The following is a 61,214-nucleotide window of genomic DNA, read 5'->3' as shown; positions in this document are numbered from 1 at the left end:
CTGCCAGCAAATGATAGTGCCCTTGCTGTCCAATTTGTAACCTTTGAAATAATTTTGTCTACCAAAGGTTGATAGTCATTTGCTGTCAATCAAGAAGTGATGAGTGGGAGTCCAAGATACTAGACTGGAAATGTGCTCAAGGGATAACTGAGAATGTTGCAAATGCTGATTGAAGTGGAGGTGGAAACACCACTAAGGAAGACTTGACTTTTATTTGGGTTGGGAGAAAGACTAGAGACTGATGAGAAAGTAGTAATGGCAGATTTGAGAGATTGAACAGAATGCAAATTACCATGACAAAACATAAGGATATCATCAGCAAATGAGAGGTGTGAAATATTGACAGCATGGCATCTTTAGTGATATTTAAACAAAGGGTTTGATGAAATGGGCTTAGTGGTTATACTAGAGAAAACATCCATTGCAATAACAAAAAGATAGGGGGATAGGGGATCCCCTTGTCTGAGCCCTTTAATATTTTTGAAAAAACCACATAATTTTCCATTATAGAGACAGAGAAGGAAGCAGTAGTGACATAGGTTGAAAATTGGAGGAAAGTGAAGGAACTCAAGAGTGTGAAACAAGAACTGCCAATGGATAGAGTCAAAGCTTTATGCAAATCAACTTTAAGAGTACATCTAGGGGATGATGAGTCCTTATGATATCCTTTTAAAAGTTCTTGCGCAAGAATAATGTTGTCCCCAATTTTTCTTCCTTTGATAAAAGCATTTTGTGCTTTATCAATGAGGGAAGGTAGAATGGGCTTTTTCTTATCTGCTATAAGCTTGGAAATGCATTTGTATAGGACATTGCAACATGAGATGGGCCTATAGTCAGCTGGGTATGAGGGGTTTGGAACTTTAGGAATTAAGGCAAGGTAAGTAGCATTAACTTGCTTAAGGATATTACCTGACTGAAAGAATTACTTAATAGCACAAGTGACTTCCTCGCCTACAATGGACCAAGCTCTTTTGTAGAAAAATGAATTGAAACCATCAGGGCCAGGGGATTTGCTTGAACTAATGGAGAATAAACACCTTTTAATCTCATCATCAGTATGAATGGAACAGAGGTTAGGGATAAACTCTTCATTGATATTTTTGAAACAAAATGAGAGAATGAGGAAATACCTGGGTAACAATGAGGATTGCTACCAATGAGATCATTGAAGTGAGTGATGAAAAGATGCTTATTATCCTCTAGATCAGTTGAGGTACTGTTATCTTCCAATGGAACACTAGTGATCCTTTTTCCTATTGAGCCTGTTCTGCATACTTTTGTGGAAAAAAACTTGTATTTTGGTCTCCTAGGGCAAGTCACTTAACTCTTGTTTTTTGTTGAAAAAGTTGTTCCTCAATTTGACTAAGGCTTGAGAAGGCATTGATGAGGTATTTTCCCCCATTTCTTAGTGCAACATTGCTAGGATCATTGTCCAGGCTATTTTGACATCGGATGAGCTTTTCCTTTGTAAAGTTAACCCTACTGGTTACATCACTGAAGGTGTTGTGGTTGAGTTTTTTCAGCTCAGCCTTGAGCCTTTTCAACTTTGTGACAAACATGTACATTAGAACACATGCAACAGGAAAATTCCAAGCACTGGCAGCTGTGCTCAAAAAAATAATATGATCACACCAGAAGTTAAAAAACTTGAAAGGACATTTCCTTTTTTGTAATGGACAGTCAAGATTAATGATCAAGGGAGAGTGATTAGAGCATAGGGGAGGTTTAAAAATGTAATAAGAATTAGGGAAAGTGGTGAGCCAAATGGGGTTCACAAGAGTCCAATCAAGTTTCTTGGCTATAGTAACTTGGCCATCGGACTTGTTTGACCAAGTATGGAAGTGATCTGAGTATCTTAAGTCATCGAGGTTTAAGTCCATAAAACAATTATTGAGGTCATTCATAATAGGTGTCCATTTGTCTGTTCTCTATGAGCCTCTCTAGGCCATCTAGTGGCATTAAAGTCACCTAAAAGAATCCAAGGGCATGTGGAGATATTAGTGATAGCATCTTAGAGAGGCTTTTTATCCTCTGGAGTGTTAGCTCCATAGAAAAAAGTGACAAAAAAAAAAGGGCTGAGATTAGATTGCACAGGGGTTACATAGCAATGGATGTACTAATCAGACATCTTGATATAATTGAAAGTAAAAACAATTGGATTCCAAAGAATCTAGATCCTACCAAAAGGAGGGTGAGCATTGTTGGTGATGAGGTTCCAATGGGAAAGAACATTATGGACAAGATATTCATTAGGAGTCCTAATTTTTGTCTCCAAAAGGCCAATGAAATGAAGTTGGTTATCATGAATGAACTACCTTATTGCACTTTGTCTTGAGGGATCATTCATCCCTTCGACATTCCAAGCAGCAAAGATCATTTGGGTGGTATTTGTAGGTCCTCCAAGAACCTATTGTAAGCTTCATTTGATGCATCATAGGCTGCTTTCGCAGCTCGTCTATCATCTTTTCTCATTTTCTTTCTTTGCCTATATGAGTTTCTGGGGTTAAGCATGGTGGTAGTAGGGGAATCACATAAGTGATCAAGGCATGAAATGGTCAGAGGATCCCTTAAAGATATCACAATATTCTCATTTAAAGAGTTCACCACATTCTCATCATCATTGTCATCAAGGTCAGGGCAAGACAGGACCTGAAATCTATTAAAAGAGTGGGATGATGATGATATGACAGAGGAGCAGGGAATAGGACTTGATAAGTGGGGATGTGGGACAGTAAGAAATTCCATAAGTTGAGGCTCAGAAAATCCCTCATCCTGAGGAGGTGGTGGGAGGGTTGAAGGTACTGGAAGGCTGATTGTAGGGGGTGTGTGGCTGAGGGGGATTGGTTGGGTGGTTGAGGGGTTTGTGATGGTTGGTGGTATGATAGAAGTAGTGGTCTTACTCAGCACATGAATCTATTTCTTCTTTGTTCCCTTGTGGAGTCTAGCATTATGGATCACCTCCTTGTTTTTAGATGAACATTGTGCAGCAGAGTGTCCAAAAACCATGCATGAAGAACATGTTGGTGGTTTCCATTGGTACATGGCTCTAATAGTGATTAGGTGCCATCATCAAGCTTAAACTTGAAAGAGCTAGTAAGATCCTGGGAGGAACTAACCTCAATGCAGATTCTAGTATATAAAAGTCTTGTTTTAGATTCAGTAACATCATCTGCAAAAAGAGGAGTGCCTATAGCACTAGCAATGCTACTTAATCTTTTGTTGTTTCAATACTCTAGGGGAACATTGTAAAATTTAACACATGGAGGAATGGTAGTGCAAGGCTTGGCAACAAGCTGCATATTCAAATGCCAATGATTGAGTATGAGAGGTCTATTTGAGAAAGTCCAAATACCCTAATTAAGAATAATCTTGCAGTCAGCTTCATTTTTAAATTTGAAGATGAAGAAACCTAATTCAGTTACAATGGTGTCAAGGAGGCTCTTAGATGACCAAACTTTTTCGCAATTTTGTACACCATATTAAATAAAAGCTTTTTTTTAGAGGAAATAACCAATAAGAGTGGCTTTCCACTCTAAGAGACCTTTAGCTTTAGCATATGGTGGAGGCTTAACACAAATTTCCCTATTCAAAGATGGGGGTTTGAGAAATTCAAAGGTTATTTTTGGATATTTTGGGGCTGCAACCTCGCACCAGGTAAGTGGTGATGAGGTGGTATAAGCAAACACATATGGTAAAACACATGGGGGCATTGAAGCACATGGGGGGTGAGTCAGGGGTGTAGTGCGGTTAAGTGGATTGGTTACATTAGGTCTAGGTGGTAGCTGAGTGATAGATGAACCCTTGCCTATGGATGAGATAAGTGATGGGAAGTCAGACAAGTCCTTCACATGGTCCAAGGCACTCTGATCCTTTGACTGTAAAGCAACTTTGCTTTTGTGCCTAAGGGCAGAAATGGATGGTAGGTCATATGCAGTTGACACGTGGGAAACTGTGCCTTGGCAAGCTGAAGTGAGGGGGTGGTGGTGGTGGGATGGTGGGTGGTGGTGCCAGAGGTTGTGGTTGCTGGGCATTTTGAGGTTCTGTAGCTCAAGAGGATACTTGTGGTCCTTATAGATCTGGATTTGTCTAGTTAGAAACTTTACCTATGATCTCAAGCTCTTTGTTTCTTTATTTTGGTTAATGGATCTTTGAAGCTCAAGTCCATTGTCCATGTCAGGATGAAGCTGTGTCATCCTTTTTTTGAGCAGGGTATTGTCCCTCTGAAGGACATCAACCACCTTCTCAATGGATGACAATTCACGTGTGAGAGCATTTAGGTGGTTCCTGTATTGGATTGCCTTGAGACCTCACTATAGTCATCAAGGACAGTATCTGGTATGGTGACACCATCTTTGTGTGTGGTGATCCGGGTCTCAGAAGGGGTAGTAGTGGGATTGCTTAGGCCTGAGAATAAGAAGGATATGGAAAATGGTTTAGTGCAGTGACTTGGTTCAGGTTGATAAAAGGTAGATGGAGAGGTGGTGGTGATGGTAGGACCGGAGGTGGTGGTAGTGATGGTAGGAAGGGGAAGGATGGTGGTGATAGGCGGAGGGGTGGTGGGGGAAGGGAAAGCTGGTTGAGGGGAAGAAGCCATCATTATACGCCTATATATTTTTCAACTGTTTTGATATATTTCTTTATTATTTAAATATTAAATTATTAATATATCATTAATCCGAAAATATGTGTCACATTCTCATATAATGCTTCACTTTTTCCTAATTCCTTTTCTAATTTTTCCTGTCTAGTCCCTCGTACTATTTCTTGTGTAGTAATTGTGGGCGTATGACATAATTGAAAAGTTACTAATCCTGTGTTTGGTAGCATCGAATTGACGTTTTAGATTTGAAATTTATAAATTCTGAACTAAACTTTCTCGAATTCTAAATCCAAGACATTAATTCCGTACTTTTAAACATAACATAAAAAGATTTTGCTCTCTAGATTTCGAAAATAATTTTATTATGTTTTGGAGATGTTGTTGAAGAATTTAAGATATTTGGGTACATTTTATTGGTTGGACATTCCACGACAACAAAGAAATTAAAAGTTTTTTTTGTTCAATTTTTTATTTTTTATTTTTTTATTTATAAAAAATAGTTGTTCTCATATAATAAAAATCACAAAGAGTTAAAAAAATGGTTTAGTTGAAAATGATTGAACAATGTTTTTTTGCATAATACCTAAAAGTTTCTTTGATCTTTGATAATCTTACTTCTTTAGCAACAACAAAAATGATTTAACTTTTTATCTAAAAACAATGATTAGAGAAAAAATAAATAAAAGAAAGTCGGAGAAGAAAAATAAATCATAAATAAAAAAGTAGTAGAAAAGTCAGTATTTGAATTTGTACTAAAGAAATAAACAATAAAGAGAGACAATAAAAACATTTTAATAATATTAGATAATATATTTAAAGATATTATAAATTATAGGGATAATTTTAAAAAAATGGTGTTTTGGTGGTCAAATGCCAAAAAGGTGAAGTCAAATTCAAATTTTCCAAATTAATGGAATTTTATCAAATGCTGACTTGGATATGGAAGTTTACAGTAGATTTTCTATTAATTCCTAAACTGCCTTGAGGCGAATCTGGGTTTGACCTTGAAGGACTAGACTACCCCCTCCCTCTTTCTCAGAAACACTCTGTTCTCAAATGATTTATTATCACGAGAAACCCAAAACATAATCACTCCACCACTGTCGCTGCCACTTTCCACTCTATCTCTATCTATCTTATCACCACCAGCCCCCCTTCTATCTCTATCTCTCTCCATCATCACTACGATTTAGTGTATACCACAAAAATCTTAACCCTAGGGTCGAATTGAAAAAAACACTAAAAAATGATAAATAAATTTAAAAAAAAAAACACTAAAAATTGATCAAAAGAACTTCACCACCACTAATTTGCCGGCCCAACAAAACCACTACCTACCCAACACCAATACTAAACCATTTGCCGTCACCTTGCTGACACCACCTCCTCTCTCGTTGCAGCCATCGTAAAACCATATGAGAGCGTGATAACCTCTTTGACAATTTCAAGTAGGGATTGAAATGCAACTCTGCTTAGAATTTCACAAAGGACTCTAGCTTTTAGGGACACGTACGTATGGGCTTTCAAGAAATGATGCAAATTGTTCTTGTTGTTGCAAATGTGATATTGGGATTTGTGATGATGATTGGATAGTCTTAGGTATGTATTTGAGATTTTTAGCCACGGGCTCCATGGAAATTTCTTATTAAATGGGTAGTTAGGTCATTTTGTAATAGGGCAGTTTAGGAATTAAAAGAAAATCGACAGTAAATTTCCATGTCCAAGTTAACAATTGATAAAACTTCATTAATTTGGAAAATTTGGGTTTGACTCCATCTTTTTGGTATTTGACCACCAAAACACCATTTTTTTGGAATTGTCCCAATTGTTTGGCTGAGCATTTTAGGGCTTCAAACAGGCTTCTAAGCCCAAAAAGGCATTCCTAAAAAAAAAAATGGGTGTTTGGTGGCATTAATGAAATGGGCTTTTAACAAAAGTGGAAGCTATCAAAAGCCCGTTAAGCCAAAGCTACAAATACCTACTTCCAATATAGGCTTCTCAAAACATGAAACATGGGTTGTTGGATTATATTGGAATATTATTAGAGTACTATTTTATCCTTAAATATTGATTACATTGGCTATATTAACCTTTATTATTTATTAAATTACAACCTTTGTTTTTCTGTACAACACGCTACTTCAGGAGTCCCTTATCCTCCTTCCTCTCTCTTATATCACAGTTTCTTTCGCCGGCATCGTTAAAATTGATGGTGACCGCTACCACCTCCAACCGATTGGTGGAGGTTCTAAAAAATTAATACAATGCAACCTTATTCGGATTTAGGCGTTGATGAGCGCTGAAAAGTACACTTTTAAACCCCTTAAGCTTGAGTATTCTAGGACCTTTATCTATCTTATTTTTCCGTTTTAGTACTTATTTGTGTTTTTGTCTATTTCAGGTCAATAATGTTAAAAATGGGCTAAAAATGGTTTCTTAAGGCCTTTTGGAGTCAAACTAAGTCTTGGTGAGGATCTGGAGCAAAAGGAGGCTAATTTGGAGTAAAAAGAGGCTGATCTTGAAAAGCTGCCAAATGAGATCGATCATGAGATCGATCGCAAAAAGTGAGATCGATCAAAGTTGGATCGATCGAACTTTTCTCTGATCGGTCGAAATTTTTCTCTGATCGATCGAACATTTGCTGGCAGCGAGCTGTTTTATTCCCGTGCGTGCCCAAAAGTCCACCTACCTTATAGTACGGGATTAGATATTTTTGGAGCTATATTTTCGACTTAGTGACTAAGAAAATGACCTTCTATATAAAGGGAAGTGACCCATTTTGTAAAGAAGCTTTTTATTATTTTACTTTTACATTGTAATTTTATATTCTCTCTCTAGAAAAGTTAGAGATTAGGATTAGAAGAAAAAAGGGAAGTGGAGGCTCATCTCAAGAACCCATTTCTAGATCCACCCTCTCTCCATCTCTAGAGCTTCAAAGAAGAAGAAGAAGAAGAGAAAGAAGAAGATGGAGCCATATTTGTAGCTTGATTTCATGACCACATATACCTCCTCCATGATTGGCTAGATCTACACTTAGGGCTTGGATGAGCCCTAAGTCTTGTGTAATCTAAACCCTTGTATTTCTATTTTTGGGGATTTATATATATTGTTGTGATTAGTGTTCTAGCCTTGTGAATTTAATGAATCTTGGTATATTTATATGATTTTTATGGTTTAATTCTTCCTATTAATTCTCTAGTTTATTTACATGTTTATGTGTAATTAAATTAGGAATTATTTCTTACATGATTCATATGGATTAATTCTTTTTATTGATTCTTTATTTGATTACATGTTGTCTTATGTGTGATTATTTGGGAATTAATCTCTACACTAGATTCTCTATATTGGTTGCATGTCTATGTGTGATTAATTAAGGATTTAGTGATGGCTAGACATATGTCTTCATTGAATGGGTTTGTCAATTAATTTGATAGTTTATACTTATGCTTGATGGGTTGTTCTACAATTTAATTCATACTTGTAGGTAGGTAGACAATCTATGCTTGCTTAGGTATTCCATTGCTTATTATTGCAAATTCCATAATTCTCTAGATTGATGTGTGCTACAATTGTTGCTACCTAGATGAGTCATGCTTAAAATTGATGGGTTGTGCTACACTTAGTTTAGGTAGATAATTCATACATAAATTAGATGGTCCATGCTTAATATTGCAATTGATAGTCGTATTTTGTTCACAACAATGTATTCTCCATTAATGGAAAGCAAGTGGTTAATTACACGAGCCTAGCGGTGATTCCAACATCCTAAGACCTCTCTTCATATCTCTTAAATCCCTATCTCTCATTAGTTTACTTTATTTGCATTTTAATTAATTATTTTCTAGACTAAACAATCAATCTCTCCTTTGCAATATTGTGATACGTTAGAGTTGAAGTTAAATTCCAACACGTATAATCCCTTGGGACGATCCCTACTCACTCTTGCTACGTTAGTAGTAGTGTTAGTAGTGGTTTTTATAAATTTAAACTTGACCCAAAAGGCTTTTCTTGAACCGCACATTCATTACATTATTTTGGCGTTCACAAGCGGCCTCGTCAGGCGTTAAGTTTTCTTTGTTGGCACCACCATCCGATTGGTGACGTATCACCTCTATGCGTCGCCATGGATTTCGTTGACCATAAAATAAAGAATCATGTTTAGATTTATTTATTTATTTATTATTATTTCTTTTTTGTTGGGTGTGAACGTGTGCTTTGCTTGATTTTCCCTTTTTTACCCTCTTTGATGATAGAATGAAAAGAAAAATAAAATAAAAGAAGAAGAAGAAGAAGAAGATGACTTAGAAATGGGGGTGTCAATATATATATATACATGAGAAAGGTTTGAACTAACACAAGTGTGTTAATGGTGCATTTATATGACTCTGGTGTAAGCTGTGACCCGAAAGAGGTAGCTTTGAAGTCATATTTTTGTTTGAGATGGACTTATTTTTGTTTGAGATGGACTTGCACCAAATTAAGATTAACATGGAGATGAATAATTATGGAGTTGTCCAAATCTAAGGGAAAATGATTAATTGAGTATTTTTATATGTATATACTTGTATATTATAACTGGTAATGCTGTATGTACTTTCTCTCATAATTGGTTCTCTAATACATGGTGTTCTTGTTCAGAAAATGTGAGGATCACAGTGTCACTTTAAAAATATTAAATTATGTGGTTGAAATTATTTCTTAATTCAAGAGGACTTTAAAAATTAAATATACCAAACATATTTTTTGATTTAAATTCCTTTTATCAAAAGTTCTTCTTCAAGGACTTTCTTAATAAAGGACTTCTTAGCATCAAGAAGCTCCCTCAAACAGGGCCATATCGGTTCGGATTATTATCGAAGTGGATCAATTATAATTCATATCCAATTTGTTTAACTAACATATTATTTGATTTGAATGGTTGACGGCAATGAGTTATTGAATTTAATATTTTAATTCATATCTTAATTATTAATTTGAATTTGAATCGAATTTGAAGCATTGACAAATCTAACAACATTGCTTTTAGGTTTTCTAACTTGACATTTTGAAATTTATTTTAATGCAATATCGAGGACATATTTTGGATTTAGTTATGTGAAATGGTTTAATGGTAGAATATGAATCTCGATAAGTTTTAATAATTCTCCATCAAAATATAAAGAGCACAAGGTATAAAACATATATATAAAGCAGGTAAAATAATATGTTCAACATCTAAAAAATTGATAAATTATACTGACATTTTCTCTAAATTAGTGAAATTACAAAGACTTCTCAATGTTACTGTATTTATGTAATTCTTATAAAAAATTATTTGACGTTTTTGTACTTTTTTTTAAAATTTTTTATTCAATCCAATCAAAACTCTTCACTTAAAAAATTGAACCAATAAGAGTTGAATAAGATATTAATCATATTATTAATGAAAAAAAATACTATAAATATGTTTTTGATTTAACAGGATTCGAGAGATAAGTTCTCTAAATCTCACTTTGGAACTGCACTCATAACTTAAATGGTGCATGTATTCTGAAGCCTGTTGGTCAATTGAACCACTAAATAACTTATTGTTTAATAACATTTAATAATTTGATTTATGAGGAAGGAAAAAAAAAAAAAAAGAATATTTAATAATTTGTGGTAAACAGTTCAAATTTCACATCTAAATTAGGTAAGTGGTACCAAATCCCTATTAACCTCCATTCAAACTATTGTAGTTCAAAACCCACTTTTTTCAATTCATAAAAATTGTCGGAATCAATCTCCATCTACATTTCCAGAAAAAAAAAAAAAAAAAAAAAAAAAAAAAAAAAAAAAATCTCCATCTACATTTCCGCCTAAAAATTCCAAACACCCTCTCTCTCGCTCTTCACAGTCCTCACCTCCCTCATCTCTCTCTCTCACCTCTCAAATTCACCAGACAGATAACTATGGTGGAATCAGTACCACCAAACCCTAACTCGCCCTCACCATCGGCAACCGCCGGCGATCCTCCACCGCCACTTCAACCACCGCCGCCTCCGCCGCCAACCCAGGGCGGTGGCTTCATACGGTTGCCTCGGCGACCGACCATAAGAGTCACATCGGAGTTCGACAGTGATAGCTCCATCTTCTTGCACAAGATATCAAGCAAGTTGTTCGATAATCTTGCGAAGCTGAAGCTGTGCTTTCAGAACAACAGCAAGGGCGAGATCTTCCAGCCCCAGTTGGCCCTCACCTCCAAGCATCTCTCGCTCCACTACGATCTCGAAGAGCAGAACGCTTTTGTCAATGGGTTTCTGGATGTTGCTCCTGGTGTGCAGTTGAAGGCTGCTCATGATGTCAAGGTCACCCCTCTTCTCTCTCTTCCTATATATATATATATGTTGATGGATATGTATATATAAGCAACACCAGACCTTAATTGTTCATTCGGGATCGCCAGTTTTCTGTTACACCATTGCCATAATTTCAGAACCACATTTTAAATTGCTCACTAAGGTCAATTCATTCAGGCTCTTGCCATCCTCCAGTCACAAAATTTACAAAGATTGAGCGAAATAGACAGAGCAGACCAATCAATGAAGCTAATTCAACTTCAAACACATAAACCCATCAAATGAGAATTCTAAGCAAAATTCATTTGAGTAGGAAATAATTACTCTGTTGTTCATTGTGATTTCTTCCAATAGCTGGGAACTTATCATGACACTGGTTTGGTGGACTTCAATTTAAGAAGATTTTTTCATTTACTGAACAATCTTTGATCTAGGATATGGTTAGTGACATGCTTCCTTTTGGGGCTGATGGTTGCATATTTGTTCCATTTATAATGATTTTGAAGTCGCATAACATGTCCTACAAGGGTGATGTTGTACAGCATCTGCGATCTTTCTACTCCATATTGACAATTTCATATTGCAAAGAAGACCTTGAAGTGTGCCAGTTAAGAAAAGTCGCATACTCCACATTGAGGGTAATACTAGGGGAAGAGGAAGACCAAAGTTATCGTGGGTAGAGTTAGTGAGGAAGGGTATGATAGCACGTGGATTGACCGAGGCTATGGTCTTAAATAAAGCGGAATGGAATCATAAAATACATGTAGCTGACCCAAGTAGTCGGGAAAAAAGGCTTGGTTGCTGTTTTAAACCTGCATAGTTGGATTAGCACCATTCAGTGATTTCTTTGAGGTGCAATTTACAAGATGAAGTTTCATGGTAAAAATGTAGCCTCTAAATGATTGTTTCACATAACAATTTTGAATCATAATATTGTAATTCCTTAATTAGAGTTCAATTTTTTTGTAAATAAAATTAAGAGAGTAATATTTATGCTTTACGTGATATCTCTTGACCTAAAATTGTTTCCTAGCGTTGTAATGTCACTGGTGAATTTTCAATTTATACTATATATGCTGTAATATTGTTCTCTTACAAATAATTAATGCTATATATGCTGTAATATTAATGCTTTATGTGATATCTTTTGAACTGAAATTGTTTCCGGTGAATTTTCAATTTAAACTACATATGCTGTAATGTTGTTCTCTTAAGAGAGTAATATTTATGCTTTCCGTGATATCTCTTGACCTGAAATTGTTTCCTAGCGTTGTAATGTCACCGGTGAATTTTCAATTTCTACTATATATGCTGTAATGTTGCTCTCTTACAAAATATTTTTGCTATATATGCTGCAATATTAATGCTTTATGTGATATCTCTTGAACTGAAATTGTTTCCTAGCATTGTAATGTCACCAGTGAATTTTCAATTTAAACTATATATACTGAAATGTTGCTCTCTTAACAAATCTTATTTCTTTTTAGGCACAACAAGGGGAGGTAACAATGGTTGCTGATCTTGCTGGTCCAGCCTATAAATTTGAACTTTCATCTGCTGTTCCATCTGTTGGTTTGGTGAGAATAATTCTTTGCATATGGTGTTGAACAGGATTGCGCATTTACTTTTGAGGTAGTTGTGGGACTATCAGTGTTGTGGGCCACTTGTTTTTTTCTTCCTTTCTTGGCTCATCCACCTTATGCTGTTGGTAGCATACTTCAAGTTGCACCTTTTGCACTTATGTTTAGTGATAGTGTTTGTGTAGGCTGAGTGTAGCTTTACTCCTATGCATTAAGTACATTGATTTTTTTACTAGCTCATTGAACAATAGCATACTACGGTTCTGAACTCATTATTTGCCTTTCTTGCAGCCAAGAGCAACCTTTAAATTCCCACTTGGTGAAGTTACATTGGCTGAGAAAGAGGAGGAGGAGGAGGAAGTGCGGAGAATGTTGTCAATAAATGGGATCCTTAAAGGTCATATTCTAAATGGGGTTTTTAATGCTCAATATGAGGATCAAAATGTGAATCTGAGATACTGTTATAAGGTAGTTTCTTTAGAATTCTTTTCATCAAATGCATTTTCTTATCTTCTCTGCTCACCCAGAAAAGGGGAAAAAGCTTGTTTATTTCATTGCCTTCATTTCTTTCTATTCATATTTATTTAGAATTAGATTGTTGAATGCAACCAATAGTTTTGTAACTTCCGAATTAGATTGGTTGCATTTCCAGAAAATGCTGGCTCTGTAACCTGTTGACTCTGTGTATTCCCATCTGCTAAGTGTTGATTGCTCAGAGTGCATTGAGTTGAATGTTTTGAATTTGCTGCAGGATGAGGAAATGGCCTTTATTCCAAGCATTTCACTTCCTTCAAATGCAATATCCTTTGCTTTTAAGCGTCGGTTTGGTCCTTCTGACAAATTGAGGTGAATTTCTCTCTCTCCCCCTCCCTCCCTCCCTTCATCTCTTCCTCCGTGTGTGTGTAATTATAGTTCACTAACTTGAGCACAATCATATATGTTTGCTGTATTTGAATTGGTTCTAGAACTACCAATTTTGTAAATTATATGCAAAATGCTTTTGATCCTAAGATTCCGCAATACTATATAATCACTTAGGGTTTGAAGATATGCTACTGTTGGTCCACCTGCTAAAGTTGGGATATTTAAATCTTGAACTACTAGATCTATTTCTGCAAGCATCTCTCTTTTGAAGGGGCTGAAACGTCAATAACCGCCATAGAATCACAATTGCTTGAGTTCTCTTAGGTTTGATCCAATTTGGTGGACTGACTTAATTTATTTTAGTAAGAAGTGAGACACCTACTAGTTCATCTCTTTGAATTATCTGAACCAATGAAAACTATGTGAAACACTCAATAAAGTGGTACTGAGCTATGTTTTTAAATGGGCTGTGATGTATGCTAGTGTCTAATACAGTGAGTTAAAACAACCGGGGATGTTATGTAAATTGATCATGCCAAAAGATGTCTGACTTAAAATTGGTATATTTCAACATGGGACAGGGCTGTCAAGTCACTAGTTTATTTTGTCAATTCATGTACATATTTGGTCAATTCATCCTATGCTAACCCTCAATTTTATGTGTTTTTTGGTTTTGGGGTGTGGGGGGGGGGGGGGGGGGGGGGGGTTGGGGGGGTGAGATTGTTACATACGTATAAGGGTGTATTTATGTCCTTGGTCTTATACTTTTATGGCTTTAAGTTAACAGAAATAAAGTACTCAAATGTTACTTAGAAGTGATAACAGAAATAAATTACTATTAGCTTAATGGTAACCATAATAGTAGTTGCATGTGGGTGTTAACTTGAATTAGGTTGTTTTAGTGTGAAATAGTATTATTTATTTGTAAACTTTTATTGAACAGTTATGAATTGGTATTGGCCTTGTTTTTTGCGAGTCGATAATTTTAGGCCTCGTTCATGACTAGGGCTGAGTTTGTAATTATTTTTATGATTCTATTGCTAGCTACTTGTACAATTTTGATTCAAACTACTGGAGTACGGTGTACAAACACACTGTTGGCAAGGACTTCAAATTCAAATCTGGTTATGATTCAGCAGCGCGACTTGGTTGGGCATCCCTTTGGGTAAGTGCTTTTATTTGTTTCACAGAATAGCTTCTGGCCCTTAGTAAATATATATATTTATTTCATTCTTATAGTTGCTTCTTGTTTACTCCATTACTCTTTAGCTGCTCTGGTGGTCGACTGGGCTGTACACATTTAATTGTGTCCCCCTTTCCATTTGCTTATAATCTTTATGGGGTACAAAAACAGATGGAAATACAACCACTTCCATGCATATTGTGACCCCAAACAGTGCCCTATATAGCCCAGCATTAGAAGAGAGGATGTCTTTGCCATTTTAACAAAGATAAGAAATGATTGACCAATCTATTCTGTACCATGTCTGTACGCTTACTAAAGTAGTAAGGTACTGCAAAATCTGGTATCACTCTTATACTTGTTATGTATATTTTATTTCTCCCATTCTCTCTCTCACACACACATGCACACACCAAAAACAATGTTCCAGAAGTTTATAACTTTGAGGCTCACTCCAAATTATTCAGACGAGTTCAGTCTCATCTAAAAACTAACACATGTTTAAGGCCCACTCCAAAATTAGGCAGACTATCTAAAGCTTATCTAAACGTGAGGATAAACGTGAGGATAGGTTAAAATTAGGCTAGTACGAAGTCAAAATTCTTTTCTCTTATTTGCTTCTTTGAACCTATCTTATATGGGACTTACTCATCAACAGAAGTTAGGACGACCTCAAAACTCATATGAATTTAAGGACTTGTTAAGATTTGAATGAGTTCAAACTCAGAAGTCTTTTGTTCTCCTTTAACTTTACTGACTTGTGTTGAACACATATTCTTGCTGAGAAAACTGGAAACATCTAATCACCACAAAAGATTAAGGGGTCATTAGAGTTGCAGACAAACCAAGCTGAACCGGGTAGTTGTCTGAGTTTGGCTTGGTTGAAATGAATGGTGTTGGAACTCAGATCCATCTCTAGTCAAGCTCAGCGATAACTGTTTGACCTTGGTTCCTCTGCATCTCTTTGGGCTTGCGAACTGTTTGGCTCAGCTCCATTTACATCGTTTAAGTGTGAGGTTTGACTATATATAACCAGAGGCAACAATTCTAGAGATTTTAACCCTCAAGTCATTTACAGGGTGTCTATGTTAAGAAACTTTGCATTTGAAGCAGCCATGCGTTGTGCTTTTATACAGCACTAGATTTGGATATAGTATCCTTATGTAGCTCTTCTTAACTGAAAGAGTTCTTTAGAAAGGAAGTTGGTGTGGGGAAGAAACATAGAAGCCTGTGGTAAAATGAATAATAGTTGCACAATTCTAACAAAGAATCCTTTTGTCCTTCATTATATTTATTGGTCAGAGCTATGATGCCATGATTCAGGAACACAATTTTTAAACCAGTTTCATCCTTCCATCAGAGATTACATGTGGAATCTCACCTTTCATCACTTCGAATTCAGGATACATGAGGTGCTCATTTTGTCGCAATATTTCCCTTCAATGTCTACTTAAAACATGGAAGCAATTCAATCATTCAATCAACTTGGTGAAGGAATTTGGGAATAGTCCAAGGTGGCAAAACCTGTTCTAACACAGCCTTGCAAACAAACAATCATTTCTGTCTTGTGAGTGTAGCGGTTTGTAGATGGTATTCTCAATCATTTGTCTTGCGGTTGTAGATGGCAATTCATAATTGGTTGATTGTAACAACAACCATTCCCACAAGTGGTGGAACCCAAGTCCATAGTGTTGGTTTTGAAGTGTCTGCTCAAAGCATTACAGTGATATTATGTAAATTATCTTATAATTGACCATATCTTGCTAGCTTAAGTTCCCATGTATTGGGTCCACTTATCTATTGCATTCTTCTTCCAATAGATATGATTACTGAAACATTCACTATGAATGTGTTGCATTAGGAAGCCCAGTTCAATTAGTTAAGGTACCCAGTTCTGGTCCCGCTACAACAGGGTCCTGGGGAGAGAGGACTTAAGACAAATCTAACCTGTGGAATTTCACAAAGTGGTTGCTCGAGTCTCAAACTTCCACTAATGAATTGATATTCATGCATTAAACTGCTAAACCAGGCAACTTTTGGTATGAGATCAGTTTGATTATGACAATTGCAATCCTGTCCATCAGAGGGGTGCTGAGTTCAAACACCAACTATAAGGCAAAATTAAAGGTACATTGTTAAATAAAATCATAATTAAACTCTGTAATCCTAAGAATTTAAGATATCAAAAAAATTATTTCTTTTACTGTCAGAAGATGGGTATTGAAACCTTTTAATTAAATAAAATCTACTGAAGATATATACTTTTGGTTATGCATAAAGGCCGGCTAGTACTTTTTCATACTAGCCGTATGATACTGCATTCTTGTGAAGTGGGAAGTATATCTGTTCCAGGTATGGGTTTGAGGTACTCTATGGTTATTACTTTTCTGGGTGTGTTGTTTACTATTGTAGAGGACATATGTTAGTATTTCTCCTATATTGTAATGACATGCCGGCTGTTAGGCTCAGAATTGACTGCTAGGTTCTAAACTCTCTCTCTTTCTCTAGATAAGTTTTGAATTCTCTCATAAATATATGTTGTCTGTTAGGCTTAGAATTGGTTTTTTCAGTGCATGAGTAGTGTTGATTGATGTTTCCTTTGTAAACGCCCTCCTCTCCACCTATCTAAGAGCGGGAATCCTTCTCAGCATATGAGTTTAAATTTATTATATCTTCCATACTTTGTTAAAGACCTGGCCCAATTGAGTCTAATTTTTTATTTATTTATTTTTTTTCAGTTATAGATAAGGTGATTGTCTTTGTAGTTTAAATCATCTATTCTGTTTGGTGTCTTCTCAAAATAAAGATGAATAAACTAATTTAAGCGTATGCTGATTTCTAGAATGCATTTCCTTCATTAGATATTTGGGCATGCATGTTTTGGGAAAGAAAATTGAAATGCAAGATCTAAAAAGGTTTTAACATGTTCCCAAGCTATAAGTTGCTGCACACGTTCCCTTAATTTTCACCATCTCCTTGAAATTCATTCTCATGAAATTGAAGCGCTGTTTGGTTCAATTTTCTGAAAACAGACCAGATTTCAGAATATCATCTATAAAAGAATGTTTTTTGAAACTAGGTTCCATTTCAAATTTAGAAAAAGACTTTTAAAAATATCCAATCACACACATTTTCACAGAGTTTTTAAGTTTGTATTGTATAAGAACAAAAAACTATTTGCAGAAAGCAGAATTAAACAGGTTTTGAGAGTCAACTTCTGATTTCATTTTGTCATGGTCTTAGGTTGGAGATGAAGCTGGCACTGCTAAGACAGCTCCCATGAAGATGAAAGTTCAGTTCATGCTCCAAGTGCCACAAGATGATATCAGAAAGTCAGTGTTGATGTTCCGTGTGAAGAAGAGGTGGGATATATGAGTCTGTCTGCTGCAAGCCCCCGTGTTACTAAAATATAGGTTCTACTTGGTAATGTAGTGTTGGGATGCAATGTCCTGTTGTAATGATGTTTTTGCCCCAGAACCATCTTTCTGGTGTAAATTTTAATCTCTAAATTAAAGCAAAATTTTTTATAGCAATGTTTCAGTGACAAGTTCATCACAAATAATTAGTCTCGGGATGGTGGGCTATATAATCAGGAATTGATAGTTTGATATATTACAAAGTTATCTCCACCTTTTTAGTCCACCTTCCAATTGTACAACTCTAGTATTAGATTCAATATTTGGGCTTGTTTCAGCTTTCTAGCCGGGAACCAAAACATGTTATGGTGTTTCCTAGTAGAGATCTGTGCGTGTGTGTTTTCGGAAGCAGAGTTCTAAAACTTGCCTGATAATTTTGAATTTAAACCAATGGTTTTTTTTTTTTTTTTTTTTTTTCAACTTGTGTCATTATGGTAGGTGCATTATTTGATTTATTGGTAAAAGCTCGTGTTACCAAGAATGAGAATGCATGTTTGAGTTTGAGGACAGTATTAGGTTTGTGTCAAGTCGGTTCTTTCCAACATCATCGATTAATCGAGAGACGTCACGTCAGGTATCGATCTACATCAGTCATGAATTGCGTATGATACATTTAATTTAAATATCATGCAGTGTATCTCAACGGCTTGCTTAAAATGAGACCAAAATTTAGAAGGCAATGTTGGTCATTTTGCAGATTAAAAAATATGCTTGAGCTCACATGTAATAAGGCCGAGATAGCTTCTAAAACATGCCAAATATTTTGATGGGCTCAAATAGAGCCACAGGTCCACAGAATATGGACCACTATTGAGCTGTAGACGTCCTATTCTATGGTTTCTTTCGCATTTGATGGAACAGACTATTAGCAAAAAAACAAATAAATAGCTTCCAAGATCCCCTTATGGACCATGTATTTCCTGCAATTTTGAAAATTCATAGGTAACAGTAGTTTTTTAAGTCAACATTTTAGTTTCCAAAATGGTAGGGTTTCTATTTTTTTTTTTGGATTAATTCCACTTATCTCTTTGAGGTTTGTCAATATTTCGCATAGATCTTTCCGTATTTCATAATCCACTTACCTCTCAGGTTTTGGTTTATGTAACAGATTCCCCTTATTTGACCATTTTACCCTTCTCATGTCTTAAATGATAACAAACATTTCATAGACAAAACAGTAAAAAAAAGTCACTAATAGGGGAGGTAAGTGGGATTATGAAACATTGAGAGTTTATGTGGAATATTGACAAATCTTAAAACCTAACAAGTGTACTTTGAGATGTCCGGATTCTCTGAATGAGTTGTAATGGTGCTGTAATTTGTTTAACACTTTAAAAATTTTAAAACATATTTATTCTCTTTTAATTACAATAATTTTTTAACACATTAAAATTAGCTTATATAAGTAAATTTAATGTGTTAAAAACAAATTTAATTATGAAAAACCCGAAAGCATGGTGCTATAACAACAAATTATTGGCGAAAATGTAGAATATGTGACATTAACATCTATATCTAATTAATTCTATGTGCATGTGGCATGTCCAAAAGTCATATTGGATAAGGTGGTATAAAATTCAGGAAAAAAGAGAAAACAAAATTCGTATAAATCCCTTGAGATATAGTACCTTTATTCCATGGGAGATGGTCTCCTCCAACCACCCATTTCTTGAGTTAATACTTTCCCTTAATTTATAGATGATTTTCATAATTAACAACCCACTTAAAAGCATAAAGGACAATTCACTCAACAATTTAGATTTTGCCCAAAAGTTAAAAATCTTTTCCATCCTTTGAATTGTGGTTGAGGATTGAAAAAAGCTCCACGTGCCTTCCTCGTGCTTATACTTTTGACCAAAATGATACCACAAAGATGGATTGTTTATTTGTTTTCTCCTTTATTTTTAAAAATATATTTTCCCATCTTTTTTGATAAAAAAAATTCCAATTATTCAAATCAAAGACTCATGAGTCAAAGTTCAAACATTCTTAGTACAATGTTCTAATTTTTCAAAAAATAAAAAATAATTTTTTTTTTAAAAAAAAAATGGAAAACAAAAATGTTCCTTCACGAAATAAAAAAAGAAATAGAAAATTTAAATTTAAAAGGACCTGATTTTCTCATCTTCCATCCATTCTCTCCCCTCTATTTCTCTCTCTCTAGAAAAGGTTTGGAGAAAAGGTTGGCTTGAAAATCAGTGTGGGCTTGATTGGGTGAGAGAATAGTAGGAGTAGGGAGTAGTAGTAATAGGAAATTTAGAGGAAGAATGACAACACCTTTGAGGCCATTGTTGCCTCTTCTCTCTGCTTTTTGCCCTTCAGATTTCTCCAGCTCCTCAATGCTCCTCCACACTACAAACCCTAGTCGCTTTCACATTTATGCTCTCTCTACTTCTCCTTCTTCTGCTTCATCATCATTTGACTCTTTCAGACGATGCTTTGGCCGAAACAAATCCCACCATAATTTGTCCTATCCCTCTAAAACCCATGCGGTACGTCTCTCTCTCTCTCTATGTATATATATATCTGTATCTGTATCTGTATCTATATCTATATATAGATGCACCACACACACACACATGCATGTATTTTTCTGTTATATAATGGATTGCTGAGAATTGGGTGTCTTATATTCAAGTGTTTAGGGTACAACAGTTTTCAGATTTGAGCTTGGGCTTGCTTTTTGTTCTAATTTCAATATGCTTTTATGGTGTTATGGAAGTTGGGGTTTCCTCTTTAATGTAGTGGTGGAGAATTGAAAGATAAGTTTAATCTTTTATATGTTTGAATTAATTGGAACCCTCAAATGTATCTCACCTGCTTCTCAGTTCGCTTTGAGCTTTTGTTTATAGCACACAAGCAAACCCAAATTCAATTTTCAGTGTGAATGTGAAATTTTTCACAAATTGGATTAATTGAGTCGGCTTATGTGCTGATTCGATCGACTACATTTATCCTAGATCTATATGTGTTTGCCTATATCTATTGATGAGTTTGTGTGTATATATGGATTTGATTCATGCAAGAATAAAACAATTTATCTTGAAAACTTAAATCACTATTTACACATAAGGCTATATATTCATTCGCAATACTAACACTGATCAGTAACATATATATTGTTTATAAATGATTTTTCATGAACAACATGCATATAACGGTGTGATATCTCGTATGCATATGTATATACAAATCTCGAGGGTATATATAGTTCTATACATATCTACATATATTAAATGATATTGTCAGGAAAGGGACTTCTTGCCTTATATAGCATCCTAGATTCATCATTTCCTTCTTTTAGGCTTGCTTCTCTTTGTGCCCTACAGAGCCTTCTTTTTTCTAGATGCTCTTTTTCTCACTCTTCATTTTGCGGAATGTTTGGTATTCTATTATATGAATATTTACAAGAGTTAATCATGTTATATAGTTGGCATAGGCTGTGAACATGGAAAGAATACACTGAACGAGGGATAATTAGGAAATAATTATCTGCTTGTGCTATCCCATACACGTCAAAGTTAGATTCTTGTGCATATATATGTTTTAACTGTTGTTACACCTTGGCTGTGAACAGGGAAAGAATGTTTGTTGTATATTGTGCATAAGGGAATTTGCTAAACTCTCTTTAGTAGCAGTCACAAAGAAATTTAATTTTTAGAAAGCTGGTTTGATATCTGCAGATATGAGAAGATTGCTGCATTTAGATGCTATAGCCTGAGCTTAGATGACATTTTTGATGATGAAGTTAATGAAATTATGTTTCATCTTATTGCCACTGAATTATGTTAATAGGTAAATCTTAGGGAACTATTATTACTAACTGTCGTTATTTCAACAGCACATACTTACGGATTGTATCATCTCTGCTATTATATCGACTCTCATGACCTCTTTGTTAAACCTTTCTGAAATCCTTTGAAGTTCCATGCGTATAGCTCTTCGTACCGCATAGGCGCATAGATGACAATCCCTGATGGGTATAACATCTGCATTCATCATATTAATTTGAACACTCTAGGAACTAGTATCATAAATCACATAGTAATGCAACATTTGATACCAAGCACTTAAAGGAAAGAACTAATATAACAATATTAAGAATAATTGTTAGGAAAATATCATTTTTATCTTCTGATGTAAAACAAAGAAACTGTTTCTTTTCCCTTTTTCATCCTCCAAAATGACGCATTGTATTACGGAACATATAAAATGATGCATATAAAGAGATTTTTGACTTGGAATTGGTTCTTTGACTTGAGTTTGAAAGCTTACTACTTTTTTCTTAGGTTGTAAAAGATTTATAGGTTACACTTGTCAACTGATGGACCTCAGTCCTTCCATATCTGATACAGTATTCTGCAATTTGATCATATTTATAGCTACCTTTGTAGGCTTTATTTCATAAAAATATATTACACATACATCATACTGCTATCTTTTAACCCCATGATATGGACTCAAGCCCACTTTAAGCTTTCTTATATCAAATGATCTATTTTATTCTAAGACTTTGAAACATTTGGCTTCTGCTTTTGTGAACTTGAACTTGTCTTTATCACCTCTTTCTATTCGCAGTTGGTTTTCACTAATGATTTACTACCAGGGGCCTCTGTTTTTTATGTGCTGGTATAGTGGCTCTGTGGATATGCCAAAAGAGATCAAAACGACGACAGTTTGAGCATTGAAGACCAGAATCATCTGCAAATGTTTGGTTCTGATGAAGAAGTCACTACACAGATTCCAACCCAAGCGCAATCTGTTGTGGAAGGGTCAGGGGCAGGGGCAGTTCTGATATCGGAGTATAAGCCTGCTCCGGATGTGGATTATTTACAGGTTTGCCATCTTCTCGAGTCACTAATGAAGTTGATTTGGAATGAGTTTCTAATATACGGGGAGTGGTCAGTTCTTCAATTGAGCTATTTCTCCCCTTAGGCTTTAATCTACTGTCCTTTCAAGGTTATCTTGTATTTGAGTACTGTGATACATGGACTCTCCTTTCTCCCTTTACATACGCATGTCTACATGACATGACATAGGTATGGGATATGTGTCTAATGCACAAACCAAATCAGACAGCTCCCTATCCTTCACATGTGATAATTGAAGCAAAAACAATAACTAAAATTTCATAGCAGAAAAAAGTTTCCTATTAATGAGATAGATAGAAACTCCTTTTATTTATTTATTTTAGCAAATGGCATTTAACTTAAATAATAATTGAGTGTATTCTTAATAACAGTGCCACATTATTCTATTTATATACATGCATAAATACTTGTATCCAACTTTTGGACACATTTCCAGTGTTCTAAAATTTGGGAATTGTGGAGCCTGACACTTAGAGGCACACCCACACCTGATCAAAGCCCATGCAACATAGTTTGAGTACACATACCTCTGCAAGCACTTTTTTTTTTTAAATTTACTATTATTATTATTACGAACGGGTTGCACACAAACCAATGGGCCATTAGCCCAATGGTATAACCTTTCCTCCCTCAAAGGGGATGTGAGGGGTTCAAGCTCCGTAGTGGGCAATTTGTGAAATGTGTGAGTACTTACCTAAACCGAAAAAAAAAAAAAAACAAAAGGTTGCACACAAAAAGATGAGACCCGATGACAAATGTGCATTTAGAAATCTACATGATATATATTAGGATGACTAGATGATGGTTTGATTTTATCACTTCCTTGAGTGCACATTTGTCTTGGATAAACTTTAGCAAGAATTTTTGTTTTGGACATTCAAAATCATCTGATTGTGATATTCCTGGCTTTAACAATCTCCCGTGGGAGATTGTTTTGTGGGAGGTCTTGCATCACAGAAAATAGTGATGTGTTAAGTTAGACTACCTAACACACGACTCGAGTCTCCTCTCGGTTTCAATTTGTGGGCCTCCCTTTAAGCCCTTTATGTTGATTTCCATGGACAGTGATGTGTTAAGTTAGACTACCTAACACACGACTCGAGTCTCCTCTCGGTTTCAATTTGTGGGCCTCCCTTTTAAGCCCTTTATGTTGATTTCCATGGACATCTGGCTTTGGTTGCTGGTATTGTGGCCAGTTTGTGTTATATATATATATATATTTAATTATTTAAATTTTGTTTTCTTTGCAGGAGTTATTAGCAATTCAGCAACAGGGGCCGAGGGTGATTGGATTTTTTGGAACAAGAAATATGGGATTCATGCATCAAGAACTTATTGAGATTCTTAGCTATGCAATGGTTATAACGGTATGATACTGTGAATTTTTTTTTTCCTTTGGTTTGTTTAGCTGTGAGTACCGAGTACTGTTGGGCAGGCGGAGACTTGATATTTACCCACTACTGAGCTTCAGATTGCATGTTGTTCTTGCAACTTGTGCACATTGTGGATAGTTCTTGAAAGGCTACATAACTCAAAATTATTTGGGGTTGGATATGTGAATTATGTTTCATCATTCTACTCTATTTAAGGCGATAGGACCATAACTATAGTTAAACCACACACTGTCATATCCTTTCTTACTGTCTCAATACATGTCGAATTGGTCTTGCCTTTATAGGCTTATCCTACCATCATCCTTAAAGGAGGGAGACCACATCACTCTTATTGATACAATTTTTATCTTTGCTATGCATGGTTTCTCTAATTTCATCTTATGTTTTGCTAATTTAACCATTTCTTGAAGATATTAAATCCTTTCTTTGTCTCATTACAGTAACCACACTTTTTTTTCTTTTGACATCTGCACTTGAGCGATACCCATTTTTTAACATTATAGACTGTCCAATTGATTGGTCTAATAACTATTATGTATGTATGTGTGTGTATATATATATATTGGTTTTAAATGTCAAAATATATGTTGATCACTTAATGTGGAAGAAACACTTCTCCCTTTAACCCACCATTCTTTGACGATATAAACGTCGTCATATCCAATCTCTCCTTAGTGTATAATCAAGCCTAGCTCAATTTCTACTTAACCATACCCATTGTTCTCCTTTTCGTATTTGTTTACACTCGGCCTCACTTGTATTTCTACTTTTGCAGTTTTGCTACTACACTTTCGTTTTCTTTAAACCATGCTTAAGGATTCATATTTACTTATTAATGAAAATAATTTCATCAGATGTGTGCATTGTGTTCACACCAGTTCATCTGTAAGGGAAAAAGATAAGGAGTTAAGGGACATCCCTGATTTAAGCATGCAATAATTGAAAAGTCACTTGTGTCAAACAATTTTTTTACTATAATTTTATTTATGTCCTTTCCCATGTTAATGTATATACTTATTTTTATTTAATTTAATTTTTTTTAAAAACCAATCATATTTTATATTTATTGACGACTTTCTCCCATTCTATGGATATCATATGCTCTCTCTTCTCCTCTTTACATTTTTCAATAGTCTCAGTAAGTAAATATTTTCCATTATTGCATCTTCAACGTTAATTTAATTTAATTTTTGACATCTTTTGTTTCAAGTCTTAGTTGCTGCTTTGCAAAAGTTTCATGGTATGGCTTATTAATTTAATATTACAATAATTTGTATGCCCTCCTTCCCATTTTAGTTGTCCACCTTTGATAATATAACTTTTTTAGGGGACATGCAACTAATGCATTGTCCCCTTTTAGAATTACCATATTGTCCTTTTAAGCTTAAAAAGTGTATATTATTAAGTTGAGAGATATTTGAAAACTTAAAGGATAATTATGGACACAACTTTGACTTGTCAAATGGGACAACTAATTTGAGACACTCTAAAATGGAATAATGGACTACTAATATGGGATAGAGGTAGTACAACTTTGGATATTCGCCTTATTTTTATATAGACAGTGAAATCTTTTGTTACTAATATGCATTTGCTTATTTATTATGATCTTATTACACAAAGTTATTAGTTAGGACAAGCCATAATCAGGGAAAGTGAACCTATTCAAGCCTGAGACTATTTAGCTTCGTCTCAGACTAGTGTTGAGCTGAAAAACCTGAGGTAATCCTCAGCCTTTTCACTTACCGGTTTGGTTTGGCTCGTTTGGTCCCAAATCAATGTTTTAGATTTTTATGATCTTTTTATTTATATTTTAGTACTTTTTTTTCAATAAATAAATGTATATTTTTTTCAAAAGTTAAAAAATCTGTTACACATGTTTTCATGGGTTGACTGAGGGTATGGCCTTAAATAGAGCGGAATAGAAGCATAGGATTGATGTAGCCAATCCCAATTAATTGGGAAAAGGCTTGGTTGTTGTTATTGTACACATGTTTTCACGTGCCTACACGAGCTTAATGTGCCATTATGCAAGCTTGGTTTGCTTAGGGCCTGTTTGGTAACATTGCTGTTTTTTTTTTTTATCCTGCTGTCATTTCTGTGAAAACGGCATCAGTGATTTGTTGTGCTGTCATTTATGTCAAAAGCAGAACACGTTTGGTAACTTACATCTGCTTTTGAAATTTTGAAAACAGAAATGAGAGAATGTTTGAAGAAAAAGATATATATATACATATTAGGATCATTGACTAAAACAAAAGGGACAAGAACCCACATACAAAATAGGGTTTAATTTATTGTGTCAGTTGAAAATTGTGTCTCAAATTCCTATTCTAATTATGTTTCAATTTTAGAGTTGTATTTTATTAAGTAATTGTTTGTTTGGCAAGTTTTGGACTCCAACGAATTGTAATCCTTGTCCAACAAGGAATTGTATTTGTAATTTTATAAATAGGCACATAGGTTATGGGTTGAGACTTGTGAGATTGAGAGAGAGGTAGTCTCATGAGGTAGTTTATGGGTTGGTAGAGTAGGAAAAACACCGGTGACACTGGTAGCGAGGAGATAGGCTTGTGGAGTGATATATGCAGTGTTTGTACTCTGTTGTTGTAATATCTCTACGAATCATAGTGAATCTCTTCTCATCCGTGGATGTAAGTCGGTTTTGGCTGAACCATGTTATATCTTATGTTTGTGCGTGATTGCTTTGTTGGCTTTCATTGGATCTTTGTGTTAGTGCGTTTCCGCTGCCCAACAGTGTCCACAATCTAAAGAAGGAGAAGTAACAAAGGCAAGAATTTATAGGTCATCAACTTCAGCATTCCTGAGATGTGTGCTGGTGTGATTTCAATCCAGGCTGAAGATAAATATTAGCAGGAGTGAGATACTTTTGAGCAGCGAAGGTAGAATTTATTTACTCTAGCTAGTATTTTTGGATATGGTGTTAGGGGCATTTCTGGTGACATATTTGGCTCTACCATTGGGAGTTTAGTCGAGGGTGTCATCTATCAAGTGGTGGGGATGTTCGCGAAAAGGTTAGCAATATAGAAGAAGCAATATCTTTTGAAAGGAGGTCGTGTAACTCTAACCATGAGTACCCTCTTGGACCTTACAACATATTTTCTATCTTTGTTTCAATCGTTGCCACCATAGTAAGAAGGATAAAGAGGTTGCAAATGGAATTTTTGTGGGAAGGAGTGGGAGACGAGTATAAATTCCTGTTGGTGAACTGGGAGTTGGTTTGTAAACCTCTTCAGATGGGTGGTTTATGATTAAGTAAATTCAACTAGTTTAACCATGCCTTGATGGGGAAATAGCTTGTAGACTTGTGGTGGAGAGAAACAAGTTGCGGAGGAGGTAAGTTTTCAAGACATGTTCGATTCAAGGTGAGATGTGGAAGACATCCGATTTTGGATGGATGCTTGTGCGGAGATAGACCTCTTGCATGCATTCTGAAGCTATTGAAGATTGCAGTGGATAAACAAATTATGGTGGCTGACTGTTATCACCTTGATAAAGGGAGGATGACATGGGATGTGCAGTTTGGAAGACACCTTCAAGACCGGGAGATGGAGTGTATTGGAGCTTTCTTTGGGTTGCTACATAAGCAAGATGTGGATAGGGAGGGTGCTGATGAATGGAGTTGGTCGGACTATTGGAATGGAGGATTCGCGGTGCGATCGTTTTATCAGGTGATACGGAGTGACTAGGCAACATCTTTTTCATGGAAAGCGATATGGAGAGCATGAGCCCCTCAAAAGGTGGCTTTCTTTAGATGGATAGCATCTTCGGGGAGGATTGCGACGCTTTGATAATTTGCATAAGAGGCGGCAAATTGTGATCAGTTGGTGTTGCAAGTGGAAAAGGGATGACGAGTCAGTGAATCATCTCATTTTGCCTTGCCCACTGGCTAAAGATGTTTGGGTATGCTTTTTGTCCTTTTTAGGGTGCAATGGGTGTTGCTAGCTTCAAGCCTTCCAACTATGGGCGTGCTTGAGTCTTGGAATGTACAGTGGGAAGACAAGTTTGAGATGCATGGAGGGCAACTCCTCTATGTATTTGGTGGGGATTGTGGTGTGAAATGGAATAGAAGGTCCTTCAATGGTGTGACTTTGGAAGCTCCAATTTGGGTGCTAAAGCATTACATGTTGAGTTCTCTGTTTCTTTGAGTTTCAGGAATAGCTTGTAAATTTATAGAGGACTTTGTAGACTTTGTGGATAGCTTGGCAATATAGAGGTCTTTTTTTTTGTGTAGTTCTTTGGGAGCCCTCTCCTTTGTGCGTTCTTTAATGAAATTTTACTTATTAAAAAAAATTATATTGTTTTGTTTAACTACAGTTTGGACGTCTTCATCCTACCACAAATTTTCTCTAATAATGGCCGGGTCCTTTTGATTCTTTAAGAACCTCTTTTGATATTATTTTAATACTCAGTCATCTAATTATATGTTTCATCTGCCCAATTTTGTTCCTCCTTTTAGCATCTTATACTTGACAATTCTAAGATAACCTCCCCAATGTCATTCCTATCTCCAAATGAATGCCACCATGCACAATCTTATAGCCTCCATAAATCTTTTCCTACATGACCAATAAAGTCTCCTATCAATAATTACTTTCTTTCAAGTATCCCTTGTATTGCACAATGCACATTCATCTCACGTAGAGGATACTTTTACTAGGCTTATTTCTGTATTTTTGAGTTTTAGGGTTTTTATTTTATTTCGTTATTTTCTTTTCCTTAAACTTTTTGAGGTTTCATTATTTTTAGGCTCATTATTTTTCTAGTTCTACATCAATCACACTACCTGTCCTACATCACTATATATGTGTGTTGAAATTCTAGAATTACTTTGTTTTGATTGATTGAGTTTGTGATGCATATTTTCTCTCCTACTTTTCCTTTCTTCCCTATTCTTCTTCTCTTGTCTCTCTTTGCTTTACACCACACAGTGTCTTGTAAGCATTTTATGTTAACCTTCCCAATATACTCCCTCCGTTCCAAAATAAGTGTCCATCTTTCCTTTTTGGGCTGTCCCAAAATACTTTTCCCACTTAAAAAATTCAAAACCAGATATTTCACACCTTTCCATGAATGCCGTTGAAGTTTAAAAAAAATTCAAACTTGGGGTAACTTAGTAATTTAAAAGGGGATAATGCATTAATTGCTGTCCCCTTGAAAACTTCTACTCCCCAAAATGGACACTTATTTTGGGACGGAGGGAGTAGTTTGCAACAACTTTGTGCTTGTCAATGTTCCTACATTCTAAAATCGCTACTCTCCTTGACTAGTTTCTTTGCCCATGGTTGTCCAGAACAGCACAGAATCTTTACCCATTTTTCACTGCATCCAGTGTAGCAGCAGTGTTCCTTGCCCATTTTTCTTGAACATCTGTGTGTTGATGCTGCGTTCTCTCATTTAAAGAGCACGTCCTAATATTTACTTGAATATTTCTAAAATTTGTGTTTGTAAAGGTCTTTGGCTGCCAGTTACGTAAACATCCCTCCTTTTTCCCAAGCTTAGGATCAGTTGCCTATGGGTTAAAACACTACGATTGACAAAGTGGAGTCTCCTTTAAGTTATACATATTTATTTTTCTTCTTTTTCAGAAAAACCACATTTTCACATCGGGAGCATCAGGGACTAATGCAGCTGTTATCAGAGGTGCTCTGAGAGCTGAGAAACCAGAGTTACTTACCGTGATATTGCCTCAAAGTTTGAAAAAACAACCTCCAGAGAGCCAAGAACTACTGTCTAAGGTAAGAATCTAGTTACATAGTTCTTTTTGCTCTTTTGTTCCATGCATTGCAAACTTGTAACATTTCCAATTTTTCGTAAGTTCCTCATGAAAGTTTTTAACTATTACACATCTTTATTCTGTTCAACATTTTTTGGTGAGTTAGTAGCATTGTTTTTATTTTTATTTTATTTTTGATAATTTAAAAAAATTGAATTTTTTTGAGCCACCTGATTAAAGTCTATGATGTTGTCAGGCTTGTATTTCGTGGTCAGTGTAACATACTAACATGGGTTCTAAAGTGCCACAAATGGACTTGGTTCACGGGGTGATGAAGAACCGGCTCCAAGATCTCCCTTGCTAAGGGAGCTGTTAACATAAAAGAATAAACTTGTTTTGAACCGATTTGAAAAAATCTTTTTATGATCCTCCCAATTTTTTGCACTTTCTGAATTATCAGGATAAAATTAGGCAGTTAAGACTCATTGTTGATTCCAATCTTGTATTGCTGTATTCATCTTTTATTGCAAGTCTTTTTTTACAATGAGTAGGGTTTTTGATGTACAGAAATCGAAACTGAAATTGCCTTCTTGATTTAATGCCAGAATGTGTTTTTAGGTCCTATTGGTGGTCCCTTTTTTGAACTGACTTAGATGGTTGTTTTTCCCTACTAATGATCACCTCTACTGTCTATGGCCAAACAAGGAGGAAATAATCTACAACGTAGATCATTGAACCATTTCGATGGTTGGAATGTTTGTAAACATGAATCTTTGTTTTAGTTGTAGGAGAGAGAGGGAGGGGTTTGCCATTATGTAGCTGGGTGTGTATGGGTTAACATCGGCTCTAGACTTCTATTTTATATTTTTGGTTGGTAAAAACATGCACACTGACAATTGTCTCTGTTGGGGGACTTGAACCCTCAACTGTTCCACTTGGAAGTAGAGGATATACCATTACAACTAAGCTGTTGGTGTGGGATTGAATCAAGTTAGTAAACAACAAGATCAAAGTACCTATGGATGAGGTTAAAAAAATCCCTAATTTAATTCAAAGTTTTCATTTGTATTCTAGTTCTAAAGGATGTTATTGGGGCATTACGATATGCATGTAATATATATTTTTTTGTCCTTTCCTTTTTTGGGGATTTGCAGGTCAAGAATGTAATAGAGAAGCCTCACAATGATCATTTACCTTTGATAGAAGCCAGCAGGTCTGTGAGCTAAGCTGCTAAGGCAACCTTTTCTTTCTACTATTCTGTGTATTTATTTTTGTTCGTTTCTATTTTATTGCTTTCCACACTTTGTCTTTTGTTTCTATATTATTGTCCAATGGAACAAGGAAAATAGCAGGTGCCTCGACTCACCTGCCACCGACTGTGTCTGTGAGGGCCCACACCCCCTCCACCCTTACAGTCAGTGTTGGCGAGTCAGGGTCACTAAGCATTGTTCTTGAAACAAACCTCCAGGTATAGATGACAGCTGATTCAGAGACCTCTTCAATTAAGTTCAATGTAAAGGTGAAGTTACCCCTAATTGCTCTGAACGATGTATGCCTTAAGGGATATCCAAATCAGTGCTTTTAAAAGAAATTTCAGAAAGTGCTGTAATTTGGAACTTCCCTCGTTACATGACAATGACAATTTGTTCAGTGTAGCGAGTGTGAATGACGATGACAATTTTTGAGTTTATCTATCTATATTACAGCCAGATTTTACATCAATGGAGAAACTTTGACCGTTCTTTCATATTGAGTTTAGAGAACCAGACCATTGATTTAATCTTACTCGTTTATAGTAGATACAGGGGTCGTCCTTTTGGTGATATTGTGGGGTTTCATCTGATACATGTTTGTGGTGAACTGCAGGTTATGTAACATGGACATTATTTCACAGGTTCAGCAAGTCATTTGCTTTGCATTCCATGACAGCAGATTGCTTATGGAAACATGTCAAGAAGCTAAAAATATGAGGAAGATCGTGACTCTTTTTTACCTAGATTGATGGAGAGCAACAACTTTGTTCATTTGTCTATAGATGGGTTAGAGAGAGAGAGAGAGAGAGAGAGGTTGCTTCTTTTTGTTCATAGATTAAATTCAACAAACACAGATTGCTGAGATTTATGTGCAGATTGCTTCTTTTTGTTCATTGGAAGAAGAGGGTATTAATTTTTAAATTTATTTCTTGCAAGTTGTAGAAATTGTAGCCTTTGTAGGAAACATACTGAACATTATGTGATTTACATGATTCATGGATGTGTACATTTATGGAGTTTTTGGGAACCAGAGGATTAATTGTACGCAAAACTAGTGTTAGATGAAAGTAAGATGCAGTGAGTATTTACCGTCTTTCATGTGTCGAAGCATCAAATTATCTCATGCATTTTTTAGGGTGTCAAGTCTTTAATTATTATTCTCGCAAAAATGACACTAAATTGCAGAGGCATTTGTTTTGCAGAAGGGTTATTTGTTTAATTTTTTATTTATCTGAAACCATGTTCTTGCATTGAAATATATTTTTGCACTATAGGTCGGTAGGACTTAGGTTAGTATATTTTTGTGATGATAACTTGAGTTTGCATTTTTTATTTAAAATAAAAAATAAAAAAATCTGAAACAATGTTCTCGCGTAGAAGTATATCAGTCTATATTTCACTGCAGGCCAATAGGACTTGTATTGGTGTAATTTTGTTGTCAAAACTTGAGTTTGTCTCTTTAATTTGTAGTACATCAAGATTTTCCAAAAAGTTTGTGTCAATTTAAAGTCAAGGGTGTATGGGTTCATGCATTAGGGATTTTTTTTTTTCTTAGTTGATAATCATACACTTGTCTCTTTTGAGACTTGAACCCCTGATATTCCTTTGGGAAGTAAGAGGTTGGTACCGCTAGGCCACTGACCCGTTGGTCATGCATTAGGGATTTTATTCTTAAATGTTTTGATTTGGGAAAAAAATCCAATTGAATTGAACAAAAATCTATTTGAATTGAACCAAGTGTTCTTTTGAAGGATACTTGATGCATATCAATTGTTTGACACGAGTCTTGATAAACCAAAGTGTTTCTGAATGCACAATTTCCCTTTCGAGATTAGAACTCTAAAACCGTAATCTTTATGGTATTTCTTTTTTGCGCTCTCCAAACGTATGATTAGAACTCTAAAACCGTAATCTTTATGGTATATCTCCAGGCTTTTAAGCATAACATATGCAATCATAAGCAATAGAACTATATTAAAGTTCAACTAAAACAACAAATCATTGATTCTGAGATTGACAGGAAGACTAGCCTGGAGATCAAATTGCTATTATATTGGTAGTGACGGACCAAGGACCTAGAAAATTATGTGAGGAGGCAAACTTATATTCTATTGCTTATGATTGCATATGTTATGCTTAAAAGCATAGTGGATTGTTGTTGATATGTTGTGAAAATTTAAATTTCTATTATTTGGGAATTTAGTTGAAATTTAAAAAGTAGTTAAAATTAGTTTGCAAGTTGCAACTAACAAGACGGATTCAACTCTCAAGCCAAATAATGAATCTTGTACATTACTCTCTATCAAATAAAAAAGATGAGCATCCATGGACTTAGGGGTGGCAATTTATATCCAAACCCATTAAACTACCCAAATCTACCTATTATAATTAAAACATTTGGGTACCCAATTTAAATGAATGGGTAATTAATGGATAAAAAATGGGTATCCATTATAATAAATGGGTGAATAATGGGTCAAGATGAGTACCCAACTTAACCCACTCAACAAAATCCTAAGACTGAGACCTGCTCGTCAACCCCCACCCTCTCTCGCCCTCTTCATTCACCTCCAAAATTAACAAACCCTAGCTCCCTCTAATGCATCCATCGGTTTCGTTGGCTGTTCAAGAAACTTATAGCAGAGGCAATTCTTCGATCGAGATTCATTTTTGCGCGTATTCAATCAATGGTAAGACCAACTCTCTCCCTCTCTCTCTCTCTCTATATATATATATAAACTCTCCTCTCTCTCTTTCTCACACTCTATATTGGTGATTATTCATATTTGGGTTCTCTGTTGAAGCTCCATCTGAATATTTGATATTGTATAATTGGATTATATGCATTTCTATCTCTGTCTTAATATGCAAGCATTGGATTTTTCTAAAGTCCCCACCAGAAGCATAATTCACTCTGACCCTCTTGACTAAATCATGAGTCCTATTTTTCAGGTTAATATTTCTTATTTTTTAGTTGTTTTTTTAAAGTAAAATGTTTTGATTTCAGCTTATCATTTTGAGAGAAAAAAAATTAATGAAACCTTATCATTTTGATTTTGCTTTTTCAATATTACATCTTCACATGTTTCTCTTCATCGATAAAAGATGCACTAGCACACAAAAAAACAAAAAAAAAAAAGTTGAAGCTGGTTAACCTGCTTATGACCCGCCCATTTAAGCCCTGACCCATTCAATACCCGCCTAATAGCCACCCCTACATGGACATGACTCACTAATTGAACACATCGCAAATGTCACTTGAGATCTTCCAATTCAATAGCAATTTTCTTACCTATGAACTGACCACATAAAAGGTGAAAGTAAATCGTAACCCGGGGTCAAAAATACATAAGAGTAAAACACCCCTTTCGACTCCATTATGTTATAGCTAAACTTAGAAGAAATAAAAATAAATAAATGTATAGTTTGCATTGCAGTTCGAAAGCTTGGGGACAAAAATTTATATTTAGATGTCCAATTTACGTAGCAATGCCTAAAATTGTAGCTAAAGGTTAAACTGCTACACTTATCCATGTAAAGCTACTTTCATTGAGACTTTTGGTCAGAAAAACACTGCCAGATTCATTGAAACTCAGCATTGTACCTGCAGTATGAAAACAATATGTCAAAACTGTAGCCTAAAAGATCAAAAAAAAAAAAAAAATGCATGATTTTGATTGCAATTAAAACTTATTATATCCTCATTAACAACTTTAACAGTCTCAAAAAATTGACATGTTTACATGTGATTGGCAAACGGGAGACTTAGGGGGGAAATGTCATTTAAAATTTCCATCACTAAGTGGTTAGTTGCTGTTTCTGTAGCACGACGACAAATTTGGTATATCAGATTAACAGTCGCCTGAAATGATTTGGGAATAAATATCATGAAATGTTGGAACTTAAGAGGTGCAGACAAAAATATGTTCGAAAGAATTTTGACCAAACTAGAAAAACAAATCTGGTGATGACTGGTGAGCTTGACTCGGGGAAAATGCATCTCGAGAAAGGTACATATCGTTAATTCGTTATACAGATGTTACTAATATAAGAATTCTCAAATAATTTGGGAACAAGTAGCTGTTAAGGGTGAAGTGCAATAATAATAATAATAATAATAACATTTATAATCATCATCATCAACTTGGTTATGTGCAAAAACGAATCATGAAAGTTAAGGGGGAGTTTCGCAGTTTACCTAAAAGGGCATTATAGGAGTTTTACAATTTAAAATCACATAGGATACTAATTCATCCATTCCATAATGGTCCACACACGGCATGGGGGTGATTTGCAGCATCTCTTACACTTCAAGGGGGTTATGTGCAAAAACTAAAAGTTGAAGACCAAGAGGGAGGGAGGGAGGGAGGGAGGGAGGGAGGTATTTACAGAATCGTGAAAGTTGAGGCCTGCCAACTGCCAAAAAAACAGGCGCATATGCTTGATGGTAAGGCTACAAACAGTTTAGGACACGATGATACTTCTAATACAACATAGAATGGCACATGTTATGCATCATGCAAGTCGATCACACGCAGGCCCACTCCAATAACGTAATGAAGAAAGTTATCTGTGTTACGCAGCATCGCTTTTGTCAGTCTCTTAACGTAAAAAATGTAGGAAGTAACATAAATTGTATAATTAGAAAGAAAAAAAAGAGAAAAAGAAGAAGATAGCCAACCTTTAAGATTACAGCTACCAATTGAGAATGTTAGTAGTCGTCATCATCATCAGAGCAATCATCATTGCTGTATTGTTCATATATCTGGAATTCTCCATCACTGTCGTCAGCATCTTGCAACTTACTGCCACCTGTTTCACTGGATGGAAAACTACCAAAAAGTTCTTGCAAGTAGTTCTTCGAGGTGTTCTCATGGTCTGTATCTGTTGTGACATATAGGAAATTCAAATTTAATCATAGTGCTAGTTAATTTGGAATGAAACTTTGAAGCATTATTAGTATGCAACAAACATTTTGTTGGCAAGAATGAACATTTCAGCATGTCTATTTTCCTAAAATTTCAGGATTTGTGATTTCAATTCAATTGGCAATTCTATTATTGCATTGCAACAGCCTACGAGAGTGACTTCACCTCTATCCCTGTGCCATTAGTCTGCCTGATACAAAATAAGTCATTTCATATTATATCCCCCCTTTCTGAAATTAATTTTAAATCACTGTTAACTGTTTTTCGTAGAAGTTCAAAACTCTTACCTGAGGGATCGGCCATGATTTCTTATATTCAAAGAGAATTTTTTTAAGAAAAACAAGAGTAAGGAAATTTTCCAAGGATACATGAATATGGTTGTGGGAAGTAACTGTCATCCTCACCAGCCTAGAAACAAAAAATGTAAAAGAATAATCAAAAGAAGCCATGATAAAAAGTAAGATAACAAGAAGGGTCCAATGCCAAACTTATTATATAACCTAAGATCTGAACATAAAGCAGGTGCTGATTTACCAGATCAAGTGCCTCATATGCATCAAATTCCTCTTCGACATTATCATCCTCAATTTCATCTTCTTCAATCTCATCTTCATCATTTGAGTCTTCTTTGTCTTCGTTGCCTGCCAATTCTGCACAACAAAATTTTATTAACGATACATTAAGAAATGAATATTTGAGTATGCAAAAGAGGGAAAATCAACAGTAGTACAGCAATGATACCAACCACTTCACATTCGGAGAGAAGTAGAAGACAAAATAATTAAGGAATTAGAACAAAGCCATTGCAGCACAGCGTTAATAGTGCTGCACTGCAACCAATTGGGTTCAAGTCTTAAAGTCTACAAGAAAAAAAAAATGAAGTTACAAACATAGAAAGAGTGTGAAAGCGAAAAAACCAGCACCAAGAACTAGTGCATCAAAAGGTGAGGAAGAATAAGGAGGAAAAAATGCAAAAAACATCGAACTTGAAATTGAGACAGAGGATGGGAGAAGTAATGAAAATTAGACGAAAAAGGATGCAGTATTTATAAAGTTGATATGAATTTTATTGGATATAATAATATAAAATTATATGAAATCATTCACAATTTTGCAATGTTAATGAACAATTCATAAGGAATATTGATGGAGCAATAAAACAAACTTTTATAGCATAAGAATTAAGTTCTCAACAAATTTGAAGAGATCATAAGTGATAGTTAATCTGAACCTTTATTCACTTGTCGTTGCCCCTCTTGATCAGCTTTCAAGTCCTTTATACAGATTTTCATCTTCTTTGACTTTTCAAAGCGTTCAATTGCCAATTTCAACAAGGCTTCTGCACCGGCTTTAGGGTATACAGATAGAAATCTCGTAGCGACACATAATCTCAAGCAATCAAGCACACGTGAGGAGAACCATCCTGTCGCACACTGCAAAGTATATAACTTCAGAATTTGCACATAAAAGGTGGTACATCTAACACCAAGTTGATAGCATGCATGTGCTGAAACAACTACTTTAAATGCATCTTGCAGATGAAATTTTCATGGAAGATACTGAAATTTTGTTTGCACAAGTCAGGAATACTACGTAAACAGTTTACTTACGTTCCTCATCTCTAACACCTCCCACCCTCAAAACACACAGAATAGGAAAAAAAAAAAAAAAAAAAAAAAAAATAATAATAATAATAATAATAATAATACACACCTGAGATACCTTAATTACTTTGCATTACCATAAAAGAAATGACTGTGTCATCACAAACAAGTAAGAAATAGAAATGTAATCGACCTCACTTCCACCCTCAGTGAACCCTCTCATCATATTACCCTTGAATGTACTCGACACCATACTCATGCTCCAATGTCCATTCTCTCCTATATGTCCAGCTAGTGCATAAAAGAGGGCTCTTCTGAAGTCCAGCAACATACCTATTTGTAACCTGGACAACATCCAAGACCTTCTAAGCATTTTGAGTCTTTAAAATAGCCTCCTATAACACTTCAAAACTTCAATGACACAAACACACGCAAAATTTTATCATCTCATGTCAATTTACTAGCCTAAAATATTAACAGCTTCTCTTCTTAAGCACAAGCGCAATAAAGCATGCATTCAAAGTCTTAAGTCTAGACACAAGGCTATAGATATCATAGCCTGGACCACCACGTGACCCACTAATCACCCTTAGTGGGCTACTTTTCAATTTGAAATAAAAAATATCTAACTGGGGATTACGATCAGATAAGCAATGGCCCCTATCCCTTCTATGTGTCTTAGCTTCAGCCTTCCTCATTTTAACTGCACTCGCAGCTTGTCTGTGGTTCTCCATCCTCTTCTGCCTTTATTTTTTTGTGGATAAATATTCATTGAAGAGTGTCCAACAACTGCACAAAAACTATAGCCTCAAGCTATCCACAAAAGACAAAAGAATCTCCATAGATTTACAATTAGAACCCTGAACCCAAAAGAATATAGAACTAAGTACAGAATATCTAAACACCCCCCATGGAGCCTCCACCCCATCAAAGGATCTCCTGTTCCTCTCCTTCCAAAGAGCCCACCACAAGCAAAGGGGGGCTGTCCTCCACGCATCTCTAACTTGGGGCCACGCACGGCAACCACCCCACACGTCAATCCATTCTCCTCCGCCTTCAATTGCCAACTTCCTGCATGCCGCCTGCTTCATCGCCAATCCTTCACCACGAAAACAAATTCTGGTGCTGATTCATCACAAATATGAATACAATACTGCCATAAGTCCACCCCCACTACTACTGATGTTGACACAGGGCTTCTTGCCTTCACCAAAAGAACAAGCCCAATGGACATGCTTTTGATCAGCAGTCACCTCAGCCACACCCCGAACACCACTGGCCCCGTCTCCTGGAGCTTTAAACATTTTATGGCACCATAAAGTATAGAAAAGCAAGTGCTTTGTGGAAATGCCTTCAGCTTAAATCACTTTGCCGCTCGCACCCGTCAATGAAGAAGAGTTCCTCCAAATCCCACTCCACCGACGAACACTCTTCTTCCTCCAATAAGGTAATTCAAACAAAAACTTGGATCCATTCATATCCATAACTCAAGAACCAGCTGAGACCCTCCAGTTTTAGTCCACCCATGCTTGAATCGAAACATCATCTGAGACAAAAAATCCATAAACACCACCCTTTCTACCAAACAGCGGCTCAGAAGTTCCAGACAATCCTTTCATGATTCATATCCTAATGCTAAATCACATCCCACCGACGTCATGCCTTCAACACTCATAACAAGATATTGGATTTCCATTTCTTGTGTAATGGGTTGAACTAAACCTAAATCATTGGCTCCGTAATGGAAAATAAGCACTAGGTCAAGAGATTTATGGTAATGGCATTAGGATATCAGACCTAATTGAAGCAAATTTATGTAGATACCGTTCTGTTGAGGTAATTTTCTTCCAAGACTAAGCTTCAGCATGCAAGCTGAACACCACTTTAGATGAAGTGGCAATTGATGCTACATTCAATCAGAAACTGAGAGTTACTACGACTCACTTCTACCCCGCTATCCAGCCTTCGAAGAACTAAGTTAAAGGTAATTTGATACAATCAGTTTTAGTTAAAAACATAAGGTGGGTGCTTGAGAATGCAAACCGACATACGATTTATTTCTATAAAACTCAAAATTACAAGCTCTTTTCTATAATGAAGATGATACTTTTCCAGATAAATAGTTAAGTTCTATAAACAGTGCGTATTTTCCACACCATATTTCAACAAATTGGTCATAGGTTATAGTGTCATCTATACAAGTTCAGCCAGAACTCAATATGCATTGTCATGCTAACAGTCTGAAAGCTATTGCATCCCTTACATCAATTATTTTTAACAGTTTACATTGTTGCAAGTCAAAAACTTTATAAAGTGCTATACAGCCATTGCTTGCTCGGTAATAAAAGCTTGGTATGTCAAACATAAGAATGCAAATTCAAGTCCAAAGGAGCCACTTTGTACAAATAATATTAAAAGTTAAGTTTGCATCATGTCCACTCCTCCCGCCTTACTTGAACCAACATTTGGCAATGAGTTCTTTCGTTGCAAGAGTGATAGCTGATGTTCATTCTTATTTTAAAAACCCTTTAATAACAACTTTAAGTTTTACATGTTCATCATTTAGAATTTTACATATCATAATCCAACAACCCTATTTGGCTAGAGAACCCATAACCAATTTTATCAACAAAACAAATAAATTAACTTAAATTGAGAATTCCAAGATTGAAAATTTGCCACTGGACCAAATATAATAAAAGGTAAGCAATACATACATAAAGACCCAAAGTAGATACTACGCTCATATGGTGCTACAATTCTACTTATAGGGGATAAAAAAAAATAGCAGTCTAAGTAAGAGTGCTAAAAAAAGTTGATAATAATGAAATAATATAACTCTAAAGCACCATGGACTGTGCATCTTGAAATAACAAGCCATAAGCTTGGGATTGCATGGAGTCGAACATTTCAAATTGTGAGAAATAAATTCCATTTATCACATAAAACTTGCCATCCATTACTATTAGATGTGATATAGAAATTAAAAGAAAATTTTCAAGATGGAAGAATTGATTATTGTGGCTTTTAGGAAAAGAATCTTAGACACCATGAATCAATATGAGAAACTTACAGTGCAAGTTTCCTGGTCTGAAGGTTTTCTAATCTCTTGTTGAATGTAATCATCTTCAAGTTCAAAAAGCTGTAATGAAATTTGGCATTTATAAGGAAAAACACGAAATCTACTTATATCGTCCCATCTATGCTTTAACCTGCATGAAAAATATGTAAATTGAGAGGAATCAATTGGTTGATGAATGGCACAAGTAGATATACATACAGAAAGGACAATCATTTCCAGCCATGAGGCCCATGAAAAACAATCAAGTAGATTGTGCAATGTAAAAGTGCAGATTAAAATATCCCCGCACCCTTATTATGAATGCAGTTGGATAAGCAACAATCGACTTAAACATTACAACATGGAGAAGAAACAAGAAGATTGATAGAAAGAATTAAATAAAAGAAATTCCTGAACATTTCTCTTTTCATGTTTTATTTAGTCTTCCTCTTTCCTAAGGCCTTCGATTCAAAATAATCAATCACTCTCGCTAATAAGCCATCTGATCCTCCTAGACACAAGCACACCTCCCTAAAAATAAATAATATAAATATTTATAATTGAACCCCTTTTCAGTCAGATAAGTTCAGTAACACATAAAGGTTATCATCTCAAATTCCCACGTGACTTTTGAGACCAAAACAAAAGGGCTTGATCAAAGAAAAAAATGAGAAGACTAAAAGCACAGCTAGCAGAAGACTGTAAGTGAGCTCATTAACCAAAAAGAAATGGGCAAGACACGTGATACTTTAAAGAAGACTTAACAAATAATCTTATATCCGGTCATCACGCATCCATGTATCTACAAATATCAGACTAGGAGATTTAGAGGACACAAACATCCAAGAAAATTTTCAGTGAGATCTCAATGCCACAGAAGGCTAACAAGATGGCACGACAGATACGAACCTTTATCCAGAGACGATCACGACTCAAAACGTGACTTGCATATTCTCCCTTCCCAAAAGAGATTTGAGACATCTTTAACCAAATTACACGCAAAGACTAAACTGAAATTTAATTAAAATTAACAGATGGTGAAGTTCAAGTAAGAATCAATATGACACTTGGTCCTACTTATCAAAAAAAAAAAAAAATATGACACTTGGTCCTACTTATCAAAAAAAAAAAAAAATATGACACTTGGTCCTAGTCTTCAAAACAAATTTGAGAGATTGTCGATGTAATCTACTCGATCGAAGAAAGTCAAAGCCCAAAATAGGCATCAAATTGTCATGCCCTTCAGCATTCTAGTTCACTAAGTTTCCCTCCATTTGTTTTGACTTTTAAAAAAATAAAAGTTGTAAAATGTTTTTTCTTGGAAACTTTTTATATATAAAATAAATATTTTTTCTTATTTTTTGGTGATTGGAAAAAATATGAATAATCATTTTCTGACTAAGTACAAGCATAGGCAAGAAGACTAGAACCATTGAAACTGCCTCTAGCAGACGCATCTCTTCTTTGCTCAACCAACCTGGCCACAATATTATGTACCTCACATTACTCAGTTCTTCAATGTGAGCACTTCAAAGGCAGCCTTAGACTAATGGAAGGATGGGGTGAATTTGATAGATGAATCTATAGCCTCACCACAGGCCATTGAAATGTTATGAAATTGAACTTTTGAAAGCCCCTTTGGTCTTAACGCTCATAGCTCTATTGGGCTACAGTCTCTGCAATGGATGAATCTATAGCCTCAGCAGATGCCATTGAAATGCTATTGCAACTGTCATCATATGAAAGAAGCCAACATAATCAATAAGAGTACAGATATTAAATCATCTTCTTCGGTCCTAAACCATCGATTTATGATCAAAATTCCTCCACCGCAGGCATTTAGATTTGTTTGATGTCGATAGAGGTGCTAAACTTGATGACTGTCACTGAGACAAGGATCCTTAAGTATTCCTTAATTAGCTGCATATTCCAGAAAGTTTCTTTAGGTGGTACCTCTTTGACATTTAAGCAGTAGCTCATCATGGAGGGTAAATTTAAAAGAAAACCAACAGTTCAGTGGATTAAGTGCCCATAGTCATTGCCAGGAAGGGGATAGGATAAAGAATCTGATATGTCCAAGGTCGCTTCACTTCTCCTATTATTGGTGTTGCTTATAGACTATAAGCAATGAAATAATGTGACCCTTTAGCCAAGAGCCTTGTACAGCTGTCACGAAGCTAGCCATTCAAATGAAGAACTTTAAAAAAGAGTTTCAACTGAAACCGAAATAGAAGATTCACCTCTACTAAAAGGAGAGTGATAAAATTATACCAACTCCTAAACTTCAGAGAGTACTTCAAATCTTCATCAAAGACACAAAAAATACACTAGTTTGATTTCTACTAAAGGGATTTCAATCAAGAAAATATATGGTCACTTCTAACAAACCAAATAGAAATATGAACATAAAAATATTTAAAATAACCCAAAATACTGGGTTATCACTAAATAAAAATAACAACATTATCAATTAAGAGATCATATGCATTTATCAGATGAATGAACAAAGGACTCCACAAAATGGATTCATGTTTCTAAAATGATAAAATTACTGAAATGCTGTAACTCATTTTTGTTCCTCAAATTGACTCGCCAAAAAAAAATTAAAAAAATTAAGAAATTTACTGCTCAAATATGGTTAATACAGAGACAAAAAGTGATATAGTAATAATTGTAAACCTGGTGAGCTTTTTTTTTTTTTTAGAAATGAGGGAACCCTTCCAACCACCGGCCCTTAGGACTTATGGCTGCAGGGTAAATCTCGGATATGTGCAATCACCCACAAACCATACATCATTTTAACCGGGTGTTTTTGTGCCTTGTGAGAGTCGAATTCAGGGCGTCCAGTTTACGGCTCGCCCCTTGAGACCCCTTTACCACTAGGCTACCCATGCGGGTTTAAACCACACATATCCTGAGCTTTCCATTCAGACAACTCATAAATGGGGTTAGTATTTTAATTCTATAGCAGCACACAATTCCGCTAATACTCTCAACAGTATGCCCAAAGGTATCAAAAACACTGCTGATGCACTTGCACTAAGCATGTGAGTCATGATATTGATTTGCTCCATATCCTTAATTCCATTCAGACAACTCATACATGGTAGTATTTTAATTATAGAGCAGCACACAATTCCGCTAATACTCTCAACGGTATGCCCAAAACGTATCAAAAACACTGCTGATGCACTAGCACTAAGCATGTAAGTCATGATAATGATTTGCTCCATATCCTTAATAATAGAATACTCAGTGTGAAGATATTAAATTTTAGTTGAGCCAAAGTCAGATATGTAGACACAAAGCTGCTATCACATAAATTACAAATTCGTCTAAAGAAAATATAACCGTCTGAATGAACTTACCCAGCGGCCATGTTAGCATCGCAATAGCTTCGCAATGATGGTGGTACTCGAAAATCAATTCTTTGATATCTGTGGAAACAAAATTTTGGATGTAAGCATCAAAATCTAGGGAAATAAGCATCATTGCGTAAAAGAGTTTAAAGCATCAGAATTCATACTAATACCTATAGTACCAAATATAACAACTATGGAACAAAAGAATATAATAGTATTAGATCAAACGAAAGGCATTTCTATTTTATACATGAATTCAAATAGTGTTCAAGGATTTAAATTTTAAGTTACACCAACTTAACCTTTTGGAGTAGATGGTGGTTTACATGGTATCAGAGCATGCAAGGTCTTGTGTTCAAATCCCATCGTCAGCTTGATAAATAAAATTGAAACACGTGTTGGACCAAAAGAAGGCCACACGTGAGGGGACGTGTTGAAGGATTTAAATATTAAAGTTGCACTCTCTAATAGATTAATCTTTTAGAGTAGATGGTTGTCTACAGATAGAATTGAAGGGAAATGAATGTGATAACCTAGAACACAATTGGATTGCTAATTCGATGTCCTTTAAATCTTGGGAAATAAGCATCATTGCATAAAAGAGTTTAATGCATCCAAATTCATATTAATACTTATAGTCATAATATAACAAGTATAGATCGAAAATATTAGTAATAGATCAAACGAAAAGCATTTCTATTTTATAAATGAATGCAAATAGAATTGAAGGGAAATGAATGTGATAACCTAGAATAAAATTGGATTTCTAATTAGATGTCCTTTATTTCTTTAATTTTTTGTTTTATCCATTTCCACAGACACATTGTCAGCATTGTACATGAGAATTCAACCTCTACAGCTACTTTTCTACGAAAAAGATTTACTATATTCGACCATCTTATTTACCTTTTCCTGTTTTTTCCCATAAGAAACATCTGACACTAAGAAAGAAAGGGATGCCAAGAAAACAGTTAATAGAGATTACCAAAAAAAAAAAAAAAACAACACTAGGTTATTGTTGCGCCTAGTGTTACACTAGGCAACATCTGACAAGAACAATCACATATTTTTTCAAATTTCTATACAAGTGAAAAAGAAACCACCCTTAATACAGAAGGACAGTGCAAAAAGGCACCTCCATTCTAGAATGTTATTGTTGCGCCTAAAGTTGATATTCCAGCATAAGTCTGGAAAATCTACTGAGGATGTAATGGGTGATTGTCAACAAGACAAATATTTACGATAAATTAGGATGTTCACATTCCGGTTCTAACTAAAAACTAGAAGATTGATAAGACTTCACTTTCTCATTTATTTTGGTTTCTCCTAAAATTTTACCAGCCACACAAGTTTGATTTTTAGAAGTCAATTTACAATAGGAAAACCTACAAATAATATATATATATATATATGTATGTATGTATATAACACTCATTTAAGTAACATACAAGTTCACTTCCTTTTCAGTCACTAACCTACCACTTTAAAATCCAAAACAAATCATGAATGCTACTAACTTTAAAAGGAGGAATGGAAGTATTTTCCAGTGCCTTCACTCATATCTTAATGCAAGTAGTCTAAAACCATTCATAGAAGTCGACTAGCTCTTACCTGAAGTTTCCATCAGTTATCTACTTATCAGCAGAAATAAATAAAATAATATAACTGCCTTGATCATATATTCAGTAAATTAAATCCTAAAGCTCACTCATTCCAGGTTTCATGATAATCAAAACCAATGCAAATGAAGGACTAGAACTCGATACTAAAGACAAGGACAGAGACGCCAAATAGCAGGGGTTTACAGGATCTGAGTTTGATTCTCACATGCGAGATTCAGGATCTCTGCGTGGATCATATCCTTTCTTGATCCAGAAACGAAGGAATGGCCCGTTTGAGAAGTAATATGCTGTTCTGAAGAGAAGCCTGTGACATTAAACAGATACACAGCCACTGAAACTTTCAAAATGAATTAGTTGTCGGGAATTCTCGAGTCATGCAAATTCAATATTACAACAAGATATTTTACAAAATAAAGCACAATTTTAAAGGCAGACCACCTTCTGAGCATATGATCTCCAAATTTCAGACCTTTGTCAAGCAAACGTTGAGCCAGTGAATTTTTTATCCATATAGGACGCTCGTCAAACAACTTACATACAGTCATCTGCCACTCCCATTGTTCTGAGTCTTGGGAAATGTATTTCTCCAAATTTATTTTTTTGGGTATCTGTAAAAGCTTTTAAGTGAAACAGATACAAAGAAGACGAGGAAGTGAAGTATATAATTGAACTTAATTAATTAAGATATTATATCAATCATACCCAACCATAGTTCATTACTTCATTGCCGACTTCCTGATGACAGCAATAGGGTGCATCATTATTACAAAGGTAATCACTCTCCAAAATAAAGGGCATTGAGATAGATGATTAATAGACAAAGACTGATGTCCAGAAGTTTCCCCGCAGAACATAAAGTGTAAATGTCTACCAAAAACATTGTATTTCCATTCCATATCCGAACATTCCAGTTAATATCTTAAATATCATTCAACAAAAGTCCCGTAGTCATCAGCCACACAAATTACTTGACAAGTACTAGCTTTATTCCGTAAGCCATCTCGAAGAAAATCTTATTAGAGAATACAGTATCAACAAGCAAAAAGAAGGGCAAAAAAATTATTTTCACCTGACCTCACACGGACAACAAGAACCTATGCAACTATATTCTAAGGATAAGTCCAAAATATGCCCAAGGGGATGTTAAAATTTCCAAATTCGCTGCAGTATGGGCCTGTTTGGTTCAGTTTTCAGAGAACAACCTTTTTTTAATTGAGTTTTCAGAAACTGTCAACCAACAATTTCTTTTTTTTTTTCAGTTCTCAGAAAACAGAAAAGTAAACCAAAAAGGCCCTACCTATTACATGAATTCCAATCCAAGGACGGTTTTCCATGTGCACAACTACTATGAATTCCAATCTAAAGGCAACCTTCCATGCAAGTTTAAAGAAAATAACTTGTGGTACCATATCTTGATGCAAGTAGACTTTGTAACTGGAATAAGAAAGACCAATTACTAGGGACTGTTCAACAACAGGAACAGACCCCAGCATTTGAAGAAGATTAAAGCGGCGGTATTTGCACTAGCAAAATCAAACAAGGCAGCTTCATTCTTAAATATGTACTGTTATTCACAACTACTAATTGAGACTATTTACATGATGTACTATGTGTTGACTATTATCAGGGAAATGCCATTTATTACAGGGTAGCATCAAAGCTAAATCGTTTGCTTCAGAGCAACTAAAAGCACTCCAATAACATAATTTCTTCAGCTGACATTTCCTTAAATTAGATGTATGCATTAAAAATATTGTAATACAATTATTCGAGAATTATTTTCTGTTATTAACCACTAAAAGCAAAGGAAATGTGCACACGATTATTAACTTCAAAATATCTGGAGAAGTTGTTATGGAAGTGTTTAAGGGACTCTCTACCTTCCGCTTACACCTAAATTCTCTTTTGTAAGAGCTTTGGGTTTGATTGAATTATCTGTTTTCTCTTTCCTAATTGAAGGACATCTTGTCATTTCAGCTCTAATTGCATGCCTGGTTTGCTACATTTGACATCATAAAGTGATCAATAATCAGCCTGATTTAGCACGACAAGTGCAAAAGCATGATAGAATGGACTTCAAAAGGATAAGAATACAGCCAGAGCAAAGTTGGGAATTGGCAATGGTCTATCAAAGATATAAGTTAAAGAGTCATATCAGCTGAAAATTAGGATATCTTTGATATTAAAGTCTATGGCAAGACATGGCTCTATATCCATCTGCAACAAAAAAAAAAAAAAAAAAAATGTATCAGTTCCATAACAACACAATTTTGCTAAGATCTTACAAGATACTCTGAGAAGAGGTGTTAATATTAGGCCACCTAAATTCGTCTACTAAATATCTGTTTCCAAAGTCTCAATTAGTTATTGTCTAGTGGCACTACAGATATGCAGCCATACAGTTGAATTTCAACAACAGAACAAGAAACATGCAAGATTATTAAAGGAATATTGTACTAGCATGGGAAGCTTATATTTAAATAAATAAATAAAAAGAAGGAAAATAGAAAAAGAAAAGAACAGAAAATAAAAAGAGGGAGGATACTCTTTCAGCTTGTTAGGCATTTGTCTAAAGCCTGATCCCCAAAATTTAAGGAACTTGACTAAAATTATGTTGGCCTTTCACAGGCCCAAACAACACCATAAAAGCAGATATACAAATAATAAGAGCCACCGGTAGATAAATCACATTCAACAGTCCAATCCAACAATAAGAACAAACATGGCATTTCCACAACCACTCCAGAATAAGTACCTTATCACAACAGCACACGTGTACATGTCCGCGTGTATAATAATCATTTATGTTGTGTTTGGTAGGAAGGAAGAAAGAGGTGTGGAGAGAAAATAGGAAGAAAAGAACAAACTTCTTTGATTGGTAGAGATGATACAAGGAAAGAAAGGAGAATAGGAAGGATGACCCATCCTTTCTCGTTTACAAATTTTCATCCGCCCAAAAATGGGTGGAGGAAAGGAGAGAAGACAAGTGGACTATTATAGAAGTTTTAAATTAAATACTATCCTGAAGTATACAAGTTTTAAATTCCAGTACTATCCTCTATAAATTACAATATTATAAATATTATTGGATATAATGGTAAAAACAATTAAAACTTTCTCTTTCCTTCACTCTTAATGAACATAGTAAATTATGAGCTTATTCTCTTCTCTTCTATCCAACCGAACAAAAAGAAGGAAATACACAATCTCTTCCCTAAGGATGTCTCATCCATCCCTTCTTCTCTCCCTTCCATCCAATTTTTTTCTTTCCCAAGGAACAGAGCATTACTGTCCCCTAATTAACCTATCAGCATATAAAACTACTAAAAATTAAAGAACGTGTGCTTGCTCTGGTGCAAATTTGACTTACTCCAACAACTTTCTGATATAAATAGTCCAAAAGATGAATATAGAAAAAATGACCAGAACTTTAGCTCTTGAGTTGCACATTGGAAAAAATATCAACGATCTACAGGCTCAAATGACACAGTCGATAAATCCTTAGCTTGACACAACAATTAAGATTACCTCCCAACGATTTTGTACAACTCCCTCTTGTTTCTTCTTTGAGCTCAGACTAGCTGATGGTTTTAACCTGAAAGGGAAAAAACTAAATAAAATTGGATGGCAAGAGTGATATTTTTTATTCATGATATGCCAAAAATAAAGCATCAGAAAATTCCCAAGTGATGACAAATCTTATAATTCAAAGAAGAGGACACAAGAAATAATCCTACAGAACTAATAGTGTTAACTAAACCTTGTATCTGAATTTAATCAAACATGTAGCCAAAGGATGATAATGCTAGGTTCACAACATTCTAGAAAAAACAACATCAAAATTCAACAGTCATCGCATATTACATATTCAAAGAAGAGCACATAATTACATGAAAGTTCAAACACTCAAATGCAATCAGATAACAATAATTGCTAGAAATTTCAAGGGGAAAAAAAGAAATAAAAAGAAACACAAAAGAAAATTTTGAGTTATTAGTACCAAGAACTGGTATAAACCTAATATCCTGTTTTATCGCAGCAAAGTGGTTGCCATCTTACTGAAGCCCACGTTTCACACTTCACAAGCTCAAAACTGAACCACATATGTATTTCGTGTACTTGAACATGTTACTAATATAGTTAGCATAATTCACAGTGATTGATGTTTAATAAAATTGGGGACCAAACTAAAGAATAGTATGAACTCTGGCCTTCATACTAACACACCCAATATGTTTAAGTTGTTGATGGAGTTTATCATAACAGGTTCAGAAGACCAATTATACTGGTGAAACAATGACTTGGGATTTCAGCTTGCATCGGTGAATCACCAAAACTACTTGGACTGGCCAAGCCTCAAGAGTCAAGGCTTGAACGATCCAAAATATAGTGTTCTTCATTTTTTACTTATTCTTTGACTTTCAATTCTGATTAGGGTTTCATTATTGCTAAACACTTTGGGTGTTACATAATTTGTTTCTATGGGTCAACCCTGAATCAAAACCATACTAACAAAGGAAGTGGCAAATTTGTGAATCTTACATTGAGCCTACTCAGGACCTTGTCTTACCGAATTTTTATTAGATCTGTGTTTTATTGGTATAATTTTAGGTTGATATGCCAATGATATATTTTAGTCATGTTTTCATATGTTTTATGAACCATAGTTTGACAATTACAAGACTTGCAAAAAACAGGTAGTAAAATGGTCCATTTGGTTTTGGTTGAATCAAGCACATTATCCAAAAACACTCTTGTTGAGCAAGTAGGAAAGTGATTGCTTGTTAAATCAAACCCGATATTTTATACAAAGCAACCCAAGTAGAGTTGGTTCAGCCGTCAGTGCAGCTCATTTCCAAGCCGATTGTGTTTCTGGTTCCTATTTCAGATAGCTTAAAAAGATCAGGTCAGCTAAAAATTTGCACCAAACAGACAGAACCCACACCAAGTCAACCCCAAGAACTGATCCATGGTTGCTAACAAACCTGTTTCCATATAGGGTCAGCTAAAGATCAGGTCGCATTCTTTTTCTTCCTCTCACATCACTGAAACAATTTTTAGAAATTGTTGTCTATCAAAAATGTCAAAGAAATGGTATGGAAAATTCATTATCTGTGACATGAATATATAAGGCTTTCCTTCAACCTCGTGAATTTCAAGCTTCCTAACAAGTGCTTTATAAAAATATATATAGAACATATACGAAAACTAGGAAAGCTAGCAATCCACTCGAAGAAAACAAAACAAGCCGAAGTATCTTACACTATTTTCTCTGGCACATCTTTTGGCGAGAAAAGTGGCGGCACTAGAATCATTAAGTCTTCCAGATCCACATTCATTAAACCACTCCTCTCTACAAAGTAGCATAAACATGAAAATTAATTTGACAAAAAAAAAAAGAGCAGTTCCAACTTAATTTCTAAATTGTATAAACCATGAAGAAGGCCTAACCAAATTGTGGTTCCATATCTGCCCAATTTCTCTTCCTTTTTCGGGCAGCATCCGCATGAACAGCAAGAACATGTTGGTAATCTGCCATTCCTAAATAAAAAAATACACACACAGGTTAAGAAAGGGGAAAAAAAGGAAACCAGCAAAGGTCAAGTGCGTGCCTGACAAGTCAAGAAGGACAGACAGAAAAGGTAAAAGAAGGAAAACTAGACTACAATAATCAGAAATGATTTTAACCATTAAAATGATAGGCATCTGACACTCGAGCAATAATGTCAGCATGAAGATCTTGTTCCTCGTCTTCAGGTACATGTGCTTGAGATTCTGCAGAAGCAGCAATCAATCCACTATCAGGTTGACTTACTTGTTCCCCAGTTTTCACTACTTCAGAATGGCACATCTTTTTCTCATGATTAATGGCATTTGATGATAAACATTTTGGTATCCTGTTAGAGTCGTCAGCATTTTGACCATCCCTATCTTTCTTTCTGGAAATTTTTAACAGAAAATTATTACAGGGAGAAAGCTCCCCAAAAGTAGGGTGTGAATAAGGATCTTCGGGACGGAAATAGAGCTCCAACTTGTTTGACTGCAAGCTTCGAGCCTGCAAACAATGCCAAATTATAGATGAGCATTCCCATAGGGAAAAGTTTCAATTTGATGTGTAAACAGCATATCCCTTATATTGTGTTTTTCCCCCTGTTACAAAAGATATTTGAAAAACAAACCGACGTAGGACAAAAGAGAGAAGGAGATAAGAAATAAGAAGATAGATAAACTGATGTTGGACCAAAAAGAAAGGAGAAGAGAAATAAAATAAGGATAGAAGAAGGAGGGGGAGGGGGGGATTAACTGAGAAGCACGGTAAGACACGACATGGAGACAACAAATCCAAAAAAAAAAATTAAGACAAGGGCACAGCAAGAACACAACAAATAATAAATATATAATTTTTATATAAGTGATAATATATTCTAAGACTAATATCACTTTTCATCAAATTACAAACTCAAAAATCCCATTTTTTTTTTCTTTTTTTCCTAGTTCAAAAATCCCATTTCACAATAACTAATGAACTACAACAAAAATTCTCTTATTTAAAGTGAAAAAAAGACGAAGAAAAAGAAAGAGAGAGAGAGAGAGAGAATGAGTTGAAGTATAATTTCTGAACTCCCTTTTATAAAATTTGTTGCAATCTAAATCCATAGTGAAACAAAATATTACAGTTGTAAAGAGAGAGAGTTGAATGAAATATAATTCTTAAACCTTTCCAAAATTAGGGCTTTGTTGGAGGAAAAAAAAAGAGAGAGAATTCTACTAGGACGGAGAGGATTAGTTAAAGAATAAATAAATAATAAATAAATAAATAAGGAAACTAAGGTGTTATTGAAAAACAAAAAAAAAAAAAAAGCCCTTTGTTTATAATAAATTAAAGAACCTGTAGAGAAGGGAAAAAAATTTGAGAAAGAGGATTTATTGGAGGAGAAGAAGGTTTGCCAGCAGTCAAGCTTCGATGATCCATACTAGTAACTTCAAAGCTTGGTTGCAAAAGAGAGCAAGATTCTTAGCATATTGTCTTTGGATCTTTTACAATTTCAAACAAATATTAACTATACTAAGATCAAGTAAATAAATTTGCTTGATAAATTACATTTTAAAAATATATATAGTTTATATTTTGACCTCAATATTATTGAAACTTTTCAAAGAATTCCACATACTTTATATTTTAACCCATATATTTTTTTAAATTTCTTAAAATCCTCTTTTAATTAGACATGCATGTCCACAGTGTGATCGCAGTGTGACTGCATATCAGTCACAGAGTGTCAGCATCATGTTTGAAAAGAAAAATATTCAAACACGTTCTTTGGCATGCCCAAGATGTTTGGGCCGTGCTTGACACGTGACACTTCGATCTTCTAGCATGTATGTGCTTCATATGAAATAGATGAGGGGGTTAAGAAATGAAATTGAAGACTAAGGATTGAGATGAAAATAATAAGGGGGGAAGAAACACATATAGAAGATCTCATACCACAATAATGTTTGATGATTAAAAGCTTAATATTTTGATTACACAAGAGCCTTTACACAGGCAAAATTATTAATAAACCCTAAAAAATCATTAAAATAAGAAAAAACATAATTAACTTTAAAAACCAAACATTACCAAAAAATAAATAAATAAATAACCAACATAAATATTTAACCCTAATTTAATACAAAAGCCTAATTCTATTTATCTTTGCCCCTTCTCGTAGATTAAGTGCGAATCATATCCAGTTCAAGCTTGTGGGCCATGTCTTAATCTCCATCACTATGACTTTCATATATTTATTTGTTTCATAGATATCCATACATACAACTATGTGTATGTGTTTGTGTCTTAGGAGTGACATACTTTAAGGATTCCTTCAGTTCCTCCAAGAGACAACAGCACAGGCTATAGATAAAGGGTAACCAGTATAGTGAACCGAAAAAGCCTCTGTACTGGAGAATAATCCTGAAATAGACCATCTTTTATAACTCCCATTGCCGCTGATTTACAGAACCAAAGTCCTAGCTAATATATATGTTTATAATTATATATAATATATATGTATATATATTATTAATCTATATGTATATTATATATGATGAAAATTCAAATATGCTTTGTTTCTTTGCTCTCTTTTGGTTAAATGCAATGTCACTTCTGAAATTATACCTATCTTTAACACACAAGATACAATCATTGGAAAAATCATAAAATTAAAGTTTTGTTTCATTAATCTCTTTAGGAATGTGATCAAATGGTCCGACTGGTTCAAGTCAACTCATAGACCTCTAAATTAGAAACAAATTGGAGATAGTCTAATGAAGCATTCTCAAGCTATAAAAATGTTCATTGTGTCTTGTGAGTGGAAGCTGGACTCAGGGATTTTCCTGCTTGATTCGCGACTATCATCATGTCCCACTTCAGAGTTTGTAGATATGATTCTGTGCTATTATTAACCCTGTATATATAACTTATATAACTCCGTGCTATTATTGTTGTAGGCCATCTAGGGTGTGGTTACACATATCATTCCACTGTGATTACGGGATGCAGTTGGCTTGGTGGTTGAAATTCTTGAGCTGCATTTGGATTATTGGTGTCACGTTATGGTAATTTTGATTTATTTATAATCTAAGTAAGAAGTAGTGGGTTGTAGAAAGGATCAAGGAATAAAATTATTATGCTTAGCACTTGGAGGCTAGGGCTTCCTCAGATAAACCAAAATATTTTCTCGCCTTTACACTTTCTTAAATATCTGCTCTTTCACATCTTCAATAGAACACAGCTCTATCAGTTATGAACTTATGAGCTTAACTAGGATCATAAAAGAGCTTGAGCTAAAGAGAAGCATACAACACGGGATTGAAGAAGACTAACTGAAGCTTTGGCCAAGCTGAAGCACAGTCCAAATAAAATGTACTTAGACGCATCACAACATCACCTAACTCAAGTCAAATTTAAATAGGAAGTTTGCCCAACAACATGAAATGCGAATCTCAGAACAACAAAAATAATTTTGCAGGCGCCAAAGGCAAATTACTTATTCACTCCTATTGTACGCAAAGCATTTTCTAGGAGTACGATATGTCCCTGGAATGAGAGCAAAAGAATCTTATGTAAGCTGCTTCCTGAGGACATGAAAAGATTTTGGTGAGGAGGTGCAGGCTACATCTGAAATTGTTCAATTATACTAGCCATGGATAAAGTAATCGTTCACTGTTCACTCTTATGTCATGCACGCTTGATAATAATATTTATAAGAAAATTCTTCCTATAAGCAATTTCATCGATGTTAAAGATTTTCGTTCACTGTTCACTCTTATGTCATGCACGCTTGATAATAATATTTATAAGAAAATTCTTCCTATAAGCAATTTCATCGATGTTAAAGATTTTACCTCAAATTCCCCGTAAAGGTAAGTGACGAGATTTGTTTTTTCACCCGCACCTAACATAGCAGTTTTGACTTTCAAGCAGCAAAAAAATGTCATGTGATCGAATAACCCCAAAACTACATTATCATGCCATCAAGCTAATCATAAAGAGGGTGAAAAAATCAATCAAGTCATCTGATCCTTCAATACCAAGGGCAAAAAAACCGCTCTAGTTCCTCCTCTAAGCCATCTAGTAAGTCCTAAATTCATAATCACCGAGTCACAATCAAGAACCTAGAGGGAATATTAAGTCAAAAAGGAATGGACAAACACAACCAACAAAATGGAGTATGGGTTTTGGTCCCTACAAATTTTGCATCAACAACATGAAAACACCCTGTTAATATCTCCTGAGACACACACCATCACAGTGCAATTTGCATAACGATGCCTGGAGCACATTTGAGACTCGTAAGAAATGCAAATAATCTGATTTTGCATCAATATCGTTCCTATAAAAAATTAAACTAAACAGCACAATTTTGAATAATTACTTATCAAAAAATTAATAACTAAATAAACAGCCAAATACAACCAAAAAAAATCTATGAAAATTCTAGCGAGCAAAATTCTTTTATTACATATATTCACTTACAGCTGTTGTAGCATAATACAGAATTTATACCTCTCACATATATTTACATGCCTCATAAATATACATACATAAATATATATATACACACACATATATGCGAGTTCGTGCGTGTGGAGTGGCATACCTTGAGAATTCCTTCAGTTCCGCCAAGAGTCTCAACAGCACGGGCTGTAGATGAAGGGTAACCAGGATAGTGAATTGCAAAGGCCTCTGTACTGGGTAATACTCCCGAAATAGACCCGTCTTTTAAGACTCCCATTGCTGCAGATTTCCAAAACCGCAGTCACAGCTCATATATATATATATATATATATATATATATATATATATATATTGTGGGTGTATTATACAGCGCAATTTGCCAGAAAAATATCCCTGGACCTTCAAATTTCTGCAAACATCACCTGTGCAGAAAACCCCTAGATAATCAAAAGTAAGCGGATGAGGACAGCACATAGAGTTATACGGTGTCGTTTTCCTAGTTGCCCAATTCTTATACGGTGTCGTTTTCTAAAGAGAAAAAATACCAGGCTGATCTTATATGTTCCCTATATTATTAACGCGAGGATACGATTCTGTTAAAACATTTTTTGAAAAACAAAACAAAGGAGAGAAGAAGATGGTATATTTGATCTAAAATTTTAGGTAGATATAAGACTTGAGAGTGAGAGTTATGTCTTCAAAATCTGTTGATGGAGAGATGTAAAGAGTTACAAGATGTGAATAGATGGAGAAATGTAATCGGAAGTTCAAAACCTTTTACCTATTTCAAAACCCATATCGGCATATCATTTCAGATTTTTCAAAAAATCAAAACCCATATCCTTCAGTTTCCATCCCCCGCCTTTCCAGTTCGGGTTCGCCGTTCGCAAGCTTCAGCGGCTGTCTCTCAACTCTCTTGCTTGCCCCCCTCTCTCTCTGCAACTGCTAACTTGTATGTATGGGTTTTGTTTTAATTTTTGGAAGCGGCGGCGGATCAGCGGCTGAGGGGACGGCGACGGTGGCGGCAGCAGAGGGACGGCGGCGGTGGGGACGGCGGCAGAGAGAGAGAGAAAGAATAGAGAGGAGATATTTTTTTTTTTTATTTTGGTTTTGGGTTGGGTTCGGTTGAGCTTGAGCCCAATCCGAACATGTATGGGTTTTGACAAAGTTCAACCGGAACAAGAGTGAATTTGAAGTTCAAATTTTAACTTTTTTGGGTTGGGTTTGAATTGGGCTAAGTTAACCCGCACAACTTGCAACCCTATCATAAATTTTTATATATTTTTATATATAAAAATATATAGAATGTTCAGAGGGTGTAATTTAAATGGGTTATGGTCCATACAGCTGGTGACTTCTTATAGTCCTATTAAATTTAATTTTGTAAGGCTTTCTTTATAGTTATCTATTAGTTAAGCAGTAGTTTTAAAGTTCAGACCATGCAGCTGGACGTCAGATTATTGATTTCGATCAATCAATGGTTAACGTGCTAAGTAAAAAAAAAATTTTAATTAAATTAAATAAAACTGATATAAAATTGACACATTTATTTAATTATCTGGATCCAATGAATTGATCCCAAAACAATTCAATAATTTCTTTATAAGTAACTTTTTATTTTTTTTCACATTGTTAAATTGTTCAAGTTGACAAAAGTGGAAGCTTCAACAGTTCTTTTACAACTTAGATTGTCTTCGGGAGGTTAAGGTGCCGACTTTTGTAAGATGTGGGATTGACACACTCAAAACAAATCGTTCAAAGGTGACTTGGCAATTTGTGAAAGTTGAAAATGCCTTTTTGTACTTTTGCCTAAATATAACACTTCAATTGTTCTATTTAAAATAGAGTTCCACAGAGTTTTTGTGCCATGAAATACATAATTGAAAAGGATTTAATGCATTATTTGTACTCAATAATAGATAATGTGTATGTTGTAAATATAATAAAAGAAGTTCAACTATAAGGCTTCTCTTGTGTGTGTGAAATGATGAGGTGCTTGATCATGGTTTTTAGAAGTGAAAATAGGTTCCTAGGAAATGCTTGTCATAGAAAGTCAAGGAAACCTTGTTGTGCATATATATTGGGTCAAGTGCAGAAAATACCCCCGAAATATATTTACAGTGCATATCACACCCCTCACATGCAAAAAATATCCCTCAAGTTCCAATTTGGTATAATTAGGTCCCCCTATACATTTAAAATCTAAATTGACAAATTACCCTTATTGAATAATTTTATAAAATATATAAAAATAATTTTTTTTGTAAAAAGACCAATAAGGACACTTTTTTTCCCTTTTCATCTCTTCGACTCTGTCGCCGCCTCCTCTTCTTGCTCCCTACACAAGACCTGTAATGATCCGAACCCGTAGGTCCGAACTGTTAACCAGGTCCTTACCCGAACCCGATGTTACCTAAATCAATGACATCAAGCCCAGTGTTATTACAACATTAATACATCTTTATTATGATCCATGAAGACCCTAGGCAACTTCCCAAGACTTAGAACAACTGAAATGGAAGAAAGAACAAATTACACCAAACAGCATCAAACCAGTCGACCGAAACGGAGCTTCGGTCGACTGAAATAGCTCCTGTATCGATAGACCGAAATGACCATTTCGGTCGGCCGGTTGTGACCCAAACAGTAATTGAGGCTACTGAAGTGATCGGTCGACCGAAATGCCCATTTTGGTTGACCGAAATGCCCGCTACTGGAGTGATCGGTCGACCGAAATGGGCATTTCGGTTGGCCGAAATGGGCATTTCGGTTAGCTGAAATGGCTTTGCGATCTAAGAAATACTACTGGACTGCTATGAACCTGAAAATATGCAAAATAGTTGCTATGGAACTTTTGAAACTGGGTAATTATTTCCATACACATATAAGATCATTGAAATACAACCTTACAACACTCAACATCGACATAATATATGATCCATTACATGAACAAATAACCATGAATCAAAGTGTTTAAAGTAATATCCAAAATTAGAAGCGATGGAGCAAGAAGAACAAAATTTACTAAGGTTCCATGATTACAACTTTAACAAATGATACTCCAACTTTACAATGAGAGCTTAGTTCATATTTACATACAAAAGACACAAAACAAAAGTCCCAATCCCATCTAACATTGTGGTGGGTTGTTGTCCGCCACTTTTTTTCCCGAACCTGAAAAATATTAAAAAATAATGGAATGAGCATAAGCTCAGTGGAAGTGTCTAAAACACATTTCTTATGTCCTCATGAATTCATTTAAAGAATATGTAAAAAGGCAAACGGGATCATCCAATAGGGAAAACATATCAACAACCACGACGACAAGTATATAATAAATGTCACCCCATCACAAATGCACCATTTATGCTAATAAAGTGCAATGTCATGCAAATGTCGCTCCCCATTCCCGAAACATTTCCGTTTCAACTTCCAAACCGTTAGTGTTACCCAACCCAATGCACCTCCAAAGCATCACAAAATAAAGATTAGTTAACCATCCAAGACCACAAGGCACCTCCAAGACGTCGCATCCAGCCTAATTAGTTCAATCATGCTAGGGTCTCTCCCTAATCCCCTCTAAACTACACTAACACCACTGACCACTAGGCGCCTCCTAGGCGTCCGGTTTTCACAAACACTTTTAAAAAAAAAATTCCCAAAAACACATTTCATTCGTTTTAAAACAATTTTTCTCTTTTTCTTTCCCAATGGATGCACAAATGTTTATGTTTCTAATCACCAATTCAACCATAGAGTTTTCACACATGTTTTCAAAATAAACTTTTAAAATACATAATTCATGTTTTCACTTCACATTATTCTAGCATATTAAGCATACAAAACACAAATTTCATTTCACATAGGCATGCTTATACACATTATATCTACTAACACATAGTCACACTTTTCACATACAACCTATAAACAATTTGCATGAATTCAAACCAATTAAGCATTTAAATCAACAAATTATAAAGAATTAACTCACACAAGTATAAGAAATCATGTATTAGAGACCACTACCTCAATAAATGAGAAAAGCCCCAAAATTCTCAAATTCCAAGCCATAATTCGAAATCCAAGAGTTGGCCAAAATGGTGCTTAGCTCCTATCAAATTGACGGCCTCGACGAACTCTACAACTTTGCCAAATGAAACATTATCAAATTCCCAAAGATGAGGAAGAAATCAAAGCTTGAAGCTTTGATTAAAAAGTAAAAGAAAAATAAATGAGAGGGAGGAGAGAGAGTGCCAGGGAGAGAAAGAGAAAATGAGACCAAAAATTGGTCTCATGGCCACCAAATGCTTAGTAGTGGGTCCCACCACTAAGAAAATATCCCACTCATATTGAATTTTCTACCACAAAATATATATATACACAAATTATACTACAACCACATAAATCAACCCACAACATTAAAATTATGCACAAAATAAATATATATGATATGCAATGGACCCGAGACATAACCCCCGTGCACAATAATTCCAGTAGCAGGTCCCACCCAGGACCATCTGACCCGAAAAATGAAAAAATGTCGCAATGGCAACTATTGCATTTCAAAAGGTCCTGAACTCAATGAAATGTTCCAACCAACTCTCGAACACACCCGGCACACCCACCAGTGCCCGGTACACAAAACGAAAAAAGACAAAAATGCCATCACAACAACAGAAATTCTGAAAAAATGAAAAATGGTGAAAAACAGGAACATTACAAACCTGGTTCTTCTTTGCCTTTGCTTCTTGTCTTTGACTCGGGTGGGAGTCTACCACAACCAATTCGCATCCTCACCTAACCACAAAGACCCACTGTGAGATATTATTTATTTATTTTTAATGATTCTATCATTCCTCTCTCTATAATTCATCTTCAACAACTACCCCCATCTTCTCTCTCCTTTGTCGAAAAAGCAATATCTCCTCCATATATCTCTCAATTGTAATAGGAGGACTGTTAAACACAGTCACACTTGCAACTATGGATCCCAATCACAGCTCTTATTGGATAGTTTTAAATGAATTTGACTTTCTCTTTTTTTACAATTGTTTCAAGTCACGTGTTGGTTTTTTACCTTTTTAGTGACTCTTCGTTAACGTTTGTTTTTTTCACTATTTTTCTCTCATTACCTTACAAACTAGAACACTTTTAGACTCTGTTTTTTATTTTTATTCTTTTAAAGGGTTTTTGAATATGTATTGCATTGTTAGTATGTTTATCACTTTTATTTTACTTTTTTTTATCCATCTTATCTTTTGTTAATATCATGAATTTTGTGTATACTTTTTATTAGTATTACACATTCTTTCTTTCTTTTTCACTGGTGGATCAATGATATGGGCGGCTTTGAAGTAAAATAAAAATAGTAAAAATATTAACAATGCAATACATGTTCAAAAACCCTTTAAAAGAA

The 61,214-nt window shown here is 35.1% G+C and overlaps 3 protein-coding genes across 8 annotated transcripts; 2 read left to right on the top strand and 1 right to left on the bottom strand.

Annotated features, from left to right (window-relative positions):
- Positions 1-10,441: 10,441 nt before the first annotated feature.
- Positions 10,442-18,080, top strand: LOC132302759 (outer envelope pore protein 37, chloroplastic). Its single transcript, XM_059799697.1, has 6 exons — positions 10,442-10,929; positions 12,408-12,497; positions 12,792-12,968; positions 13,252-13,346; positions 14,409-14,529; positions 17,791-18,080. Exons 1-6 carry the CDS (start codon positions 10,534-10,536, stop codon positions 17,920-17,922), a joined length of 1,011 nt encoding a protein of 336 aa, XP_059655680.1. The 5' UTR covers positions 10,442-10,533; the 3' UTR covers positions 17,923-18,080.
- Positions 18,081-20,083: 2,003 nt separating this feature from the next.
- On the top strand, positions 20,084-32,245 carry LOC132302751 (uncharacterized). Its single transcript, XM_059799686.1, has 6 exons — positions 20,084-20,455; positions 22,599-22,799; positions 24,085-24,201; positions 29,838-29,987; positions 31,120-31,178; positions 31,832-32,245. Exons 1-6 carry the CDS (start codon positions 20,231-20,233, stop codon positions 31,965-31,967), a joined length of 888 nt encoding a protein of 295 aa, XP_059655669.1. The 5' UTR covers positions 20,084-20,230; the 3' UTR covers positions 31,968-32,245.
- Positions 32,246-34,567: 2,322 nt separating this feature from the next.
- Positions 34,568-56,924, bottom strand: LOC132302730 (uncharacterized). Of its 6 annotated transcripts, none has more exons than XR_009480911.1 (17): positions 56,580-56,921; positions 55,941-56,220; positions 51,484-51,850; positions 51,247-51,336; positions 51,058-51,148; positions 49,324-49,390; positions 47,970-48,012; positions 46,234-46,405; positions 46,001-46,099; positions 44,180-44,248; positions 40,824-40,962; positions 37,378-37,579; positions 36,681-36,796; positions 36,515-36,554; positions 35,900-36,102; positions 35,417-35,788; positions 34,568-34,822 (listed from the first exon to the last, which is right to left on the bottom strand). XR_009480911.1 is itself a non-coding variant. In XM_059799654.1 (16 exons), the coding sequence occupies exons 2-15, from the start codon at positions 56,073-56,075 to the stop codon at positions 35,930-35,932; spliced, it is 1,803 nt and encodes a 600-aa protein (XP_059655637.1). In that variant the 5' UTR covers positions 56,076-56,220; positions 56,580-56,921; the 3' UTR covers positions 34,568-34,822; positions 35,900-35,929. The 6 variants fall into 6 exon arrangements, 2 of the variants coding, with proteins under 2 accessions (XP_059655637.1, XP_059655651.1); XR_009480912.1 differs by lacking the exon at positions 35,417-35,788 and adding an exon at positions 34,962-35,080; XR_009480915.1 differs by lacking the exons at positions 35,417-35,788; positions 36,515-36,554 and adding an exon at positions 34,962-35,080 and having other exon boundaries at positions 56,580-56,924.
- Between the last annotated feature and the right edge of the window lie 4,290 nt (positions 56,925-61,214).

The sequence above is a fragment of the Cornus florida genome, unplaced genomic scaffold (genome assembly GCF_030987335.1).
Source record: "Cornus florida cultivar Cherokee Brave unplaced genomic scaffold, ASM3098733v1 CherokeeBrave_3.0.0_Hap2_Chr01, whole genome shotgun sequence".
NCBI classification, from domain to species: domain Eukaryota; kingdom Viridiplantae; phylum Streptophyta; class Magnoliopsida; order Cornales; family Cornaceae; genus Cornus; species Cornus florida.
The sequence above is the reverse complement of the archived record's forward strand: the minus strand, read 5'-3'. Positions and strand labels throughout refer to the sequence as shown.

Coding starts and splice junctions, on each gene's coding strand:
- LOC132302759 (XM_059799697.1), top strand. CDS start 10,534: ATGGTGGAATCAGTACCACCAAACCCTAACTCGCCCTCACCATCGGCA. Junction 10,930..12,407: donor AGGCTGCTCATGATGTCAAG/GTCACCCCTCTT, acceptor ATTTCTTTTTAG/GCACAACAAGGGGAGGTAAC. Junction 12,969..13,251: donor ATCTGAGATACTGTTATAAG/GTAGTTTCTTTA, acceptor AATTTGCTGCAG/GATGAGGAAATGGCCTTTAT.
- LOC132302751 (XM_059799686.1), top strand. CDS start 20,231: ATGACAACACCTTTGAGGCCATTGTTGCCTCTTCTCTCTGCTTTTTGC. Junction 20,456..22,598: donor ATCCCTCTAAAACCCATGCG/GTACGTCTCTCT, acceptor GTGCTGGTATAG/TGGCTCTGTGGATATGCCAA. Junction 31,179..31,831: donor CCTTTGATAGAAGCCAGCAG/GTCTGTGAGCTA, acceptor GGTGAACTGCAG/GTTATGTAACATGGACATTA.
- LOC132302730 (XM_059799654.1), bottom strand. CDS start 56,075: ATGGGAGTCTTAAAAGACGGGTCTATTTCGGGAGTATTACCCAGTACA. Junction 49,391..51,057: donor GATGTGCCAGAGAAAATAGT/GTAAGATACTTC, acceptor TTTCCCTTTCAG/GTTAAAACCATCAGCTAGTC. Junction 36,103..36,514: donor CTTCCCACAACCATATTCAT/GTATCCTTGGAA, acceptor ATGTCACAACAG/ATACAGACCATGAGAACACC.